We start from the raw sequence: 70,018 nt of genomic DNA, 5'->3' as shown, positions 1-70,018 counted from the left end.
AGGGACCACTTACCGGCCCGTAATCCCTTTTGTTTTACGGACTCATAGAATTAAAAGCCATTCTGGAGGCGAGTGAAATTGCGGCGCGAGACGTTGGCCAAGGTTTCAGGTTAATCTGTGCACTCTTGTCCGAAATATTTATGATTGGCCGGACCGAATGTACTTCTGAACTGAAAATCAGACCCATTCAATTGTTGAAGAAAAGCAAAAAAAAATTTTTTTAAATGGATCTTAATTGAAATACACCCTAATCTAGTTGAAAATGTTGCGTGGTGCCACATCATTTATTTTACATAATCCATACACAATCCAATTGGCACAATTCAGTTGAACTTGCTTGCCGCCTCGATGGGCAGCCTTCTGCGGGTTGAAAATGACAAACTAGTCGGACCAAACTGAATTGCGCACCCTGCTGGTTGAAAAAGGCACACCAGACAAGGTCTGATGTTGACCACAGCCCATCTAGGCAGAAAATAGTTTGAATTGCTCATGGAGTGTGCCGCAGCCCATCTAATCAGGTATGGACCGTGCTCTGTGTCGTTCCAAAATGTCACCCACCAAACATATGCTGATGCACACTACAACCCAGCGAGGCAGAAAATAGTTTGGGTTAACTGGAATCTACCGCAACCCATCTAGGCAGCAAAGTAGCTGGACTGAACGAACTGGCGTTCTTCTCTGGTTGAAGTTGTTTCACACCAGACACTTGACTGCAGCCTCTTAGGGCAGCAAACTAGTTTGGATTGAACTGCTGCCCATCTAAGCAGCAAATTAACTGTATCTTCTGCTGATTGGAAAAAGGCCCATACGAGATTGGCGAGTTGGCCAGCCGGGCTTAACAGGTTTTGATGTTCACCACAGTACATACCAGGAGAGAACGAGACGGCTTTAACTAATTTTGAATTTTTTTTTTTGCAGCCCATCTATGCATCAAATTAGATGCTCAACTCAATTGTGCCCTTCTGTGGGTTGAAAAAAAAAAAACACATGACTGAAGCCCATTTAGACGGAAATGCGTCGGGACTGAACTGAATCGTCCACTTTGCCCGTCAGTGTAATTACGGCGCTGACATCGGCTCAGCGAAAGGAACAATAGAGCAGCCAAAGTTCATATGATCAATAACAACCTCAAATCTGAGAAATCCGCCGCCGCCAGCTGTCCTTAACTGATGTCACATCAGTGAGTCACCGTAAAGCCGTGTGCTCAGTGTGACTAAATAGCGCAGAAAGAGAGCAAGGGGAAGAAAAAAAATTGCCGTAAAAATAATAACACCCACTTCCAGGAAAAGTCCATCATCAGCGTCCCAGGAAAATGTGCCCGTGGCGTTGGAGCCGTAAGCCGGCGTGAAAGCTGCCCTGCGGCACTGCAGACACTTATGTGCCACCTCCCTCCAGCCAAATATTTTCGACAAACTCCTCTGCATCAGATGAAGCTTTTATCCACAACTGAAAGCAGACGCTCAAGTGGGCAAGAGCGGCCACCGAGGACCACCGGACCTCACCACGCTACGCTACGCTATTTCCTCGACGGACGGCTAATATGCTAGCTCAGCAATTTTTTCAAATTCCATTTCTACAACTGTGTCTCGTGAATGCACGATCTCCACGTTGACGTTCAAGCTTCTGCTACTTCAGCTGCTGCAGCCAACGCGAGTGCACGCTGGGATCCCTGGAGCCTATCCCAGCCATCTTCGGGCAGGAGGCGGGGTTACACCCGGAACTGGTTGCCAGCCAATCACGGGGCACGCAGAGACAAACGCACTCACACCTAGGAACAATTTCGAGTGTCCAATCAACCTGCCATGCATGTTTTTGGAATGTGGGAGGAAATCGAAGTACCCGGAGAAAACCCACGCAGTCACGGGGTGAACGTGCAAACTCCACACAGGAAGGCCGGATCCGGGATTGAACCCACGACCTCTGCACTGTGAGGCCATCGTGCGAACCAGGAACCCACCGTGCCGCCCTATCACTTCCTTGGCACCAATTATAGTACCACTTTCAGTGTTTTGGTGGCATTTTGTGTGTGTGTGGGGGGGGGGGGGGGGGCTCATCTGAGTGCTTCAGAAAGTGCACATTAACCACTAATTGATGAGTTTTTTTTTAATAAAGGATAAAAGCTCTTTGTGAAGAGGGAATGGTGAAAATGTGGGGGGATTCCTGTAATGTGGTAGCTCAGCCTTAAATCTCCGCAGACAGAATTACTGCTGCAAAGCAATGACATCACTTTCTGTGTCCCCGAATGCATTCAACCGCCCTCATTCATCCTCTCCTTGGCTTATCTCTCTGTCCTCCTCCTCCTCCTCCTCCTCTCTTGCGAAACTTTCCCTCGCCTCCTCGCAGTGGGGCAACTATTGGCTAATGGAGTGCGGCAGAATTAATTGTCTCTCTGGCTTCCAGCGTTGCCTAGTTAGTCTGACTGCAGGTGAAGGAGGGAGGACTGCGCCCCGCTGTCGGCCCGGATGTCCAAACTGTCAGTGTCCCTGACATTTTCCCCCCAGTGGTTCGGCACTTTGACGGGCCCCCCGCTGCACCATCCCCGATCTTGCACCAAGGGCGACGCATGTCATGCCACGAAGACACATAATTGAATGTGTGTGCGTGTGTGTGTTGGGGGGGTCATGCATGTTGGTCATGATCTGACCAACCAATCAGCAAACAGAAAAATGCTCACAAATTTGATTACTGGTACCTGAATCTTTAAATTTTGGGGTTAAGGCCAAAAAAATTGTAATCTGGTTTCCTCCCACAATCTACTACAACTGTTATGTCAGGTTAATTAATGACTCCAAATCGTCTATAAGTGTGTGTCTGTACGTACCCAGCAACAAGTCCAGAGTACCTCCTGCCACCGAAAGTCAGCTGGGATGGGCTCCAGTTTCTCCAATACCCTAATGAGGACAAATGCATTAAAAATGGTTGGACAGACATTTTTAATGGCACATTTTGTGCAATGCTACACAGCCGTCTCTAAATAATAAAGTTGTATTGTATAATATTGAATAATTGCAAAATGGAAATTAAACGGGGTGGTTTGTTCCAAAGTCAACAGTTAATTGAAGAAAAAAAGGGTAGAAAAACACTTGACGCTGAGCAAAATGAAGTTTAAGATTGTAAACGCAGAGATATAAAAGGAATTGTTAAATGGCTTTAGGTGGAATTAGCCCGCACAACACGTAGCGAGAGAGTCGTAAAAAGAAAGATGTAGGTCAGGAAAGAGAAAATAACACAGACTTTTTAAGGGGAGGGTTTGTGGTGGGGTCATGGTGCCCTCGTGTGGTCGTAAAGAGTAGTGCGATTGCAGGTTAGGATTTTACACACTTGTAAGGGATAGGATATAAATTTGGGGTGTCCAAATTAAAGCTTTAACTCGGGAGATTCATCTAAAAACAGGTAATTCATAATTTGATTTATTAAAAAATTAATTTGCATACTATACAAATATTGTTCCATATTAGCTGTACATCTTAAAAGTGGTGAAGTGTTAAGAAATGTTTCGAAGAAAAAAAATCCTGTAAAAATGTCTCAGTTTAGATCGTAAATAAGTCACAAAGTACATCCAAAAATAAAAATTCAAAGACCCACATTGTGCGTATGATAAATGCACAAAAACAGGCATACATATCGTGCAGATGCACGCTCTCAAACATGCATACGCGTTACACGCGCACGTGAACGCGCGCACACAAACAGAAACGTGAACGTGAACACGCCACACACGTGCACGATCACACGTCACGCGTACAAACTTGGTTAGGATAATAACAATATAATAACCCCCCAATTAGAAGACACTTAAAAGAAACGATTGTGCTGCCACGATGCAACCCGCTGTGACTCACACCAAGTCTCCACAACCTCTCCTCTCCCCTTTTCGATTTGTGCTCCTGGGAAATTACACATCGTGCCATCCGAAGGCTACAAAGGAAACTATATTCTGATGACGATTTTTTTTTAACTCCTCTTTCCTCCCACTCGCTCGCTTCTGTGCTCCATATCAATTTGTTTCTTTGAGGATGGCTCGTAAGGAGAACACAGAAGAGCTCCAGCCCCGAGTTGTGTTCCATCAGTGGTGGTCGATGTAAAGCGCCCGACAATCGGCGATACTTATCACGTGATTGTCTCAACATCAAAGACAAAGGCACACAAACGTTATTTTGACACGTGGACTGCAACTCCCAAGCCAAAATTGACACGTCGGACAGGTGCTGAAAGAAAGCCCAAACTTTGAAACCGAACCTTGACCTGACCCACTGGTCGACTGAAGTCGAATGAATCCCTCCTCATGACACCCTCATTTATGGCACCACGGCTGAAGAGATCATATACAGACAGACATGCTGTAGACTAGGCGTGGGCAAACTACGGCCCGGGGGCCACATGCGGCCCATTTAGCGCGTTAATCCGGCCCGCCGCACTTGAAAAAAATTAAATGAATAAACCTTGTTAATGTTTTATTTTCTAAGTTGTCTTGGTGTGATATTTTGTTGTCATGCTTTTGTTCATTTTTATTTAAATTAAATGTTTTGTTTTTTTTCTCCGTTGAGGCGAGGTGACCAAAACACTCCATCCATCTGCGCCTGGTCCGGCGCCTCTGTCAAATTTTAGAACCCATTGTGGCCCGCCAATCAAAAAGTTTTCCCACCCCTGCTATAGACTGAACAAAGGGGTACTCACAAGTCTGTTTAAATATTTTGGAATCCTTTTTAATGGAAATGCACAAAAAAAAAAGCGTAGGTCAGAGGAAGGTCTTTTTATTCCCACTTTTATGAGTATGGTTCTATTTTTTTTAAATCTCTGTGAAGATGATTACAAAGTAAAGACAGGAGGACCCACATGCAGGCGAACCGAGACAAGACGAGGTGGGAGGAAGTTTGAGTTTGATGTCAGACAAAGAGAGACACCGGCAGCTGCGAGGAACAGAACGGATGTGAAGATGAAGACGGATTTCACTCAACAAGAAAAACGCCAAATGATCTGATACTCACGGAACAAAGAAAACTTAAGAAGCAACAAGAAAAGGGAAACCATTGGTTGGATACACCAGTTCAGTTTGGTACTGTCGGCTTTTATTTTTTTTTTCCCAAGTGGTACTCTTCATGGTTTTACATTAAAACCTTTAAGTAATGGAGGAAGAATTGTTCCTTTTTCCTCCTTACTGATAAAGACAAAAGTAATTGACGTCTGCATGCGAGTCACAAAAAACAAAGAAAACTGCTCTCCAATGTTACACTTGGCTGTGTGCGCTTTTTAAGCGTGCGTGGAATAAACTGGAATTTTGCGCTGGTCACAATTAAAATGCAGCTTGCCACATTCCTTAATTGCCCTTTTTCAAAAGGCAGAGGTGACTTCCTTTGAAAAGAGACAAAGGGGAAGAGCCATCAGGGTAATTTGCCGCTCAAATTGCCGAGGGTCCAGTGGGATCGGGATAATAGCAGAGGACCACGCAGAGGGTTTGTGGTATGAGGATGTGACTTTAATAATTTTCTCTTTGTTATTAGAGCCTGCAGAGAGCAAACACACTGTGACGTGTTGATTAGCAGCCTAATTTGCTGAAGGAAAGCTTTTTCATTTTAATTAGGCGAGTGTGAGCTGCAATGTGTTAAACGGCTGCAACTTTCAAGGCGTTCAGAAAATAATTGAAACAGACTGGAGTATTTATCTGAGTATGAGTGGATTCATATATATATATAAATAAATAAATAAATAAATGTAAATATATATATATATATATATATATATATATGTTTATATATGCATATATGTTTATAGAAATAAAAAGTTGCAATGTCTAATTTATTCATTTTTAAAAAACACATTAAGCAAATACTTGAAAAAGGTCACATATCAAAACTGCATTCCCAATTAATTTCACAGAGGAGGTAATGTCCCATGTCATGTCCACGTTTTTTTTTGTTTGTTTGTTTGTTTCCAGAGGCTGTAGCAAACCCCCATCCACAATCCTCTAACGCAGACAAGCGGAGTACGCCATCATCTTGTAGGCTACCTGCAGCGCCGACAAAAACGTTACAAAATAGTCCCCGTCCATCCACCACCGCCTGCAGAATGATGGAGTGCCAGCCTCCGTGGTTGAAGTAGTCTGTTTGATGCTCCTCTGGGCGATAGATGGCAACGTGGAAGCCATCTATTAACCCCACACACTGTCGCAAAAAAAAAAAAAAAGTGGGGGGCGGGGGGCTGTGATTCCTCATAGACAAGAATAACTTAATAGACAAATTTAACAAGTGTGAATAATGAACGACAGGTGTTTTAAGTTGTAATAACAACAATCACTAGATATATATATATATATATATATACATATATATATACATATATACATATATATATACATATATATATATATACATATATACATATATATATACATATATATATATATACATATATATATATATATATATACATATATACATATATATATATACATACATATATATATATATACATATATATATATATATAAATATTTTTTTTTGTGGTCTAATGTGCCCCCCACCCAATAGCACAGATGAAAGAGTGGCCCATTTAAGCATTTAAGTTGCCTATCCCTTTTCGAGGCGTTTTATTTCCGAGACTAAACCAGATGTATATTGTTAATTTTTTTTAAAACTGATTAAACACAAAACATAAGGCCAATTTTTTTGTATTATTAAAAAAAAGAAAATAATGTAGAGACAACAGGGTTTTGCATATTTTTGCTCAAGCAATATGAGGTTTAAATTGGCCCTCAAACATGCATGGGGAGGAAACAAGGACTTTCGAAGTTGCGCTTAAATTAAGAATACGTGTAAATTGTGCTATAATATCTCCGTTGAAGTCTTACCAGTTGTCTTCTTTGCGATTGATGGCGTAAGAGTTCCGTCCGCCTCACGGTCAACTTAGCGCCTCAATGGCTAGTGACTTCCAACTCATCATCTTCGAGCAGTACTAATCAGCAACGCCTGTCGTCTTTGCCCCGAAGCTCTTCATTTTGAGAACAACGTGCATGAAAACACAAACTCGCTCGCCTCCATCCTTGTTTGCGTGTCGCATCAAATGACGACACGGGTCGCTTTCTATGACGTCATTGCCCAAAGTCTTCATCCATTTCTTTAGCGCCTCTTGCTGGACGGGAGGAGTAACGGCTTGTTTTTCCGCTACTATATGCGTATCTCGTTTAGAAAGAAAATGATGATTTTATTTAATTATTTTATGTGTTGTTATTCTATGTAATGTCATATTGTGTCGTGTTATGTCCGAATTCTCCCCCCTGCTTGCGATTTTTTACTGTTCAGCATGTAATAACACAATACTCCACAAGGGGACGTTACTGCACTGCTTTCAATATAAAATTAACTTGTTTACAACCTCTTCGTGTTCTTTGTTCCTTCTTCATCTGTTGGGGGAGAAACTACTAGAAATTGAATTAAAAATGTACAGTATTTCCTTTTGAGGCACATTTTCAGTATTTTATAGTTCATAATTTTGACAAGGAAGGCAGATGGTTTGAAAGAGGCCATAGAGGACGTGCCAAGGTGGAAAAGACCAAGTTGTCCAATCCAAAGAGACTCAATAATTTGGCCTCCAACAAAAGACAAAAGGTTGTTGAGGCAGCGTCACTGCTCTTTTACAACCGAATGAAAAATTGAGAGCATTATCACCCGAGCGATTTGTCATTGGACGGATGGAAGGTATCTGAAGCGCTGTCGTTTTGCATTCCAAAAGAATGATACCACTCTACTTGGGAAGAGCCTACAACTTCACAGAAAACCAGTCCGGTTGCGACTTGTTTACACGCAAAACACATTTTGACTAGCTTTTTTTGTTAACTTAGCTACCTTGATGCCTCTCAACTAAATAGTTACTGCACCTGCCAGACAAGAAATGAAGTGAACAAACATCCTCAGACATCCATTTGCTTTGTATATTCATTATACATGAAGTGGCTAGCCCGAGACAGAGCAACTTAACAGCTCCCCGAGGCCCGTTTGAATTGTAAAACACGGCGAGCGCCATGCTCTATTTCCTCCTTTCCATTCTGTTTTCCACCCCGACGTGACACCCGTGATACAATAAGGCCACGCGTGCATCGAGTCGAGGGGTTTAGAGAAATCCCAGGTCGTGATGGTTGCCGTGCTGTTGTCAAGGCGACCACATGGCTGCCACCAGCGTTGGAATCATCCAGAAGCCGATCCACGTTTTTTGGTTTCCAGTTGTTACAGTACAAGCGGCATGGTACGCTAGTGGTTGCTTGGCATGTCTGCTTCACATCCCACGGTTCTGGGTTCAAATTGTTTCTGTGAGTCTATCAAAACGGAGAAGTGCTGCGTCATCTCAATTAGACATCGCTCCGGCGGTGTCTCAGCATCTTCTCGTTCACGTGTATCAACGTGTCGTCGTGTCAACTCACCCCGGAGGGGCGACTGCGACACAGTCAGCTTGTGATTTATTGCTGGAGGAAGCACAACGAGACCTGCTTGCTCTCAATCAGTTTTGCTGACAGGTGCACTTCATCTTAAAGGGAAGCAGCCTGAGCGTGTATTTAAGAAACTTGTGCTCAAAGTGAGGCTCCGGCCTTGTCAAGCATCATTGTCAAGTGTCTTGTGATGTTGCAATAATTTAGACGTGTGGAAAATGAGGACGCCTTGAGATACAAGTTTAATTTGTTCAAACGAAACCCAGAACTCAAATCTCAATCACAGTAAAAAATAAATAATAATAATCTAGTGCTAGGAAAAATAGCAATTTATGCGTCATGATTTAACGTAATTTATTGAATTGGGCTGCTTCTTCTTGTGTGCCCACTTTGGCCACCAGGAGGCAGTATAATTCAGTCATGCACACCCAAATCAAAGGTACTTCTTTTTCTTCTACTTTCTTGAGTGATTTCGTAAGATGCTGTCATTTTTATAGAAGCTAAAGAATTGATGCCTGTGAGTGTTATTGTCTCAACAGTCTACATGTGTCATGTTAATGGTAATTTCCATTCGTCAGGCAACATTTGACACATCTTGTAGTTCACACTAATCTTAAACTGAGAGTGACATTTAGTAACTTGAAGCCTCTTTTTTTTTCATGACATTTTCACTATTTGTCAACCTGCTGCTTATTGTCAAACGAGCTACAATGGGAAACGGAACATGGGCTAACAATTGTTACCTTTTATGCACTGGATATATATATGAACACAAATGGGGCAGCAACACAGGTAGAAAGATAACATCAACTTGTATTATTTATGCTTTGCAAAGAAAAATTAATGTTATTCAAGTGTATGGGGTGATGAGCATGGTCATGGAACAAATGAAACTGAGTAAGTCCTGCCACATTTAAAAAATCTTAAAAAAAAAAAGAATTACCCTCCTCCTCTGTTCCTCCTGTCTGTGTGCACACTCTGACAACACACTCCTCGATGAGGCAAATTCCTTGCACATTCTTCTTAGCTGTACCGCGCCCAAGAATGACAATTATTGTGTGTATTGATCAGACGTCATCGGTGTTTGTAAAATGATTGATGCCAGAGGTGTGGGGGGGTTTTGCGGGAGACACATGTGGTCAATAGTGCCATGATGAAGTGAACGGACGGGACTACCAGCATAAAACGATGCTCATCATTATTCATAAGTCATCTTACAGTGTCTCATCCCCGAATGAAGCGAGCGCTCATTTTAGCGGCGCGCAATCAAATATTTAGCTCTTCTGTCAAGATGCCGCTTTTCTTTTTTGTGATTTGCCTTCAACTTGGGGAGGCTGTTTGTGACTTCATTAAGCAGCCTCACCGTGCGCCGCACAAAATAGCATGACACAATATTGTCGTTTAACACTGGTATCATATAGAATTATTTTTGTCACACTGCAGCAACTAAATGACTATTGAGAAGCGTTTTCTGTGTTGGCCAACTCAGTCAGATTGGGTCGGACAGACAATCGCATCTACCTACCTCATCAGTACGGCACTTATACTTGTCATTCTCCACAGAGTAAGACAAATTTATGACAGTAATGTTTTATTGTCTTCCCAAAAGTGTTGCTGCGTCGTTCATGTTCAGACTGTTTCTAAAAGTGTTAGCACCGCCACGTACATGCTAATTAGCAGAACTGGACATGAGACGCTTTTTGCCGGTCAGTCCCATGCCCTCCGGCCGCTATTTCGGTGCGGTTCCGGCCTCGAACCCTCTGGACTTATTCATAAAAATTGTCGGCCCCGACCGCATTAAAAAACAAAAAAAACAAAAAAAAAAAACAACCATGCATCACGCCTATGCGGGATAGATGCTAAAAGCAGATTCTTTTTTTTTTTTTTTTTTAGAAGTCATTAGGTGGCCTTATTATGGTCTTATTCGTCTCCTTCTTCCTCACACACACGAGGGCTGATTCAATTCGTGGGCCAGACTGAAATCAACCTCTGGTCTTTGTTAATTGAACCCTTTTTTAAAAAATTTGTCACCCCTCCGCTCCCCGACCCAAAAACGGTCATCCGGCCGGGCCCCCGAGACGGACTGCCCGGCTCTGATAATTAACATTGAGACATTGGACTGAACGGCTAAGCTTTGCGATTTGTTTTAAATCCACACAACTGAGAGAGGCATTCAACTGTTTGAACCTTTCTCCTTTTTTTTGTAGAATTGTTCACTATTTGCCAAAGTGTTATTTTGTCACGTGAGTTCACTGCCTCCAGCGCTTATCTCAGTATGCAAAAAAGCGCCTCAATAAAATCAGTCTCAAATTATTTGGATCATAAGGCACCACTTTATAGACATGTGACTGTCTATTCGCCTTCAACAGAAAAAAAACAAATCCGCAAAACAAATGTTATTTTACCCAACAAAAAACAAAACAAAGATTTTTCGCTTTCATGTGAAAAATGTGCTCCAATCAGGAGCAACTTTGGCTTGACATCCATCTCGAAACGAGCAAAACACGCCCATTAGCTTGTTGACTTGATGGCTAGGCTTATTTTCCAACGATACTGTCATTTCCCTCATCGGTTCAGCCCCCATTATTGAGGTTTTGAGTGTCCAAAAATGTCACAGCTTCATGTCAACCATCATTTTGAATGCCGTGTTTCGCAATTGATGTGCTTGTTGTAATGACGCTGCAAGATGTATGCAGACATCTCAAGCACATTTTCCCGGTGTGCTCAGATAATACCTGAAGCCCCCCCAATCCGACATCCTGCGACTGCGTCATTTCATAGGATGCCATTGGAGACTTGAATATCATCATCCACGTTTCCTCCCTCCCTCCCTGAGACCCTCACATCCATAATGTAAGCAAACGTGCAGGTGCAGCAGCTACTTTTAGGTTTTTTTTCATGCGCGACGTTCACCCAGCTGCCTCACGCGTACCGAGAATACGAAATACTGCAATGTGACATCAAATAATTGGATCCTGGTGCGAGATATGTAAAGTTGCACATGGGGCATTGATTTGCATGAAGCTGTCAGAATGGCGGTATTAGCATACTTGCGGAGAGATACGCAAATCCCACATTGTAGAATTCATTTCTGAAGTGGGGGGGGGCATTGATGAGGCCTTCCAATTGTTTTGGCTCAGTGGTCATCGCCCAACCCAGAGGTTGTGGGTTCAATCCTCAGCCCTATGACCATGTCAATGTGTCCTTGAGCAAAATACGCCCTCTAGTGGTATGTGAAAGAATCACTGAATTAAATATTCAACCTGTGCAAGTCTTAAACTTTGAATTGAGAAGAGTACATTTGTTCATCTTAGAGAACAGTTCATTTCTGCACATTTTTAATATTTTATGTGCAATACATTTTAATATTATCATTTAAGTAGTATTTTTTTTACTTTTAAATCCAATGTGTAATTGTTACAGTGTCTGTCAATAATATTAAATATAGTTTTTAGGAATTAATTTAAACATCTGCCGCGTTTTATGAAGCTTGAAAAACTTTTTTTTATTAATATAGAATAACTTCGGTAAAAAAAAAAAAAAAAGCTTAACATTGGAACCAAAAATGAAATAATTTAGCCAAATTAAAAATATCGTTGACTTTTGCATTTTAAGTTATAAACATGTCAGGTGAAAAACACAAAAGCGGACACGTGCAAGAAATGTGCACGTAATCACAATATAAACAAAGAATATTTGTTTGTGGTTGTTTTTTCAAGGTGTTCAACTTCTCTACCGCGTAAACGGCTCACGTTCCGACTGTCTTGGGTTACGTTGCCTCCGCCGCAAACCGAGGACTTTCTATAATTATAGCTTTCCCTCAAATATAGGCTACACCCCCTCCCCTCCCCCCCACGCCCCCCGCCCCCTCGCAGTAGAAGAGCGCATCCTCGAAGCTAATCACTTTTCCATTCCAACCTCAGCATCCTCCTCCTCGTCTTCATCTTGCTCTGAGAAGAGGAGAGCCGAGATCGCGTCTTCTTCATTTGTTTTTTCAGCCGACTCAGCTTGCACCACAGGACGGATATGTTGTGCCTCGCGGTCCCGCCGCTGGTGCTGGTGCTGGTGCTGGTGCTGCTCGGTTCAAGCCTCCAGGCCGCCGCCACCGCCGCCGCCGCCGCCGCCGCCGCCGCAACCGTGAAAGAGGCGGAAAAAACGGGCAATTTCATGGAGGACGAGCAGTGGCTGTCCACCATTTCCCAGTACAGCCGCAAGATCAAGCACTGGAACCGCTTCAGAGACGTAAGTCCGTGCGCTATCATGCGACAAAAAACGAGATGCATCCACCACTAAATACTTGATTAGCACGGCAACTTGGAAAAACTTGTTCGTTAAAAAACAGCAACTGAGGTGCAATGTTTACTTAGGAGGGATTCAAACCTCAAATGTAGGCTGCCAAAACTGAAATGGATAGCAATAATAATTTTGTTATCTTATTGCATGAAATGTTAGTTGCCCCAGCTATATACGAACGAAAACTAGCCTTAAAATGCTGTTAAGAGCACACTTCAAATGTTTTTTCTCCCTCAATGTGATGTTTCATAAGAGGCAAAAAAATGAATCCGCATCACTTCCTCTTGTATCTTCACTTGGGGCTTTCTCGCACTAACAAGCAATTAACGGGGGTCCACATCCGTCTAATGTGGGCGAAATACTGCTTCCTTCCTCCAACGTGTCCCGGGAGCTTTCCTAAACAAGAGAATGAAGCAAGTGCAGCGGTGGGGTGGAGATAGATTGATGTGAAAATTCCCCCCACGGAGCGGGCGCAAGCGAGGCTGCAGGGATTGATCAACCAAACGCCTGCAGGCTGGTCATGATGCATTAGTCGTGTCTGTGAATGTATGGATGTTTTTTTTTTAGCCCCCAGGCTATGGAAAACTGATTACAAATGACCCTCAATAGGATTTGGACATTGGCGCAGTCGGATTAGGTTCCATATGAATGCGGTTAATTGTGTTTTAATTGATCCAGGGTGGGTCTTGCAGCTCGGGTGAGGTATCATTATAAGATTTGAAATGTGAGCGTCAGTCTATTGCTTGATGATCTCCACGAGGACAATACAAGATCTCGGGATGCGGAGAAACTGCGTTGTCATTGGTGATCCCATCCACGGATCGTGCATGTCCCAAAGGATGAGATGTGAAAAGAGGAAAGAGATTTGTTGGTACTTGGACTGGTAATGAAATTGTGTTATTGCAGGATTATCACGCTAACTTTTGCTCCGAAATATCCAAGAGGAAGCCTCATAGGGAATTCTGCACATCATTATTGACCGTTAGAGCAACCCTAAAAACACATTCAGAGTGTTCTGGTAACCTCACCTCATCAGAGAAAAAAAAAATACATTTAAATGTAAATGTAAATGAACAACAAAATATATGTCTTTGACACACCACAGTATTTAGAAAATAAAACATTAATTTTTAAAACATTTTTCAAGTTCGGTGTGCCAAATTAAAACGTTTAATGGGCCACATGTGGCCCCCGGGCCGTAGTTTGCCCACGCCTGTCTTAGACATTATAAATTTGCCTAAACGGTTAGCAGTCACTCATCCTCTTTGCTTTACCAGCAGCTTGGGAACTACACACGCAAGGTGCTAAGCTAACCGGGCGAGCTACAGTTGGCTAGCTATCGCGGCTAACTACGGTACTGTCCAATCACGGGACCGCCAAGTCACTAATCCTTAAGTTATCACTAAAATAAGATGAGGAGTAGCCGCATGTGTAACACCAAACATAAAGAGATTACATGGAGATGACAGTTAGCAAGCTAAACGTTTAAGCTAACCGCTATGCTAATGTGAAATGTAGAGCAGCAAAAAGCCATGATACAGTAACATTTTAACTGACGTCTGGCGGGAAATGCATTACACCGGATAGAAAATGCCTCAGAATGGCAAATTAGCAGATAAATTGTTAAGTGACTACCCGGCTCAAAATAGAGCCTTTTTTTTTTTTTCCTTTCCCCAAATGGCAGAAATGTATGCAAAATAAGTTTCTTGCGCCCAAAGACAGCTGCGATAGGCTCCAGCTGTCTTGAAAGGATTTAGGAAGCAGAGAAATAAAATAGATGGGTGAAGTCGTTTCTTTATTTCTTTTACGCTGCGATTTCGGCAAACTGGTGCATCAGAGCCGACGTCTTTCATGTCAGATCCGGTGAAGCAGCATATTTGCAGCCAAGAGTAGTCGTTTTCATTTTCTTCCCGCAACAAGCGACGACAGATGCATGGACCACATTTGGGAATGCAGTACATTGGGAGTGACACGGCAGCTTCAGTCACACTTGGGGAGCACATGCATAATAAATGTGCAAGTCAGAAGCCGTCTCAAGTCTTAACCTTTAAGTTTCAAGTAAGTCCCGAGTCGAGTGGAGTCGTTACTAAATTTCAAGCAAGTCAAGTCATAACTCGGGATAAGGATGTCCATCACGCAACAAATATTTTCACGTTAGCTTCTTCGCGTTCAGTAACTGTACTTGCGTTAATGAGCTGCGCAAACGTGTTCACGATTCACATCAACAAAAGTCTTCGGATTGTTTATTAATTTCATGTCTTCATTTGTCAAAAGCATAATGCTTGAATGATACTTTTGTCACGAGGTGGCTCCTGTCCGCCGCATCATATCATAATGCAGCAGTAAGATGATGGCAGGTTCACGTGCACTACACAGAAAGTACATTTTCTTTCACACACAAAACAAATAAGCACATGATCATGAAAATGCAGATTCTCAAATGTAAACAGGTAAAACGTTCAAGTCAATTTGAGACGCTCACAAATTTGAGCTCCGCAAGGCTCAAATCCTTAAAATTGGCGACTTGAATCTGACTCGAATCAAGTTGTGTGACTCGATCCCCCCAAATTTTGCAAATGAGCCACATATTGCTTCACCAATGTAAATATTATCTGATCACAAAACATACATCGTCGTTTATTGAACACTCTAAGCGGGTTTAAACATAAAGTGCCATTTTTATTTTTCTTGCCCAAAATAATCGGGGCTAGGCTCCAGTCCACGTGAAACTCGAACGAGGACAAGTTCTGTAGAAAATAAAACACTGATGAGCTGCATCCAATCACACGTCATGTCTGTACCGTTCACGGGGAAAAGCAGCAAAAAAAAAAGCAAACATTCACGATGAATTTCTTGCTATTATAGCAAAAGCAGGATTTTTCTCTCATTTTAGATCTCATTATCTTGCGCAAGTAACGCAATAATGCCACTCTGTGTACGGGAAGCAACAAAAGAAGGCACACAAAGATGACGCGCGTCGTATTTTTGTCTTAATTTATCATCAAAGCTGCCGTGAAACACACACTCGCTCATTGTTGCATCTCTTGTGATCATCGCTCCCAGCGGTGTGTGTGTGTGTGTGTGGGCTCACATTTGCGTGTGTGTGCGTGTGCGTGTGTTCAAGACGAGCAGTGATGGTGGTGTCTCTGCAGCTGATTAAGATGACACGAGAAGCGACATAGAAGAGAATCACTGAGCCTCCTGGAGGGTTGAGGGTGCTGGCGATAGAAACCGCTTTGATTTCGGCTTGCTGCCGTAGCAACGCCAATCTGCGCGCGCGCGTGTGTGTGCGCGCGCGTGCTACGGTGTCAAAATGCAGCGAGCATCCCTGGGAGTTTGATGACTCTATCCCGCTCCCTGGGCCAGCTGCGGGCCACATGGAACGCGTCGTTTGTCGGGAGTTCTCCGCCACGCGCTCCTCTCGATTCACACGCACGCTTTTTTTTTTTTTTCTAATCATACGTATTATATGCAATAAGCTCGCCTTGCTCCTTGCCAACTTGACAATGAGCGAGCGCCGCTCGTTGGGAATTACATGCGCTCAGCGCAGTCGTCGTAGGTATTCCGATTTCTCAAATTGATGTTGACTCGCACGGTCCTCCGAGAGGAGCGTGCTGAATATTAATCCAACACTGGAAAGCAATAATCAAAGCCACACCACATGAAAGAGGAGCTCTCCTCCTCCTCCTCTTCCTCGTCTTCATCGTCGTCGTCGTCCTGCTTCTTCCATAAACACGCAGAGATGCAAAGATCCCCGTCGCAAAAAGCAACGCACAATACACAAGCAGCAGAGTGAATATTGTAAATATTTAATATGTATTCCCGGTAAAAGCAGAGCGGGGGGGGGGGGGGGGGGGTTAACATGCCCCTTTTCAATTCCAATACATCCAACGCTCCAATTCAATCTATTTCACAGGAAGACAAGCGGATTAGATTGAACAGTTACAGTCAACAAATAATAGAATTCAATCCTTTAATCTGACAGGTGCACTCAACGTTTCATTCCTCTAATGCACCAAATCCACCCGGGCGAAGAAACGCGGGGAACCACGAAGAAGCAGATGGGGAAGGCTCAGAGAGTTTGGAACTCTTTGACTGAATCTTATGAAATGTTTTGCAGCCTAGCAGTGAAAAGATTTTTTAATTTTTTTTTTAATGGAAAATTCTGGTTTATTGACAAGGTGTGATCTGTTTTATGGCATGTGAGTGTGGCCACAATTTGGAACTGTTTTTTTTTAATTTATTTTTTGTCAAATAAACATCTTTTGAGATTGAAATGAGAATGACAAGAACAGGAGTAACCGCAAAACGTAACCAAGGCTCGATGTCTTAAGTTGTTCGCTGAAAGTGGGCTGCTTTGCTACTGAGTGCGTGCAGGGTTCAATGACATCTCAGATATTATGAAGTCATTCAGGACCAGACGACTTCCAGATATTGTCAACCATTTTAGAGCATTTGGACGGATTTTTCCGAAATATTCTATGGAGTGGAGCTGATGTAGCAAAGCAGCCCCAGAATATAAACTCAACCTGCGCACAATTAAAATAGAGAAAGATGGCACTGAAAATAATTTGAAAATGATTTATGATCAATATGATATTGTGAAAAATATGAAGTTGAACAAATGGTGACATAAGAAGCAAAAAAAAAAATGAAAACATGTACTGTACATATTTATGCATGGCTCTCATTTTACGCACTGACTTTAATTCACGCCTCTCATGCGAAAAAAAAAAATTGGATTATCCCTGTTGGACTTGAACGTACCCCAGTTCATTTTCCCCGTAGCGCATATGTCACTAAATCAAAAGTGAATTCAATACATACAATTGCTCCATTTCCCTTGTGAAAACGATAGCGTCCGTGATATCACCCAAGCATGAAATTGGCCCAAAGTTGTGCTGATTTGGAACGCAGACGCGGCACCAACTAAATGATGAATCGGGCTCAGCAATGCAAGCTTTTTTTTTCCTAGTATGAAACTCTTTATTACTCGCATTCATCATGCACGTCAGCATGCATTGATGATGCCATTTTTGCATATTTGCCCCCTCCCCCTTCATTTTCATTCTCCTCACTTGCTGTGCCCGCCTAAAGCTTATCTGAAACGAACACACCTCTCTCCCATTTCTGCAGCTGGTCCGGTTTGCGCCTCCTAGGTAATAAGTCGATTTTACGCCAATCTCGCGACACACGTCCGACGCCATCGTCCGCACACACACTCATTAAATATTCAGAAAGGTACTTGGGGAAAGTTACTGGCAATTCTTATGATTGCAGAAACTTATTTCCATCGCATCCAAAATCACCTGAGAGGACAGTTGTGAGGATGTGCTTCTTAAATCAATAAATATACGGTATGGGAGGTACGAATACATCCCTGAATGGAAATAATTATATAGTCCCCCAACAAATTATTTATTTTTAATGAAAAAATATGATAATCGTATTACTAGTATTATTATTTTTATGATTTATATTCATTATTATTTATTGTGTGTCTACATTGTGTTCAAATATTGGTATTGTTGTCGCAGCGCCACATAGATGCTATTTGTTAGCTTCTTCTCTTAGCATTACGCTAGGGAAGTGATGCTCAACCAGCGTGCCGTGAGAGATCTACAGGTGTGCCGCAAAAAAAAATGACCCAATGTCAATTATTTTGACCCCAAAAATAGATATACTTAGAGCCCGGGCATTTGACCCTTTTTGGACGGTCAGTCCCCCGCCCACCAGCCGCCACCTAGTTGCCGTTCCGGTCTCGACCTTCCCACCTTATTCATAAAAATGGTCAGCCCGCGAACATTTTTATATATATTTTTCCGCGAACATTTTTATATATATATATATATATATTTTTTTGTGAATCATTTGGCGGAGTGAAAGTGCTGTGGCTCAATAAATGTTAGGAAACACTGAGCGAAGGGGCTTTAAAGCAACGTTCTGTGCTTGTTTGAAATGCACAGTATTTAATTCTTTGGTTTACGTTTAGTTTGACAGTAAACTCCAAGTGGCGGTGACATTAAACAGCTTGAAGGTTCTTTTCGGAATATTTGCTGACTGCGCTGGTTGTTTATGAACTGAGCTCCGATGACTCTTATCTCAAATTCTTGCTCTCAAGTCAAAGCAACGACAACTCGCATCCCCAAAAATTCCACAAGTCGGGTCACAAAGTGTCCCGCAAGGCGCAGAGACTCCAAATGAGCAGTGAGTCATTCTATAAGCGCCCTACGGTCGCTTTGCAGCGCGACAGTTCACGCGTGAAGCTCTCCGCTGCGCTGATGCAGATGCGAATGACGATAAGAGCTCATCAAAAAGCCATTAGTCGAGCTCGTCATGCCGCTTGGTCCTTATCGAAGCCCAGATTAGGCGTGAGACTGCAGAAAGTCCAGCGGTGTGTTGATGAAGCGGGGCACCTTCATCCATCTCGAGAGACGAGGATATTTTTGGGGTTTTTGGGGGGGGGGGGTAGGGGGCGACTGCTGGTGTGTTGTGAGATGTTTCTGGCTTCCCACCAAAAGCCTACGTGGGCTGTAAATGAGGCGGAAGGGAAAATAAATGCCTGTCTCCACATGCTGCAGTGTTCGTCCGCTTCTGAAGGACGCAGGTGCTGCAGAAGAACAGGGCGTGAATTTGCAAATCAATAACCAACAGGAACAAATATCAAATTCATTTAGCTGCTGCAGCCTCCAAACAGAAGAGGCTTCTAGCCCTGGAGGACAAGAAAAAAAAAAACTCTTTTCAAGCATTCCTTTTGTTCTCGGTTCTACCTCACAGGTGCCAGCAAGCTCTGTCTGCGAGCACTTTTCACGCATGACGTCTCCCAGTGACCTGCTTCTGCTTCGACTACACCTGAACACTGCAATATGCTGCAAACAGACATACGTTTCAAAACCGGCCCGTTAAGCAACCAGTCCAGTGGAAATCCAAATAAGCCACTTTTTATGAATACGGCTTTAAAATAATCAACTGAGATACTTTGCTTTACACCAGTGCGTCTCAAATAGTGGGGTGGGCCCCCTTTTGGGGTGGGGGGGCAGTGCGATGCTGAGGGGGGCGCGTGTGACTCTGGGCAACATGATTTTTTTTTTCCGCCGTACTACAATAAAATCAGATTCTGATTCTGATTCTAAAGTGTAATTGCACATCCACTCCAGTAGTTGGCAGTGGCGCTCTCATTGTGCACAGCGAGTATTGACTCAATGCTGTAGGTTTGTTTTGCAACAAAAATGCTATTATTTATAATCGCGGCAGAGAGTGAGTGGTGGGGTGAGGGCGCGAATTGTTTTTTTTCTAGCTGAGGGGGACGTAACAGAAAATAATTGAGAAGCACTGGCTTGCATAAATGTGCACACCCTCTTATGACTGGACACGTAAAGACACAATTCGAGCTGTTCTAGTACGCTTTTGAAGGTGTTGTGTTAATAATAGCGATTTTGTAGGAACATCCAGTTCTTGGTATTGTCACTTTTATGACAGATGTTTTTTTTGCACTTGTTAATGACTGTATTCACGGTGTTCCACTGTATATTCAAAGCCTTGGAAATTATTTTATACCTTCCTCCTGACTGATACTTTTTCACAAAAAGATCTCTCTGTGGAAGTTCTCTGAGGATGATGGAAGATGCGACATCAGCTGAACTTTATTTGAGGCACTTTAAATGGTGATTATTTAAATCTGGACACAGCCACATTCGCACAAATAAGAGGGTGTGCACACTTCTGCAACGACAGTTATTCAAGTGTTTTTATTCTATTTTTTAAATGTGTTGTTTTTAAATTGAGTTGTGGCAGTTTATTGGTTATATTAGTGCGGGGAAAATTTCGGAAATTATATATCTTGGGCTCTTTTTTTTTTTTTTTTTAGAAATCAGTGCTGAAAATATAAGCGCCAGTTTGTACGTTTCAACCACATTTTGATGGTAATGGTCTTTAAGATGATTGGTCTGTCCTTCTTGCAACCTCCATCGAGCGAAGTGAAGCTTCTAAGGTTCTTGCCGCCTTTGCATCACGTTGTGTCGTCCTCAAGGACAAATTTAATGACAGTATAGGTAGTAAGTGTCGTCGTTATCACACAGCTGTGAAAGTATGTCACACAATTGTGTGAGGATTATGTCGCTCTCTGTCTACGATTCTTCTTCATTTGACCATGACGGTTTACACAACACTTTGCTTTCTGGTTCAATTGTTCCAAGTTCAAATAAGAACAAAGCTTGTTCTTGCCAGAGATGAAATACACTCTTGCAGATACAATGTATGACAAAAAAAAAAAAAGAAAGAAAGAAAATCAATACAAACCCCTGCAGGCTTTTAAAAAGTCAAACTTTTCACTGACCCCAAGTGGTAAAATGATCACATACATCACTTTTGAGCCATTTTTTTTTTTTTTGCTTGTAATTTGATATCACGGCTTTGTTCATCAATCTCATCGAGCTCCGATTTTTTTCTTTCCATTTTGAAGCTTCCCTCTGGGCGAAGGGAAGCAAATCTGTCCCCGTTGCAGTCCTTCACAGTCCAAGCGCTAAACGGACCCGCTTCTCATGCATTGTCTCCCGGTGAGGAGAATAACAAGAGCATGTATAGCATGACAAAGTTGTTGCGGGGCTTTGTTTCATCTCTGGTGCCTTTGTGCAATCTATAAACTGACGCCGGCGGCAAAAGTGTGATCCTCAAGGAGGGCGGAAGTGATAAATGGCTCGGCGCATGAAGGCGACGTACGATGTTTCACGGCGTTTCATCAGATCACATTGGTGTACCGCAGCGCTATCTGGCCTAGTTTCATTCACGATATTGCTTGCCGGAGATCGCTACTAAATATCTCAATCGTCGGCGTATGGAAAAAGGACAAAATAATTATGAAAAGGATTTTTTTTTTTTGGCAGTGCAGGCGACAAATGTGTCTAAATCAGAATCAGAATGCCTTTTATCGTCATAATTAAAGATTAAATAATGAAATAAAAAAAATAAATAAATAAAATAAATAAGGCACTTTACGTTGCAGTTCGACAAGGCAAGGGCAGTTGTGTGCGAGAAATCAGCACGGAGATGGCTTTCGGGAAGAAATTCTGGCGTATAAATTTCTGGAGGAGTATTAGGTTAGATCTACAATAAAGTCTTAGGTACTTAAAATTTTGTGATTTTTCTCTAGATAAGTCCACACTTAACAAGATTGTTCTTTGACTGCATTGAAATGTGAATTGATGATGGCCGAATTTTTTTCTCAAGGCATCTTTGTAGCTAATTATTGCGGAATAAATACACATTCAGTTACCTAGCAATATTTTATTTATTATCATTTACCAAACGCCATAGAAACAAATGGTGTATGTGCTTAATTGTAAAACACGTCAAATCCAATTTATTTTTTTTTTTTTTTTATGATCACTATCGGCTTCATTGGTGTTCTGCTGCCACACGCTTCTGAGAAAAGTCGGGAAAATCTGGCAGGAACAATGTGAAACACACCTATTACTGAAAAAAAAATGTATCAAATCTGAATCCATAAAAGTGTTTTTTAGACTGTCATCCCTGCGTTTCTTGTCCCTCAATTCAATCGCCGCATCCAAAATTGCCCAATTATAACATTCATTCCTCTCCATTCTCTGGAGAGCATCGTGATCACCGAAAATTGTGTCACAACCGATGCCTGAAAAAAAGCCATCAAAAGCCGTCATTGTTGCTCTGCGTTTGTGTGATGAACGCAGATATGCTCGACGATTACGAGCAAAAAAGGTCACGAGCCCGCACCTTTATCCGAGTCGCCGCGTCCTTTTGTGACGAGGCAGCCGTGCGGCGCGGCGCTGTCACGGCGAGCGACGCCCCCGAGGCGAGTCGACGCTGAGTGCGTCCGACAGCCGACGTTTGCCGAGAAGCACCTGTCAGTCACCGCCGCATCCTGACAGACGCACGTACGGGCGCATTCTTTCAAACGCCGTTTCTTTTCTCGCCATCCACCCAGTGCCGGAAGCTGGCTCTTTGACGCAGTTGCTCACGACTTGAGCTGAATTCGACAAGGGGACAGCGGGCTTTTTTAGAGAGGGGGGGAGAGACGGGGAGCTGTCAATCTGACGGCCATGTTGGGATGCAGAGAGAGAAGTTCCATGCTCTGTTGAACAGGCGGAAGGTAGATCACCACGTTTCTGTCCTGAATATGTCTGATTCACCCCCCCCCCGTTTTTTAGTGTCTTTAATCACAATGGGGGTTTGTAGGATGTATTTTAGGGTGTGTTCACACTTGTCAGAATTAATTCTGAATAAAAATAAAAAAAAATGTTGTTTACAGGCAAGTAATTGGGTCTCGGGATTGTCATTTCCGCACTGAACAACACATTATTTTCTCAGAACGAGCCTGGTCATCTTTCGAGTTTCCATTCTCATCCGCACGTTATCGTCAGGTTACGCGCAGATTGAAGAAGAGGAAGACCCAAAAATGCAGGGAAGCTAGCAGGGGAAAACTTAAATGGTATTTAAATAATCCGACTTGCCAGCATGTTGACCAGCGGCTTCCAACTGGCACGGCCGCTTTCGTGCACGTCATTGCTCGCCGTGAGAGTGTGAACATCATCATCGAATAGGATGGCCAAGGTGCTGACAGGGGCTTCGCACAGGCCAGGCTGTTTTAGAGCGCCTCGTTGTCAAGGCGGGGTTATTAACACGTTTCTCTGAGGTGTGTTTGATTAAGAACCTTTTTATCTTCACTTTCCAGGAACTTGAAACAACCAAGTCAATATTTTTGCCCTTTTCTCGCCCCCCTGTTACATTGAAATAAATCTCATTTCCATATAAACCACGCCCACACTGAGTTCCTCCGCCCATGACCTGATCAGCTAGGATGGGTGAAGGTTCCGAGCCATTTCCAAGTATCCGGCCTCCACTAGCTGAAAACACTCACATGCATCAACATTTCGCTCGCAGCCGGCCGCAAATCACCTCCTCCACCCCCAATCGCCTTTTTAGCTTCATATAAGGCAGTGGATACAATCGCTTACTCACACTTGCAGTGAACTGTGATCGTAATCTTTGGGGTATTATGTCACTCGGGAATTGTTTAAAATTGTGAAAGGTTCACGCTGGGAATAAATGATGAAACGTACATGGAAGCGCAAGAGAGAATCTAAATGGCAGTAGGTGTCCACCTCAGCTCGTCGTCATGGCAACAGTGAGTCAAAGTCGAAAGATTGCCATCCTGGTGTTCGGGGAAGGTTGGTCAAGTTCACCTTCGGAACGTCGGCGTTGCAAAGGGAGCTGGGGGTGACAGTTGAACGTTGGCTTGAGCCAGATTACGTGACCGCGGCGGATGCTTTTCAGGCAGAGGCTTTGACGGCGTTTGGCGCGGTTTTCTTATTGATCCAAACCTGACGCGGACTCACCGTGTGAGATGATTTCTCGAGAGGTCTGACGTTGCTCGATAGCCGTCGCAGCTCAACTTTGGTCTTTGTTTCAGTCCCACTGCGTGACCTACAAGCAGCGTTTTTGAGCTTTTTTCCTTCCTCCCCCCTGAGACGAGCGCCATCGTAGCGTGTTGCGACGGAAATTTACCAGAAGAGGTGATCACGTACTTCCGTCTTTAGCCAAGCTTGTTTTGAAAGCTTTGTTCCAAGCACAGTGGGGTGCCTCATCATTCAGTTTTTTTTTTAATGCTTTGACTTGAATAGAGAAATTCAAGATTCAAGCTCTGCGTAGCGGCAGTGAAAGTCGGTCGAAAGTTACAACGACTACTCCCAAAAAAATGGCGCAGGTAGTCTAACGTGATTTTGGGGACTACGATTCGGCACAGGCAGACAAGTACGTGGCATTTCATTCACAAATATGACAAGATCAAACCCTCTGAATCATTGCAGAAACCAATTGATAGAACACGTTATGAGTAGCGTCATGTTTTGATCACCCCGTACGGACTGAGCTGTGACCATAATCTAGTCCAAGGTCAGTGCTTTTCCACACAGAGATGAATAATTGTGTCACATTTAAAGAGAATGAGAAAAGCCGCATTGATTGGCATCAAATCAAGTCAGCTGCGTTCACACCCACAATTCCGCAAACCACCTTTTTTTTTTTTTTTTTTTTTTAAATTACATCGGCATGTGAATGTTGGCAAATTCACCGGCACCAGATTTATGCTGCAGGATTTGCGCTAGTCATGAATATAGAGCCGCATTTATTTATTACCGTAGTATAGAAATTATTGTCCCAGCCAGCCAGCCACGTTGAGACTGCAGTGTGCCATAGCCCCGCATATCAACATGCTCACTTACGTCGTACGCTCAGAGGTGAACGTGCACTCGTGCACCTTCTCAAGTCATTGATTTCCAGTCGTGTCAGTGCAGGGAGACATTTTCCTCACCGGTCCCGGCAGGAACACAAATAGGGATTAGTGAATAATTCAGGTCATGAGTCATCAATGGAGGAGATGCGGTAAACACGGCATTAATGGTCAGGTTGTAAACTACAAAGTACAAAAACCCAGACAATTACTCACCACCCAAGTGGAGTATCGAGTTCATTCCACAGGCACGTGTCGGCTTCCTGGCAAGGGATTGTGTTGTCAACGACGATGGAGACGAGCAAGGCGCGCAGGCGGCGAAATGTTTTGATGCTCGAGTGGAAGGTTTTGACAGTGATGAAAATATTTACTTGCATCTGATCACGCTGCGGAGGTCAAAGAAGAACGTCTCAAAGATGTTTGGCACCTTCTCGAGGTGCGGCGAATGTTTAAAGCTGTGATGAAGTCCCCACTGAGGCATCTCTTGAATCGGCGGAGAAACAAAAACAAGATTTGTATCGTGGCTGCTTGTCAAGGGCTACTGAGATATTTAATCTCATTCGCAATAATGAGATTAGCCATGAGTTGAGTGTTTATTCTGTTTATTCCGCCACAATTACATTTGAATTATTTGAGACAATTTATGAGTGAGCCGACTAAACAACACTTTGGAGCTATGAGCCGTCTCTAAGCCAGTTTATTTTTTTTCATTGAGCAAAGATTTGCTGTGCAAGCAAAAAATGGTGGCAGCAAATGTCACAAAATTAACCAGTTTGACAGATCGTAAATATTTCTTACCACAAGAAGCCATTTTGGGTTGAACTTAATATGTTGTGCATTTTTAAAGTGGCTGGGTCAAAAGTAACCCAAACTGGGTGAAAATGCTATCCGAATGTTGGGTCCAAAAGGGACTCACTGAGCCACTGTACGAGCCTGTTGGTGGTTGCCACACAAAGTCACTCATCATTTGGCAACGATTTGACACCAGATGCCCTTCCTTCCTTCGTGGATGGGCCATGTGCCATGACCGGGATTTGAACCCAAATCCCGCAAAGCAAGTCAGCGGTGTTACCCACTGAGGTATCCAGCTGCTAACAAGGTTCTCGAAGAATCTCACACTAAATTGACTACACAGAAATGTCGGAAATAGGAGCCATCTTGCGCGCTTCAAACCAATCTGATGGGTCAAAATGATTAACCCAACGTTGGGTAAAAGTAAGCCAATGAGATCAAAATCCAAACATTCCAATCCAACATTGAACAACATTGAATTGGATTGTTTGGATTGAATGATTTGGATCAAAATGATTAACCCAACGTTGGGTAAAAGTAACCCAATGTGATCAAAATCCACAGCAACCAGCTAGTAGCAAAGGAAAACTAACCATCATTTTTTTTAGTGTGTGTATTTAATCACATGACTTTGCCTTATGAAAGTCGCCATAGATGGGCTAACAAAACTAGCATTGGTATTGAAATAGTTAGAAACTATGAAATAAATTACAGTATATTTCAACAGGAACAGTAGCACCATATCGTGAGATATTTTTCAAAACTTTTAATGATGTGGAATGTGCAATATTTTGGACACTGGCTAACATTGGGCAATTTAAATAATACAATGGCACCTTGTTGACGGATTCCTGCATTCTCTTTTCGATCCGTATGCATAATGTGCAATGACTACTTTCCTCTAATTGTTTTTCCTCTCCTTTTTGCTGTCATTTCATCAGGAAGTGGAGGTCAGTTTTTCAAAGTGTTAACATATCGTATATGTCTTTATGTGTGCATGGCTTCGACATCATATTCAAATTGCAAGCATCGCAGGGCGCCGGAAAAGCCTCTGCGCCATATGTCGAGCGTACAGGTAAACAGCAAGACATTAGTCAGACTCATTTCCATCCAGATGCACGCTCATTTTACGTTCACGTCTCATCATCGTGCTTTTAAGACAAAACGCGCACATTATCATCAGCGCGCGATGCTAATGGCACTTCTTACTTAAAAACCTGCATTCATCGTCTGCGCTTCTTCAGCATCTGACGGATTCTTTCCGCTGTCTTTGTGCAGGACGATTACGTGCGCAACTGGGATGAGAATCAAGGCTCCAGTGACAGTGAGTCTTCTTTTTCTCCTTTGTACTAATTCTTTAACTGGACATTAAAATATTATATACAAATTGATATATACGTATATATATATAGATATACATATATACATATATATATAGATATTTTATTTTCAAAAATTGAATATCGTATAGCAGAATCCGTGACCCTCGGTTGAACCGCATACACACACACACACGTCACTTGTGTATTGTACTGCACAGCCTGGAGTCCCCTCTCAGGTTGATTGAGTGTTGTATTCTGTTTGATGTGTTCGAGCAGATCTGATGCACCTCCCCAAGGAGATGCTCAACATTGCCTCAGCTTCACCCCATTGCCGCTCTTTGTCTATTTCTTATTTCGCTCTGTCTTTTGTATTTTTTTTTTCTTTTTTTTGGAGTCCGTAACGGGTAAAGACTCAGTTTCTGGAACGTCCTCGCCTCGCAGCGCAGCGTTCACTGAGCCTGTGGCAAGCCAAGTTATGACACCAGAGACGTGTCCTCGCCACTTGATTTGCAGCTTAAATGAAGTCGTATGAATGACAGAGTCCATTAGTGCGCCGTTTGAAGGCCTAATGAAGGACTAATTATGCTTTGCGGTAGAGGGCCGGACAGACAAGTAAAAGCATCGAGGATAAGATATGCGACACACGGGTGACAGTTATTAAGACTTAATTTAATGGAAGCCACCGTCGACGACAGCGGTAGCATTCTTTGGTCAGATGAAAATTGCCCACTAAAACATTTAAGTCCAACAGAGAATTTGAAATCAAAGAGAAAGCTGGTGGTTAACTTTGGAGAGCCATTTGTGCCCTGTTGTTAACCAAAACAGCAGCACTTAAGCACGGAAACAGTCTTTCAGATGAATTTAAGTGTAATATTAAAGATGTGAGCACAAACTGCCTCAATATTTTAGGATTAACTACTGCTGCTATTGCTGATAGACCAGAACTTTAATTGCCAATCGCCATAATTTTTTATTTTATTTATTATTTTATTTTTGGACCCTGATTTGATTATTTACAAATACATTCATATGATAAATATGATAATGATCTATTACACATTTACAACTCATTTATTAATATAATAATTTAATTTGTCAGGGTTGACTGTGTTTTTGACCATGCCTCACCTTAATTAATTTCAGGATGGTGTCCTTGAAGGTGAATGCCTCCTTTTTCCTCCACCGGGTATTCTTGAGCTCACAGAAGACAATCGTGTACAACTTTGTCAACAAAGCACACACACGGAGAGTCCGGAAATTTGCATTCAGGCACTGCAGTAGCCGTTTCCACTTGAGGCGACCTGCGCGCCGAGCGAGCGAGTGAGTGAGAGGTCAGGCTAATTTGCACTGGCTTTCTCGAATCAATTCATCAACGGAGCCAGTGGCTCTCTGCTCTGATTGAATCGCGTCGCTCTGCTCAGCGCTGCGGGAGAGCAATCATTTGCACTTGTAAGAACAAGCAAGCACACGCACAGTCACAAGCGCAGGCAAGCACATGCAAACTTTTGACATTTTTTAATATTCTTAATGTCGAATTTTTAGGCCAGGGAGAGTATGTCCTCCACAGACTCGCCCCTAGCAAGAAGAAAACAATTCGCGCCCCCCCACCACCACCCACTCTCCGCCACAACTAAAAATAATAGCATTTTCGTCGCAAAAAAAAAAAAAACTACACCGAAGAGCAAATACTCGCTGTGCAAAATGGGCAAGGAGAACGCCACTGCCAACTACTGGAGGAAATGTGCAATTACACTCTATTGTAGTACGGCAGAACAAAAGCATGTCCCCCAGCGTCACATGCGCTCCCCCCCCCCCCCCCCCACCTCCCAGAGGGGCCGGCTCCACTATTTGAGAAGCACTGCTGTCGACCAACCTGTGTCTTTAATTTAATTAAATATTACATTTTTAATCTCATTATGGTTCAATACATCTTCAATGTTGTCTGTTTATTTCGGTGGTTAATTTCACAACAGGCAACCTGAAATGTTTCATGATTTATTTTTTTTTCAACAATATAATTGCCATGAATAATTGTAGCGCATAAAGTTATGCTAATGAAGAAGATAGCACTGTACTTCTTCCCACTCCTTTTGACATTTATAAACCACATTGTTCTACATTGAGACACGATCGAAAGTCGGAAGCATCAACAGCGGGAGAAGGATGCTGATGACATTTAGAATGTCAGCTAGAATAAGGGCAGTTACCTAGGCAACCGGCAACTTTTATCGTAATAAGTGACTGAGTGCGTGTGACAAATGCGATAGCAGGCCTCGTCATTAAGAGTGATTATCATCAAGCGTGCACGGACGATAAGAAGATCCGTGATGAGGACGCGGCCAAAGCTCGACCTTCCTATCCTCAATTCGCGCGGATAAACCTCTTTTGAATCTCCGAGGGCTTGTACCAAAGCACCCAATTATGAAGGGAGGTTTCCTGCCAATTTGCACATTAGTTTAATGGCAGAGCAGAGACGTGACGCTCAGGTGGGCCGGCACAGGACTCAGCATCCACGCGAGTGTCGTCACGAAATGAAGACAAAAGCTCGAAGACGGCCACGCTGACATGATTGCGCAGCGAGCGAGAGTGCTCACAAACAAACCAGATTGAGCCACAAATCACAGTCAACCCAGAAATGATTCCCAGGACCGCCGAGAGCCTGTTGCTATGGTAACGTCATCATCGCCCGCCACTGCTTTAATCCGCGGAAGCCTGTTAAGTTAACATGAGGCTCAGGCAGATACCTTATGCTGCTGGTGTGCGCCCAACGCAGCACTTGGCAATGGACGACACAGATTTATTTACTAATGTTTTCATTTTGCGACTTATCTTAGCATGAATGCAAAAAAAAAAAACTGTGAATTAGGGAATAAAAGATAAGAATTCGGCTTGTTATGCCCCAATTGTGACACTAGGCTAAAAAATAAAATATCCAGCATTTTATGCCTTTCCCCCCCCTTGTTGCTGTTCTACATCAAGATGTGGGGTTCAAAGTTTGACCATTTAGACAGATTTTTATTTTATTTCATTATTTTCAGCAACCTTCACAAACGTGTTTTCAAGTTGTTTACTTTCCAGTCAAAGTTTACAGGAAAACTACATATGTCACTAAGAGTTACATGTTGGGTATTTAAAGCAACCACATTAGTTTGCCTTAGGAAAGTGAGCTAGCTTAATGCTAATGCTAACACAAAATGAAAAACTCCATATATTGGCTGACTAATAGCATCACCGTTGTGGTGTTCTAACCTTTAAGCAATAATTTTTTTATCATAAATGGTGCAGCCAAAAACGTAGACAGACAATATCATAATCTTCAGACGCATATATTCTTTCTCCTCGGTGAAAAATGATGACTATTACGTCAGTTTACTGAGAAGTATGTCCGTCCTCTCGTGTATAATGTATGATCCAGCCACAAGGCATTAGAAGAAAAAAATTCATGCATGAAATCATGAAGCACACACTGCTTAATTCTTTACATTGTTTGATGATTCTATTACTGTATGTTTTTCTAAAGCATAATACTGGAGAGCGCTATTTTCCGTGTTACAAAAAAACACATGACTGCATTTTTTGATCATTTTACTGGGTACTGTCACAGATTAATGGCATTTCTGTTCAATCCAATGAGTAAAAATGATTCAAAAGACAAGCTTTTTAATTGATTAGAGTGATTACGTAACAAATTCAACTCATAAGTCAAGGCGCCACTATACACTGGCCGTAAATGGTGGATTTTTCTGAAGTAAAAAGTCTACCCAGCAATTTGCTATCTTCTACTTAATAAACACCTGTAAACGGCACAATTTGTTGAACTTTTCCCACGTTGCTTCTCTGAATAAACATCGAGCACGTAATCATGATTTCAAATCGACCCGTTCATTTTCTGTCTTGGGGAAAAACGTCTCCCAGAAGCCCATTTTACACCGTCTATTAAAAATTCAATTTGTCCGCAATTTTGCTGTGTTGCCGTTTGATGTATAAAAGACCACCACGAGTCGCGTATTCCTGCCCGCCCCTGCCTTGCTTTATGGACGTCGACACCGTCATGCTGGAGAAGAAACACTCTCCTCCCCAAACCCCCATCAACCCCTGATTAATACGTACGACGCTGTACATCCTTGCACCTTCGTCCTTTTGGTGTAAAATCGTCACACTTTGGGCGCTGAGAGCAAAGCAAAAACAGCACAAGAACATCTGATTGTTTTCTTAGACGTGGACACAACCAAGGACCCGTGTCAAAAGGTCAAGTGCAGCAGGCACAAGGTGTGCATCGCCCAGGGCTACCAGAGAGCTGTGTGCATCAACCGCAAGAAGCTTGAGCACAGGTGAATATATTTGTGCGTGCTCGTAACATTTGTAGGAAATCTCAAGTCCAAAAGAGGTCGTATAGTAACAACAAGGTTACTTTTTGTCTCGTAGACTCAAGCAACCTGCTCTCAGGTCCTCTGATGGCAACTGTCAGCCATGTCCCATCTCCTCCACCGGGCCTGTGTGCGGATCTGACGGACACAACTACGCCTCAAGGGTACCCTGACACGTGACATTCCACACACACACACAATCGTGACAGTGCTTCTCAATTGTTTTCTGTTACGCCTCCTCCCCAGCAAGAAGAAAACAATTCACGCCCCCCCACCACCCACTCAACGCCGCAACTCTAAATAATAGCATTTTCGTTGCAAGACAAATCAATGCCGTAGAGTTAATACTCGTTGTGCACAATAAGAGCGCCACTGCCACCTACTGGAGTGGATGTGCAATTACATTATTATTAAAGGATTTTTATCTCGTCCAGCGTGGGCGTAAGGACACACTCTGATGATTTGCCGACGTGCCCGACCATTTTAATCAATGGCGTCGTAATAAATCAGCAATTAAATTAGCAAATGAACAGGATTTTCGGGTTGGCATGGGTGCACAACAGTATACGGTCGCAACTTGAACAATTCAATGCGACAAAGTTAGCAAGCAAATGGGCATTTTTATTTCCTGATGTTGCAACGATTCAGAATCGCCCTCGGAAGGGAAACCGTCACGACAATATGGCTTGTCCCTGAAATGAGATTGACGCCCCTGCTGTAGTCCCCAAATGTGTCAAAGACACCACCCGGCACTGCACTGTGGGGACATTCTCAAGGTGGGGGGGGGCAAAGATAACAGAATTAGAAGGACCAATAAGAGGCCTGTGGGAGGGGGGGGGGGTTTATCGATTTATACTTTGTCTTAAACGTCACAATTGCTGACCTTGTGCAAGTCTCGCACAAGAACCAAGGCATACAGTCGCTCGCCTCATGAATATTTGATCCGCGTCGCCGCTATAAGTCATTTGACTTCACCTTCACGTGTCCTTGACGCAGCTGTGTGTGCGTGTGTGGTAATGTGTGTGTTTGTGTGGCAGTGCAAGCTGGAGCAGCAGGCGTGTCTCACGGGGAAGGAGCTGACCCTCAAGTGCTCGGGTCTCTGTCCATGTTCGACCGCCGCTCCCGCCCCCAAGCAGGAGGGTAAACGCGGTAAGATGCAGCTGTGTGTTGAATGTAAACACCAACGTGGAAACTTGTTACAAATATGGACCTCTCCGCAGAGAGTTGCACCGGACAGGATTTGGCTGATCTTGGCGAGCGTCTTCGGGACTGGTTCCAACTCCTTCAGAATAATGCCAAGCAGAACAATAACAGCAAGCCCGGGGCCAAAAATGCGGCAGCCAACACTGCGTCAGGTTGGAGAAACTACAACTACTACTATGACTACGACTGCTGCTGCTATTTTGAGTCTGGGCATGTATCGCCAAGACGCTCTTGAAATTGCTTCATTTTTTTTTTTTTTCGTTATCATTCATAGGCGAGATGATTTGCACTTTTGAAGGCTATCGCAAACAACTTATCCAGATGAGCCGCAGAGAACTTGAGTGAGCTAACGCCTCTATTTTTCCTTTTCAAGTATGTGAAGAAATGTACGGAGAGAAGACGAGACGTAAGGGGTGCTTTTGGAATTGAGCCTAAATCAAGGTTTAGTCACAATTTTGAAATATGTAGACTGCGATTGCACTCAGCACCTTTGGGAGGCTTTTGTGTGCCGGTATGTAATTGTATCAGTGAATTTTACTTTTCATCTTTCATTAAATATTGATATATCATAATTGGACTTACTATTACTCTAAAATTTAGTGGCAGACATAAAAGTTTAAATCACTAGGCCACAAATTGATTGATTTGCCAAGTGTTTCTCACTTATTTTCAGTTACGCTACTATATATATATATATATATATATATATATATATATATATATATGTATATATATATATATATATATATATATATATATATATATATTATTGTTTTTCAATCAGTAACATCAAAGATTTGAAGTGCATCAATTTTCCTGAAAATTTAAAAAATAAATGAATGCCACCGCCACCTACTGTAGTGGATGTGCAATTACACTTTATCCTAATATGAGGAAAAACAATAATGTATATATATATATATATTTTATTTTTTTATTTTTTTTATTTATTTATTTATTTTTTACTTGACTTCCCCTTTAAGAAGCCATGCCGAGACTGAGGATGTCGGCCATTTTGGTTTGAGGCGGCCATTATAGGGTCATGTTAAAGCAAAGTTGTCCTCGAGACTTTTGCCAGACAGCAACCAATGTTGAGCCACATTTACTAGACAAATGGGATGTAATAAATTGCAAAATATTTTGGTTTTCTGCAACGTGATGGACGAGCTGTGTTTGATGACTCACATCAAACACCAAAGTTGAGTTCCGGCGGCAAATAGTGATGAATGCTTTCTGACACACCTGACACAGTTGGAAGATACACCAGACCTCGGACTAATTTAAAAGAAATCTGAGCGTCCGGAGATTTATTGAGTCTCTTCGAGGGAGGGACCTTCATCACTCGCAAGATGTTTGTGACCTTGTGTGGTTGAATTATTACAGTTTTGTGTTTTGTGGAGAACCATCAAACATGCTCTAGCCACACACAATGACAATTTTTATTGATTTTTGCAATTTAGTATCACTCATGTCTCATGTATGAGATTTAAATTTGGTACTTTTTTTACTTTTATTAGTCTGGCTGCCTCTCACTAAAATCATATTTTTCATTGTGTACGTTCAGTGCTGGACAGGAGCCTGGTGGCCAGCTGTAAGGACTCCGTAGGTTGGATGTTCTCCAAGCTAGACACCAACGGCGACCTGTACCTGGATCAGGCCGAGCTGGCCGCCATCAACCTGGACAAGTACGAGATCTGCATCCGTCCCTTCTTCAACTCATGCGACTCCTACAAGGACGGCAAGGTGTCCACGGCCGAGTGGTGCCTGTGCTTCTGGAGAGAGAGTGAGTGGAACGTGTTCACCCGCCACTGCACCTGCCACGCTTTCTAACATCAAGACCGCCCTCGGGACAGAACGAAAGAACGGGAAGGGGGGGTCGCCTCTTGAGTATGTGGTTTCCTCGTGTCTGTCGCCATTTATCTCCTCTCGATATCTCTCCCGACTGTTCCCCAAAGGGATGAAATGGCTACCGTCGGGCAAGGAGAACTTTGCTTCTGCTTGTTGACAGCCTCGTATTCCCTCAGCTCGCCGATATACCCCATCAGTCGAGCTCAATCTCGGTCCCAAACTTCCCGGCGTTTGGGAGTAAAATGCAATAGAACACGCAGTGGAAGATTACCGGTAATACTGCGGCAAAGTTGATTAAAAGATTCCACCATTCAGATATGACGTATTGCTCAAACACTTGAGAAGTCGAGTTGCGAAGAGTCTTTTATCCAGTCACATTGCTTGGCCTCTTGTTACTAGGCAGGATTCGTGGAGGACAATCTTAACCGCTGATGTTGGAATGTCATGGTAATAAAAAGTCTGAATCGCTCATGCAAATTGTTTTTGTTTTACTACAAAATTTCAAGAGGTTTTATGAGAATTAAATTGTAATATTACAAATGAATATTGTTATGGGAATTACATTTTAATATCACCCCAAAAAATAAATAAAATAAAATAAAAAATAAATGAATCAAAGTCACATTTTCCTTTCATTTTCACCCCCCCAGAGCCCCCCTGTCTGGCCGAGCTGGAGAGGATCCAAGTCTTAGATGGCGGCAAAAGAAAGTTTGGTAGGTATACTCGTAAGAATTCTTTGAATCCCTTTTGGATCCGTCTTTAGTGGATCAGGATTTGACTCCAAGAGATCTCTAACAGGAGGCGAGGATTTGGTCATGATCGGCCTTATGGATTAGAATTTGATACAGACAGACTGCGAGGAAAAACAGGCCAAAGTGTGTGTGTAAATATGTGTGGAAGTGGGTAAATGAGTGTGTGGAGAGTTGGACTTGTGCGCACTGCACATTTTGGCTGGCTGAGTGGGCTCTGAGTCAGGACTCTGCAAGGACACCGAGGGCACAGAGCCAGCCTGACTTTCAAGTGCTCCTTTCAAACACCGCATGGACGCTTTGATTTTTGCGTTCACGTTAAACATATTGTATGTTCCAAAATGTAACTGATTTCATCATTCATTGCTCACGCAGATCCAACATGTTGACCGTTAGAAAAGGACGTGAGAATTGGACTGGTGTGAGAAATGTCAACTCATGAGTGAGGGGCTGGTCAAACTTGGTTACTTTTAAGCTTAAGTGGTCCACCATTTTGTGAAAAATTAGCCATGGAAAACTCATAATTTGACGTCAAAGAGGAAATGAAACGTGCCTTCTACCCATTTCTACGTGGGGAGTGCACATGCGTGAAAGCTATGGACGTGAATCAAAAGGCTAGTTATGGGAATATTAGGTCGGCTAACGCCTCGCTTTTGGCTGGCGTACCGCTAATGGAATCTTAATCACGGGAATATAGCAACAAATGAACTGGAGTTTGCAATAGAGGAACTAGCTTCGCGCTCGCTATTTTTGTGGCGGATACTAAGCTGGACTAGTGTGCAAAATTTTAAAAAATAATTATGCTTTGAAAATCGACGATACAACATTTTTTTTTTTTTTTTTTTGTGGGGGATATTGAACCACGCTAGTGTGAGAAATTTTTAAGTCACGGGTGAGGGTCTCGGGTTGTGGAACTTGTTGACTTTAAAACTTAATAACCGCTTCACCGCTTACAACATTTTCCCCGACTACTTTGAGTCGAGAATTTTCATCTGGACTTTTGTGAGAGCTTTTAAATCATGCGTATGGAGTTCGGGCGGTCTAACTTTGGAACTTTCAAGCTTTAATAAGGTCCAATTTCTCCATCTGGTGAAAATACAGTGAAGTGAGTCGAGGATATTGACCTGGACTTGAGTGTGTGAAATTTCTAAGCGCATCCCCAAACACACACAAACACACAAGCATCTTCCCAATATGCTCCACCATGCTGATTTTACATATTCATCACCATCATGTTCTGTAAACAAAATTGATATTCATGGCTTAGGGAAGTGTTTGCAACATATGCAGCATGCATTATACTGGAAGTCAAGTGCAGCGAAGCATGATGCAAGCCTGTTCTCTTCTCACCCCTTGCATGTGTGTGTAAGTGAATATGTGTGCATATTTGCCAGGTCGCTTCATCCCAAATTGCGACGAGGACGGCTTCTACAGGAAGCTGCAGTGTGAAAGGGGAGAGTGTTGGTGCGTGGACCAGTACGGCGGCGAAGTCGCCGGCTCGAGGATTCACGGAAAACCAGATTGCGGTGAGATCTTTTTTTTTTTTTTTTTTTGCCCCTTGTAAATCCACTTATGCGCCAAACCCCACATCGCCTCCGCAACCGTTCGGCTTAACCCCCTCCCCGCAGTCCACCCTATACAAGGTATCTTTTATGTCAAGTGACTTTCCCCTTCGCTGCAAAGAGCACATTCACGCGTCAGGCGGTCATTTGCATTCCAAAGCGTGTCTTGTCACGACAAGAAAAGACTTTTCAAGATAAATGAGGGCTGCTCAGACAGAACCTTCTCCTGATAAGAACTGTTCCTGCGACGGGGGCTTAGGAAATAACTCTTAAATCAGCACAATGTCAAACTCTTGCCCTTTTTTCGTCATTGTTTCTGCTTCCATTCCGCTACTTCTCATTAGGGAAGCGCGGACTTGTTCAAAGTTAACTGAAGGACAATGCTGCAGATGTAATGTTAGAATAAGAACACACACGCACTCACTGGTACAATCTAAGAAAATCTCTTACAAGAGGTATATAGAAAAAAAAAACATTTTCTTAAGGTCATGTTCACACAAAGGGATAATTATAATTTTAAGAAATATATAATCTATTTTCTTTAGTGTTTATCCATATTAGTAGAGGCAGGGCACCTTTTTAATAACCTTTAATCCTTTTTTAATGTACCACAAATCCCAGCAATTATGTGATTATCTTTTTCAGGCTAAACACAAACATGATCCCCCAAAACATTGTTTGTCGTATCCAAACTAAGATCTAATAAAATGCCAAACCACAGGATTTTTATTGCACGTACTGCAAATGATGTCTTTGAATCACTTCTCCATGAACACAGGAAAATATACAATTAAGACAAAATAGAAATACATTAGTGAAATATAATGTAGAACCACAATAATTAGACTTCTCATGGAATTATTTTCTTGACAAAGGCAGAATCTTTCAAATCTTTCTATCAATGGTCATCACTCGTTTTGTTTCAGCAATTATTTTTTTCGGGCTCATCATTAGAAACAGAGCTGGGCACTTGACCCTTTTTTGCCAGTCAGTCCCCCGCCTCCGACTGCTATCTCGGTACTGTTCCGGCCTCGACCCTCTGGCCTTATTCCTAAAAAAAAAAAAAAAAAAGTGTCCGAACATGACGGGATGACGCCGCCGCGGGAAAGATGCTAACGAGATGCCCCGGAAATGGGCGTCCAGCAAGGCTGGACCGTTACGCCCCCCCCCCCTGCTTAGAACAAAGCTATTGGATAAAATACCTCCACAAAAAAAAAAAAAAAAAAAAAAACGTGCGCACAAACCGCAACTGCCGCCATCTAGTGGCCACCGTACAACAACCCTGATTGCTTCTTCCCCCCCCCACATACATAGACGACGAAGCCGTATATTCGGGCGACTTCGGCAGCGGCGTGGGCTGGGAGGACGAGGAAGAGAAAGGCGGCGAGGAGACCGCCGAGGAGGCCGAGGAGGCCGAGGAAGAAGAGGGCGAGGCGGGAGAGGCGGATGACGAGGGCTACATCTGGTAAAGGGTCGAGCGTTTGTAATTGCAGCCTCTCTTTTTCCCAACGACATCTCCATGTTCCAAACACACACAAACAACAAACAACGGAGGAAACTCCCAAGGTGGATGTTGAAAGGGGAACATATCACTAGCAAGTAATCGTGGGGTGTGCAGTCAAAAAAGCTTGTCCCTCATATTTGTGAATCTTTGTTCTATTCTCTTGTACGTACGTTTTTTGTTTTTTTTTGTATTATTTCTAGCAGATTTTGAGCAGCTTTCCGGTAGTTTAAAATGGCCGTCCATCTCTCGTTGCTTTCATTAGACTAGAAACATTCTGTCTTGTTTTTTTTAGGTGGAAACTATAGAGAGGACACTGACTTTGACTTTACCGTCCTCATCTCATCGCGCTTCAGCTCCCATGTGACAGTCGTGCTGTCTCATTCTTAACGCGTCACTCCGCAGCTTGTAAATAACGTTAAGTCACGTTGTGTACCAGAAGAGAGGTCGCCGCCACGCACTCAGCCGAGCGCTCCTCTTTGCTTAGGCGACAAGTGTACATCGTATTGTCGTGTGGGTCGGTTGTTGTGTTTATTAAAAAAGGAAATGATAAACATTCAATAAACGTGAGTGTGTGTGGCCCCAGTTGGCCACCGTACATTGGAGTCTTTGTTTGAATATTTTGTGTGGTGGATGGGTTCACTTCACCGACAAATTGAAAAAAATAAAAACAAAAATAAAAAAACTAAGGTAGGAGAAAAAGGTTGAATACTATGAGAATTACAATTGGGAGGGAAAAAAAAGTCATAAGAATAAAAATGTCAAACTTTTACGAAATATTTTTTTCCTCTGCCAGTGTAAAACAACTTTCCCATCATTTGGGGATTTTATTTTTGCAAAATTAAAAAAAAAACATTATAAAATGGCGGCACTATATACAGTATGACTTTTTTTCCTCCAAAAATAACTACAAAAATTTTTTGTATCACATCTGCTCGCAATTTTTTTTCCTACAACTCTTGTTCTCAGAGTTCTGACTTTTATCTCATAACATTACAACTTTATTATTCTAGCGAGATTTTTTATAACTTTTAAAAAAATATTTTCCTCATAAAATAAATGTTTTTTGTCATAAAATTGTTCAAATTATTATTATTAAATTGTTCAATTATTCAAATATTATTCTCATAAAATAAAAACATTTTATTGCAAAGGTATGACTTTATCCTCATATAATAAAAGCTTTTCTCACAATATGATATTTTAATCATGGTATGTGATTAGACTCATTCTCTGAACTACATCAATTTTCTCCCTTGGATTTTTTTTTCTATTACTTGAGATTTTCTTCTTTCGTTTTTCTAAAATAATAAACCATAAACCAATAAATCAGTTTTAAAATATCACAACAAAACAAGCATTTTTCAATATGAATGAGTACACACATTAACTGTCAGCTTTTGTGTTTTCATCCTTCCTAAAAAGAACAAATATTTTCTGAGCTCATAGAGATTTAAAAAAAAAAAAAAAAAAAAAAAAAGGGTCAACTGGTGTTGAACGCGTTTCCTTGTAAAGTACTGACATGTAACTTGACACGTATGTAACATCCCTATTCAGTGTGTATGCCGGTGTAAAACCTTCAAAGAGAAATGACACAATCATGCCTTATATGGAACTGTTGAATCCGACAGTAGCCAAAATCCGTGACGCACGACTCGTTCGTGGGCGAGAACTTCAAAATGTGTTGCGTTGGGAGCGGGCGATCCCCTCTAGCAGATGTCTGAGTGTCTGTTACCCAGTGGGACCAATCATTCTGTGCAACCTGTCAGCCAATTATTACTTGAGCGCTTTAATATGCTGTTTCCAACTCGGCGAAAAAGGAACGACAGGGAAAATCCAAACATATGGTCGAGCAAACAAGTTCCCCAACACTCATTTGTAAGCGACGGTGACATGGACTGTCAACTAAATAAGAAAAAAAAATGTTGTCACCATATTGTATGTGATAATAGAGCCAAATGTAACATGATGATACATGAGGAGCTTTTATTTTTCACCACCCGATCTGTCCAGGCTATGTTTGAAAGCTAACATACGGAATTTTTTTTAAAAGGTGCAAGGATTACAGCACACATGCACTTGTGACACTCAAGTTGAAATCATTTTTGCGTAGGCGCGTCTGTCTTGTCCAAATGAGGCATCGCTCACCCTGCCCATGTGTACGACAGGGCCAATGGGTTTTTGTAACCATGACAACCAAGGGCGGCGCTAAGGTTTTGCAACTATGGAACAACTTCTTGTTCTATAAGATCACAGTATGAGAATTAATTGAAAAGCAAGTCATTTGGAAGTGTTCATTGTGACATCTGCTGGTGAGACTAATTCACATTTCATTAAATGTACCAAACAGGCCAGTGTCAGTGCTCCTATGTCACAGTAAGTGTTTCTGACTCTGTGGTTTTCATCACACTTACAGTTTGCTTTGAGTACCTTGTAACCTCCACACTCTTTTCACTTGTTCTTCTGCGGCGTCCAACACGTCGAACGCGCTCACGTCCCCGAGACGACTTAAGTGAAGAAGAGGTCCCTGTAGCACGCTCACGGGAATGGAGAAGTTAAGGTGGGGGTAGGTGACTTTGGAGGACAAGTCCCTCGTGTTGCTGGATACGATGCCTGCAATGATAAGCCATGCTCAAACGTTTTTCTCATTCAGTGTTTATTCACTACACTAAAAAAGTGCAGACTTCAATATTGTACTGAAGTAAATTGTTCAGGTACAGTGAAACTCTGTATAATCTCAGTTTGGAATTTGTGGATTCTGCTTTTTTTTTTTTAACCAGTCCTCCATGAGTCACTGGTTTTACTGTTAGGCAAATGCAATATAATTATTAGGCTACTCTGCTGCCATCTAGTGGAATCTCGGTCTTGTTTTTAGGTATAATCATTAAGTTCTTTTTTTTTTCTCTCCACCATTGTCCGTTTTGCCAATGCCAAGTTGTCAGATGGGTAAAACATATTTTTACTTTTGTCCTTACATGCATTTTTTTTACTATTACTGAAGTAAACGAGTTGAAACAATACTTCTACTTGTATTTGTCCTTTTTACATAGGTATCTGTACATCTACTTAAGTAAGGTGTCAATGTATTCACTTTTCTAATAACAGGCTTATTACCAAGCAGCTCTCCTGTGCATGATCGTACAACAGCGCCCCCACTGGACCCTGCTTGAACTGCGCAGGTGGTCTGAAGCATGATTGTACGTCCGTGGTGATTGATGACTTTGGAGAGGATGCCGCAAGTCAGTGATGGGCTGCACCAGCGACCAAGCCCTCCATAGCCCACCACAAACACAGATTCACCTGCGGGTAAGAAAAGAAAAAAACGCAATATTAATTTTTCATTAAACAGGGTGTCCCGAAAACTTTAAATAATAAACATAAAAAGAACGTTGACAAGAAATCACATTTTCAACATTTTGCTCAATTGGAATAAAGTGTTCGGTCACTATATCAAGGTTCATTGTTTGTGTCCCCGCTATATTGTATTTTTTTTTTAATGGAACAGACTGGCATCACCCCATACCTCCCCACGAGGCCCCACCTCTTAAAGGCACTTGCATATACACAAAGTACAATATGAACTGTACTTTGTAGCATTTTATGCTTGGGAGAGGTTAAGATAAATTTAGAATGTGTTTAAAAAGTGTGCCCTGAACATAAAGATAGTGATACACTAACAAACCTGTGTTGAACTCGTGAGCCATTTGAGGGACGGCAACGTCCAAGATGGATTCTCTGGACCGCACCACAGCAACGTCGTAGGGCGATGACGGCTTAGTGGAGAAAATGACGTCGCCAACACTGTTGAGGACTCTGTGACGCATGAAAGCATTAGAAGTTCAGTTTTTATTTTTCTTAATCCCCCCGCATATTCGCGGCACTATTTATCTATTCAAATGAAAAGTGAAAGTCGTCTGTTAATGCACATTTTGGTCATTTCGTTTCAATCCATAGTGGTGGTGTTTAGCGTCAACAAGGTGAGAATTGAGTTGATTTGTTTATGGATGTGGTTGAAGCCTCTCAAGACCTGAGCTTTTGTCTAATATACATTTTTAATAAAATTTGAGAGAAATCGGCATCCCCATAAAAGGGTTTATAATTGCCTGTTGATGCGCAAGATGTTAGCAAAGCACTACTTTTCTATTAGTGCTTTGGCCTGCCTTAAAGAACTTCCTCCCCTCACTCCATTATAGTTTTTGACAACAAGAAGCTTCTGCAAATAGATGTTTTTCCAAAAAAAAGGACTGGTTCTTAAAAAAAATGCAAATAAGTGTATTTGAAAATAAGAAATATTTGTGGATTATTGTACTAATAAAAGCAATTACACTATAAATATTTTGGGGAGTATTTAATAAGCTAGGTCATCATTATTGCCTGCTAAATTTTGCACCTGTCTCTGTGGTGGAACTTGAGTGCGACCGTGGACTTCCCGTTGACAACGTGTCGGCAGGTTAGAATAAGTTCAGAGGTGACAAGAACTCCCGACCCCCACTGTTGTCCGCTGTCCACCAAACAGACATTGGGGTATTGATCCACATTTGACTTTCGGTTCGTAAAGACTTCAGCAGGGTGAAGCCTGACATCATGGAGCAGATCCGGAATGTCGCCGCATTGGACAACATTCCAGAGGATTGAGTGGACTGAACAGACGAGTGTGAGTCCGATCCACTCGTTGGCCTTCCAGCCAAACGGTGACACTATCACCCCGACCAGGTGCAGAGAGTCACCTTCCATTGCAAATAAGCCACCGCCCTCTGTGCCTGGCAAGCAGCGGGCATCTGTGAGGATGATGGCGTTGTCCTCACCCGCCAGGTTGCTAATGATGCCCCTGCTCACGGTGCCATTGAAGAGGTCTGAGCAGAGGGACCCGAATGGTGAGCCGCAGGCGACGACAGGGGAGCCTTTCTGAAGAGACGAGCTCCTCCGCCAGGAGACGGTGCCGCAAGCATGTGGCGCGTCAACCTTGAGCACAGCGAACCAGCTGAGGAAGTCAGCATCTCGGACAAGGTCGTCATCCTCATCGCCATGGAAACGCCACTGGTCAGCCTTATGGAAAAGTGTCTGGAAAGTCTTTTTAAACTCCACGCAGTTGACCAGAATCAGCAATTCAGCTTCATGCTCATGTGTCCTGTGTCTTGTGCCGGGTGACCCAACTTCACTCACTCCACATTCATTGGCCTCCACGTGACTCCGAGAAGGAAAGCTGACGCCGATTTTAAGGTTGTCGCGGAAGTTTTGACGTAACAGGAAGCGACGTTTGCTAGCATAAGAGGACTTTTCGTCCGTAATGAAACGAAAAAACGGCAGTCCGATGCATATCACCAGTCCGTTGCTGGGATGGATGACAACGGCGCTAAAGCTGACGGGCGCGCCAGTAGAAAAAGCTTCCGTTAAGGTAACTACACAGCAGCACTTCTCCAAGTCTCGTACCTCCATGATGTCAGCCGAGCACATGAACTTTGCCCATTTTGCCAATTTTTAACAACTAGAAGACACATTGAAATGTAACGTTTAAAAATGTACACACCGGTGGCGACACAACCCTCATTCTGAAATATTAAAACAGACTCGTCATGACCAATTTGAACGCGAAGGTTTTAAAAAGCGAGTGGTTTTGTCGCTTCACCGCTCGAGAACTTCCTGATCTCGTCTCATTGACTCGCGAGAAGTGACGACACGAACCTGCTACTGTGTTTGGCTAGAAACCGTTGGTGGGCATGAAGAAGGCGGGTTTTCCAGTGCATTTACCGGTTGTTGAATTTTTTTTTTTTTAAGTTTAAAATATGAAGAAAAAAGAAGCAAGACTTTGTAGAAAGTGTTTATTCTTACGCTTCCTCCAATAAAGATTTGACCCATCTTTTGCAACAGCTTCAGAGCTAACTTGGCCTCCATTATGTAAATATATAAATAATTGTTATGTACAAATATTTAAAAACATATCAACTACTCCTTTCACAAATATTTCATACCCTGCTATCAAGCACCACCATGAGAGTACTCTCATATCACTGCATGAGTTGAGCAGCTACTAATCACAAAGTACTCCAGTCTTGTCATAGCAATTATCCAAGCCACCTTTATGATAAACTTCAACTACCGTATATAACACTGCACTCTCATAGTGAATCTCACAGCAAAAAAAAAAAAAAAGTCAAGTAAAGCACTTTGCACTTTTAGTGGTAAACCCTGTTTTAAAAAATAGCCCCCAAAACCTCACTCCCATTTCAAGTGAGTGATTGGATTCACAATTCAACATGTGCTTCAATGGCACCAGTGTGTGTCTAAACACGGTCCGCAAAACTTTAAACAAACCGACCTTTGCTGTAAGTCAACACCGGCCTCTAAAAATAAACAGCGGGTCAGAATCTGACTCGCTGTTAATCACACTTTCTCTATGGCACCCAAAAGGTAAAAAATACACAGCACGAAGATCCGAGGCTACACTCAATAAGTTATCTTTGACTTGCTGTGGTATGATGTTTTTCAAGCGAAGAATAATGCCCGCATTCTCAGCTGGCACGGTCAAAATGCCGAAGGTATGCAGATAAAATATTTCTCCAAATGTAGGTAGTGTTTTTTTTTAAATCAGCAATGAAAATTAGATCAATTTGCACTATAAAATCAGTCAATGTATTGGGACAGCCAGCGGAATCCTTCTCCATATCCTTGTCTCTTCAACACGCTGCACATAAAAATCTCCATTGGCCTCAAATTAACATCCTTCAGTGACACTTTGCCCTAGAAGAGAAACACAAGCTTCTTTTACAAAGGCAGAAAAGTCTCGATAGTATCTTCTTTGTCAATGCCATTTATAAGTGTGACATATCAAAAAGGCTGAACTAAATTAACTCATTCACTGCCATTGACGGATATAGACGCCAAAAAGCACATTCATTTTCCTTGGCTGGCAGTGAATGAGTCAAGTATTAGTGTAGATGGAGCTACAGGACAAAAGAAAAATAATTGTCTTATTAATGCTCAGTGCTACATGTTGATGCTAGTTTGCTGCGCCAATCTGTTCTCAATTGCTATATCTGGAGAAATAAAAGTCACGTGAAATAAAAAAGTTAATAAATAAAAAGCATAAATAAATAAATGATCTTTCCTCAATGTCCAAGTCACGTGTCGGTTACCTTTCCAGTCGTTTGTCCATGGAGACCAAACATCCCTCGGAGCACATCCTCGCTGATTGCCTCAGGACGATCGATTTTGTTTCCCAGGATGAGAACCGGCACGTTTGAGATGGTCTCATCAGTCAAAAGCGCCTGAACACAGAAGAAGAGTCCCGTTTATGTATGACTATGAATGTGGGACAAAAGGTAGGGTTCAAACGCACATCCAGCTCCACTTTAGCCTCGGCGAGTCGCTCCCGATCAGCACAGTCCACCATGTAGACGATACCGTTTATGGCTGGGAGGTAGTTTTTCCAGATACGTCGTGCTAAAACAGATTAAAAAATATATATATATTTTTTTAATATATGTGCTTTGTCCAAAGTTGCCAGTGGAACAAACAGCATCGCTCTTTTCCTTACCTTGTGTATGACCACCAAGGTCAAATGTGGTAAAAGTCATTCCAGCGATGGTCAGCTCTTCAGATGCTGAGGACATGAAATGATTGTTATACAGTAAGGATGGATGGATGACAAGATGACTAGATGGGTGGCTAGATTATTTAAAAAGATGGATGGATGGACGGATAGATACTTGGGTGTAGCGTGGGTACATGTTGGCCGAGCCTGTCATCTCTGAGCATGTGCAGTAGTGTCGTTTTGCCGGCATTGTCCAATCCGAGGAACACCAACTTGCCAGACTTCTTGTAGAGTCCTGCACAGTCATAATAACGTGTTTCGGTTAGAAATATTCTGTTTTTATTAACAGTGACTTGTTTGAAAATACAGTGGAACCTCCAAATTTAAACACCTGTAAATTTGTAAATGTGAAAAGATGACTTCTTGATTTTGGTTCATTATTCCAGTCATGGCAAAGTGATGTGATTGATGGCAATAGTTTGACGTTAAACAAATTAATCCAGATTCTATTAGCGCCTTGGTGGAAAATTGAGACTCAGATGTTAAACGTCTTTTTATCCATTTCAGGGCATGGGGAATGTTAGAATGTGGCTTAAAACAACCTTTTAGGAAATGTTTTCCGCAAAAGAACAGATGGATTACTTCTCTTTAAATCATATCTAAAATGGAAAATGGCCCTTAAATTGAACAAATCGGAAAATAAAATAAGTTCCACTGTGTAGAATGGCTATTTTTTCTTTTTAAACTATTGTACTCTTTTTTTTTTTGTTTAAATACCTAAAAATTGCAGGACACCACTGAAGCCTCTGTAGATCCAGTTAAAAATAAAAGACATCCTGGAGTACCTGTAATACAGATACGCATAAATCAATCACATAACGTTAAAACAAAAACAAACAAGCTTCAATTCCTAAACTACTGCTGACTGTATTGTAAAATCTCCAAGTAACCCGCTTTCTTCTTGAGCCTTAATAATGCCGCTGGTATGTGTAAGCTATAAGAAAGAGAAGAAAGAAAAAAAACCTTTTTCCTTGTACTGATCATTATTATCATTTGTCTATTTTTTTGTCATTTGTTATACATTCCATCTCATGTCCAGCACTTCATTTGCGCTGCGGTTGTTGTAAAAATGCTCTATGAATAGAGTTGTGTAAAGTTCAATTAATAATCACAGCTTCCTGAAAGGAAAAAGACACGCATTCATTTGTGAGTTGTTGTTAGTTTGCCTTCTCAGACAGACGCACACTGACCATCTCCGGACTATTTTTATTATGACAAGTTTTAGCAAGGAAGGATACTTGATCTCCAGAAGTGTCTCAGTCACACATGCATACACTTGTCACTCTGTATGCAACTCCAAGGACTTATTTGAGGCCTCCTTTGAGGAAAATGTCACTAAACAAACCAGTTGTTTCAAATTGCCCTGTTTAGCCTTACATGACGCCCATATTGAGATTACCGTAATCATTTACCTATTTTTTAAATACTGAAAAGCTTTATTGTTGGATTCTTTTTGTGATCGTTTTATGTGCACCGACAAGTTAACTACGCCCAGATCAACAGAAGCAGTTTTCTTTTGATATTCAGTGAAGTCAGCCGGTTTTCGGCATTCGCAAGAAGAGAGAAAACGTTTAGCCGCCCCGAAGTTAGAACAAATTAACAACCTTTTTAGTAAACAAGCGAGCAGAAAAGTCTACAAAGAAAAAAACTAAATTCGCGTTTTGATGGTAAAAAAAGACACAGTTATGGTCACTCGAGCGAGCGAGTTAAAGTTAATCAATAACTACCTTGTTCCGACCTGTTTATGATGCCAACGTCCGCCTGTCCCGTCAGCTGTAAAGCACAACGCGAGTTTGACATTTAACCGGAAGTACGTCATCGAGCTAGCCTGTTTGCTGCTAACTCACGGTGTTTACCGCCTTGGTTAGAAATAGTAAGAATACGGAATTTATTTTATAAATGTAAAAGATTTATTACATTTATAGTAATTCGTTATTGTATTGATGTGTGTATCTTATTTGGAACGTCTCAAATAATGTTAACGTTTGACGTCATATGTAAATTACTTTGTGAAATAAAGTTTTGAATAACAATTTCGCAATACAGGAAGTCACAATGTAGTAAAAAACAGCATATCAAAAAACATACGGAGGCAGCACGGCTAGCGGTGATTTGTGCATGTGCAGTATTAAACATTTACGGTGTAACTATTTTTTCCATTTATTTTATTCCAGTGAAGTAATTAAAGCAAATATTACTACTTGGAATTGTAAAAATAAACTGTTGCAGGCTTATGACAGCGCAAATTGATACATGTACAAATATATTGCCAGGAATATAGTGTATATTTGAAATGTGTTACTATTTCTTGTAATTTTCAGTCTTCAGCTTCACACTAGGTGTAGTTCATGAATTTCTCTTACCTTATTCAACCTCACAAGAATGGCAGAAAATTACAAAAGTCCATTAAACGAAATAAAACAAAATGCTCACATATGCAGTCACACTCAAGTGAATGTTTTTTTAATAAAGAACACTGGGTGGCACCAGTATGCTGCCACATTTTCGCGTATTAGCTTGCATGTTAAAAAAAACAAAACATCATAAAACATTTACATAGGGGTATCTTTATTGAAGCAGTTCAGTGTATCCTACATGGCACACATTAATAGATGTCGTACCTGTGTCAGTTGTCAACCTACACCTCGTGTAGAGAAAGCGTTTGATAAATAAGGGAAGAATTAAATGCTATTTTTATTCCTATCACTATAATCTGTAGACACTATCTCACATGTCTAGAAGGAAGAGATACCTTACAAAACCTGCAATGTCTCATTCCACCGTTACAATAGTTCACATCATCTTCAAATAAGCCTATGACAGATGAAACGTCCACTTTGTTCTCCCACGCAATCAGTCTGAAGATTACTTCCTGTCGTAGTAAAACCATTTATCGACTGTCAAGAGAAGAAACAGAGGATTAAAACCACAGTCGGTCAAAATCAATGAACTCTACCCAGACATTATCAATATCCTACCTGATGAAGGGACTGGCTCCTCTTTTTCACAAGGGCAGGCCTGAAAAAACAGAATAAAATAACCTCTTGATGGTATAAATACAATTTTTTTTTTTTCATGTATGTTTTACTTACGTCACCGATAGCAGCTTTAGCCTCGTTGGCCGAGCAGCACAAAGGGCTGTCACTGGATGAGATGCATGTGTTTTTGCTGTAGTTTGTAAGAAAAAAAAAATATAAAACAACATGAGCAGGCGTTATATTTCTAAATATACAACAATTTATCTACCAGTTCAGTTCGCCACCATCAGTCTGTTGGCAAATAAGAGCTTTCCAGAAATTGTGAGTGCTCTTGATGACTTCAATGGCAAAGTCCTGAAAACACAACACCGTACATCGTTGATAAGATTTGTTTTAAGGTGTCATTTATAACTTTTTACCCATCTTTTCTAGAAAGCAGAAGCCTGCTTAAGCTGCACGACTAAATGATTCAGCGTTTAAAAAACAAAATGAGACCTTGTCCTTGAACTCTTCATTGAAAGCGAATTTATTCTCTGGCTTCCCGTCGGGCACTTTGTACCTCTTGAACCAGTCCACCGTGGACTGCAGGTAGCCGGGCTTCAACCGCTCAACATCACTGATGTCTGAAGTTGGGGACAAACTAGGTCAAAATGAAAGAAAAAAAACAAACAAAAAAAGAGCAGTCAATAAAGAGTCATGCTTACTGTTGAGCTCATTGGCTTCAGGGTCCTCAACGTTGATTGCGATCACTTTCCAGTCAGTCTCGCCCTCGTCAATCATAGCCAGAACCCCGAGCACCTTCACTTTGATCACCTCGCCACGGGAGCACACCTGACCAGCACATGTGCACACTTGTCAAAGTGACCAACCCGTCCGACAGTAGCTAGAAATAGACCTTGAACTGTACATACCTTGGAGCCGATTTCACAGACGTCAATGGGGTCGTTGTCCCCGTGGCAGCCAGTGTCTTTGTCTTTGTGCTTTGGATCTTCCCACGTCTAAAACCACAGGTGAAAATCAGCAACGTTTTGAAAAAGACTGTGGACGGAGAAAACATACTGACCTGCGGAATGGCTCCATAGTTCCATATGTAGCCTTTATGTGGGAAAACATTAGCGACGAAGCGCAGCTTGCCCTTTTTCACGTCCTGTTTTATTGGGTTCAAGAGGTCCTTTGTGGCGATCTGTGACGAGAATAGCCAAGTGCTTTTTGTTCACTATTAAACTATACGAGCTGCAATGATACCTTACAACAAACAAAGAGCGACTGGCACAGTGCTCATTGAAAACTCTAAATTGTCCTTAGGTGGGAATGTGAGTGCGAGTGGTTGTTCTGCAATAAATGTAACCCGCTCTAATTTATATATGAAGTGTAAATGATGCTGCTCTGACACTTTAATTGTAAAATTGATCTAATGAACTATTTTACAACCTTAACAAATTACAACACGTAACCAGAATGGTGACATTTCTTACCTCCATCTTTGCATTTGTCCATCTTGGTACTTCCACCACCATGTGAAAGATGTTCTGAAGAAATAGAAATACAAAGTGTGGCGTTATTTTCCTCCCTAGTTACTTTTTCTTTTATACACAATTTTACTAGTGTAATGACATTTATACAGACTCCAACAGCCACAAAAGATGATATCAAGACTCGCTCGACTATGACCTCACTTGTTCGGGAACACATTACCTAATGCACAGCGTTGCCAACTTTGCATTGAGAGCGTTTTAACAATAAAATGTGACGTTAAAGTGACATAAGATGGAAAAATTACTCTATGATTGCTTGTATACAAATATGAAGTTTGAAATTTAACAACCAAGTAAATATTTCAATATTTGCCTATTTCTGAAAAAGAGCCCATCTCCATTTTGGAAAATATGATGACACTATTTGCATACTAATCACCAACACAGCAAGTTTCTCCACAAATGATCGTGAAAATCCGCCATTTTCAAGTCATGGCTCCCCTACACTATCTGAAACACGATCATTTTAATTACAACTGGTAGGAAGAAATGCACTGATTTTTTTTCCACGGGATACACCGATTAGCTTCTGATAAGCAGCACGTACTTGATTGTTTGGTAAAGTGGACAACACAATGGGGTGAGTCGTAATTGGGTGTTGACAAAACTGAATAGACGCAGCTTGGAGGTTAAGTAATTCCTCCATGAGCAAACTACACGCCATCCTCTTTTTTCAGGAGTTGTCATGGTAACAAAAGCCGTACTCAACAGTGACCCAGAAATGTTCGGGGAGGGGTGTCAGTCCAGAAAAGAAAATGCCTCATTTTAGCAAGACATGAAATAGTGTGTTGAAAGTGTCTGGACATTCTTGATCCATCGGGTAGTTTGACAAAAGCACATTCCAGTCAAGTTATTAAGACACTTGAATGTCTTCTTCACATGTCATAAATGCTTGTCTCCTATAAAATGTGACTTCACAAGACTGTGTTACTGTACCTGTCCCTCATTGGCATAGATTGGTATGTCATGGAATGGTGAGATGTACTTCCCCTCGGAATTCTCTGCAAAACAATGGGAGCAAGAAAACATGTTGCATTTAGGACGGGAAACTGTGTTTAATAATAGTTTATTCAATTACAGCATTGCGTCGTTGAGACCAACACCCCAAAATGAACAACATGCCCTGGTGTTAAATTTGACTATCCAATGCATTCTGCAAGCGTCCTGTAATCTGAGGGTGTTGTCCCACCAATAAATTGTTATACTTCCCAACTTGATGACGTGGAACCACCCTGGAATATTTTCTCCCCGTGCGATTGCTGCACAAGAAGTAACAATTTACACCAGCCAAATTTGAAGCCTTCCAAGTTGACTGTTGTCGCTAACCTGGGAAACCGGTTTAACGCAACGCAGTGTTAAAATTCTATATAGTCCAAACACAATGAGAATATTACGAAAAACACAAGGGAAACTTTATCCCAGATGAGATTTTATGGCGACATTCGATGAATAAGTGACACGTGGGAGGTTACCGCGAGCTCTTAAAGAGAACGACCAACATTTATATCTCCCCACACTTTTTTTTTAAGAAATCAATGTACGCTGTACTCACTGAAGAACAAGCGGTAGCTCAGTGAGTTGGGGATGCCCCTCTCTTCCACAGTGAAGCTCATGATTAAGTGCAGGTTAGTCTCACTCGGATGAGGGATGGCGGCGGAAAGAGGAGTCAGTCGGGGCGGTAGACTGGAAGCGAGGGCAGGCGGAAGAGCACTGCGCATGCGTACAACATGGATGACACATTCAGGGAGTGTCGGAGCATACCGTGTTAGTCGAAACGAATAGGCAGAGTCAATCACGTAAGAGGGATATCCTTGTTCTCTGCATCTGTTGCATCATCGTTGGTGATGCCTGATAGGTCACTGTACATTTATACGTTTTAGTATCGTGTTTATTAAATGTCAGCGTTGCTTCTTCTGTGTTAAAAGGTCAGGTCTTCTATTCTTCTATTAATAAGTTTTTTTGTCTCTTGTGTTTTAGGAGACAGTAAATCCTCCAATGTGGATCTTTAACGTTAAATCGTTTGTATCCACGCAAGTTATTTTTATTATTGTTCTTGTTATTATGCGTTTGTATAGTACTATCACTAAATGGGAATAATTACAAATAAAATATCTTGTTTTTTTAATTTAAAAAAAACCTCTTGACGTCACTTCCGCCCGCTGCTCGTCCTGCTTCCTGCCTTGCTGAGGGAGGGGACGGCGCTGACGGCTGGGAGGACGCGAGGAGAGACCAGAAAGCCCTTGGAAAGATACAAGAGAGCGGGGAACGGCCCTGGTTTGCACCGTCCGTCGGGAGATAAGCACCTCGAGTTTCCGTAGCGGCCGAATTTGTCACCGAAGCGGCGCCGAAAAATGTCGAACAGTCGTCAGCTTAGCGAGAGCAGGGCCATCCCGACCAGGACGGTGTTGATCAACGACACAACGCAGCTACCTCATGACTATTGTACCACCCCTGGAGGCACTTTATTCTCTACCACTCCCGGAGGTAAGAAGGATCGCCTATTATTATTTTATAAGCAAGAAAATAGAAAGTAATTCTGATCCTCACACCCCCGCTTCTTCTGTCATTGTGGCCTATTGCTGCCTTGTCATACTCGCCAAAACAAAAACAACGTTAGTCCCGCCTCCTCCATCGTTGCTGCTCTCTGATTGGCTACTCTGCAGCGCAGGGGTCTGATACGTTCAACATTTGACGTTATCAAATCCCCTAGAACAGTTTTCATCTATCAAACCCAACAACGGGATTTTTCAGATAATCCCTTTGTTGGATTGTGATCACAAACTGTAAATTAGTTACACACTAGCACAATCCAACTGTGCAATGAGCATACACTACTACAACCGCAACAGTACTGTGTACTATATACATGTCCATTTTAATATTAATTATTTTTTTTTCCACTGTGCTGTGTTGTTCTGATATGCACATGCACTAAATAAGACAAGCACACTTTACGGAAGGTGTCACCAACATGATGACTACTTAAGGATGGCTTGATTTTCACTACCACATTTTCCTATCTGATAGTAGTACTGCAGTAGTAGTTGTAGTTTCGATATGACAAAAACTTAGACGCCGGTTCTCCTAGCATGTTGTGCAAAGTTGAGGATACATGATATCATTTGATGATATGGATTGGATCCGACTGGTTTTAATTAACACAAAACAAACAAAAAAAAAAACAATAAAATACCCATCCAGTCATTTTGGCCTTGATCTGACTTTATACCGAACTAATGGTTCGGATCGGCCCATTCCTAAATATAACAGTCTTCGTCCGTCTGTACAGCTAAATTCTGCTCCATCTTGACAAAGAGCACAAACAAATTAACTCAAAAGCACCACACCAGCCACGGAATCCCAAAATCCAAGTCCTTTGTTTACAAAAAGTGGTTGCCCACTGTGGTCAATAAAGTAAGAACTGCAGTGCTAGGATTGTTGAGCGCAAAAGTACAGTGAGTCATAATTCTTTAAATCAGTATCATAGCTGCAATAAAAATAATTTTGCAGAACACTTTGTTAGTCCTTGCTGCACAACATTGAAGTATTTACTGGAACAGAATCCTGATAAAAGTACGTCAGGTTCCTGCTGTTCAAGGTCGTCTTTGAAACTTGAATTGAAAGTGATAAACACATAGTCATAGTTCCGGGTCATGAAATTTTAATTTGTTTAAATAGAAACTGTATGAGTAAAAATAAATGCTTTTGCTGACAGTACATTAGAAGGGCTTCTTTGTTTGGACGCTAACTTAAAATAGTCTCATTGACCTAAATACAAAATTTTCATAACAGGAGGATTAGGAATGTGTTTAAAAACACGCCTGCTCTTTTAACACTGTCAACTAACAATAGTGAGTTTGAGTGGCTTCCAAAGCAACATAATCATGTGTAACCTGGTTTTAAGGTCACGGTTCGTATCGCATTAATTAAAGAATGCAAAATGTAAAACTGCTTAAAAAAATCAATTCTCACCTTTAAACCTAATTCCAATTGATGTCTTTCATTAATCTAACTTGCATGTTTTTGAAATGTTGGAGGAAGCTTGAGCAAAAAACAGAAGCAGTCTGTACAAGAAGGTCGGAAATGAAATTTGAACCCTGAAATTTAGAGTAAATGTAAAATCCATCTTGTGTATCCCGTTGCAGGAACGCGAATCATCTACGACCGCAAGTTCTTGCTGGACATGCGTAATTCGCCCATCGCCCAGACCCCGCCCGTTCACCTGCCAGTCATCCCTGGCGTGACCAGCCAAAACACACTCCATGAGAACCGGAAGAATGAAGCCAACAACCACGTCAACAACCATGACGGAAAGCCTACGAACGGTAGGGGAAAAAGATTTTAAGATAGCACAGTTGCTAACCAAAACATCAGCACATACTGAACTTGTCCTCATGTTCTGCCCAATATGTCAGTTCTTGTCATTTTAACTTATTTCACCAGAAGTCCTTTTTATTTTATTTTAAAGTCCAGTTTCACTTGACATCCTAATACACTTTGAAGTTTACTCATAAATCAAAGTACAATAAAATGGTCAGCCAAACCAGATAATTTAGTCTATCGAAGGTATGCTAGCTTAATGCTTGAATATAATGTGAAACGCCACAGACGGAAATTAGCACAGATGTTACGGTAGAAATAAACCTTAAAACTGCTACTTTAACACCCACTATTCGTCAAAGGCAACCTGTGTGTGTGTTTTTAAATGAATTCTCCAATTACGTGCCCTAATACTTTGCTTTTGTTTGTGTTCAAGGTGACGACGCTCAGTTTGAAATGGACATCTGACTGACTGGCGCCAGCTCACACGCCAAAAAAAAAAAGAGAAGAAAATAAACAAAGTAATTGACCTGGCATGCCCTGTCATGCCAGTGGCTTGGCTTATAGAAACAAAACGTGTTGTTAAGCCCTCATGGCATCCATCTTCTTTCGCTCTCCACTTTGCTGCTGCTGCTGCTGGATGTCGGGTGTGTGTGTGTGCGTGCGTGGGGGTGTGTGTGTGTGTGCGTCTGTCTGTGTATACGTGAAAATCATGGGGATACAGCGCATGTCTGGTACGGGGGTCGATAAACTGGGTTTATTTGAATAGATTTCCATAGCCAATATATAATTCAGCTACACAACAAAGGGAGCAGGCGTGATGATTATGCATCCACACGCACACACACACACACACACACACACACACACCCACACACCCCTACACACACACATGACAGTGATCTTATTAACAGAACACATAAATTCTGACCAATATTCTGACTTATCTCAATCTTACCTGTGTGGATGATCACCCTTTTCGGACATTTTGGAAACTGTCATCAGTTCTGGGTTAAATAGTACAGGACAGGTCATTTTGGATGAGAGGAGGTATATATTGAAGAATACGTTTTAAAAAAAAAAAAAAGTGGTTGGAGATTCTGAGATCGCAAGTTTATCTGCAAAATCTGGGAAATATTCGAAATGGGACACTTTTTAAGAGATTTTAAAGACAAATAATGGGAATTAACAGGAAGTTGTTTGTGGAAATTGTGCAACGAATATTTAGTTTTATTGAAAGCAGACGGGCATGAAAATTCAATTTTAATATATATATTTTCAATCTAGTTCTGTCATGCAACAACAAAAAATCTGAATGTTATTGAAACTGAATGAATAACTTCCCATATGTGGCCATGACATCACATGGAAAGTGTCCTCATTTGAAAATCCCCCTTATTTGACAAAGATGATGCAAGAAGGGAGAAGATACTTGACTTGAATATTCTGACTTAACGTTGAATTTGTTTCACACCAACGTTCTATTTTGGGTGAAGATCCTTTTCCAAGACTTGATATAATCAAGAAATGATGTCTGAATATTATTTTAATTTGTATTAAATACAGTTTTCTGTATTAAGGGGTCTTGTTTGGATGTGGAGCCAACCTTTAGATTTGTCAAAAGTGTCTCTGAGCTTGATGGTGCCATTCCATAATTTGCAAAACTGTGTCCTTAATCCATTCTACTGTAATGACCTCTTAGGGTTTTTTTTTTTTTTTTGTCATGTAAGCGTTCCCGCGCCTTACTTAAATGCAATGCAGTACATCAGTCTACATGAAGTTCGAGTCATCACTTTGTACTACTGCGAAAGAGATGTTTATTTTTTCACTGTAAACATTGGACGTTGTACTCAGAAACTGAAAACAAATTATTTTCGCTTTCGTTTGTAGATGTGGAGATGCAAAGAGTGACGGCAAACATCGCACCAATGTCATTTGTTTCAAGATCCATTTACGAAAAACACCTCAAATACCAGTTTTCCATCCCAAATCGATATTTCATTTTCTGTAACAAAAATTCTTGCGTTCAAATCAGTTTGGTTGCACAATGAGGGCTAAAAATTGTGTGATTTTAAACGACGACAAAGGATTTGGAACAAGCTTTGATTTGCGATATCTTTAATTTTCATGAAAATAAAAATTGCCAGTAAACGCTGTTGCTGTAAGATCAATAAAAGTTCCATAACAAAGACAATGTGATTGTGCTCTTATTTTACTTCCATTTTTTTTGGTGTTATTGCTTAGTAAGGAATAATAAACACAATAAACCAGTGGTTGTCTGGAGTGTGGCACTAAATGAAAGAATCACATTTATCATTTTTAAACCTATATTTTAATTGTGTGCAACAGTGCCATACTTTTTAATTGAAACATAATTCCTCTTTTCAATGCAACTTCCATTAATGTAATACAGTATGTACACGTTTGGAATTTGGAAGGAAGCCAGAGTACCCAGCAGAAACACTCAAGTTTGCTTTAAGCCTGCACAGTCACATTCCACCAAGTTTGATATTTCATAAAATAGTTCTGTACTGACCATACTATACATACATTACTTATACTATACTATAACATACTATATTATACATCACCATACTTTATAAGTTAGTACTTTGTACTTGTTTTTTTTTTCATTTAAATTTTCCGACAGCGTCAAATCACAAAGTTGTCCAAAAGTGGTTAGGTGAACACATTTTCACATAGCTAGTGCATATTGAGCTCAGTGGAGGCCACATATGATCTAATTAAAATACTTGTGTTTCGTTTTAAGAGCCATATTCTGACCAAGAGATTATTGTTTAGCTCAATTTCAAGCAAATGAATCCTTGTCAGAATTAATGTATTTAATGTGATTCCATCATCAGAATTTGAATTCTAGAATTTTCATCCTCCATATTTTAATATCAAATCGAGACTCATGGCTATTTCCTGTATCGTTAAGTTTATTTTCTATCAGGCAAATACAGTAGATACTCACCCATTTACGGGCAGGCATTAATCCGGTCGCCTGCTGGTCCTTCCTCCTTTTCTACGTCCCCGAGCCAGGCCGCCGCCAAGATGGTGAGTGTTGAGCGATAAAGTCGAAGAAAAATCCACTCATCATCAAGGCGATCATCCGATTGTGACTTGATTGGTCACGTTTGAGTAATAGTTTATGTCCCTGTCTGTCAAAATTCACCGATATCGACGTTTAGTGTTCGTTCGAGTGGACATTAAACGGCACTTTTCAAACGCTAAGTTTCTTGTCATCACCCAATAAGGGACACCGTGTTATTTACGGGGGCTTAGAAAATGCATTTTCATTTTGTTTTATTTGCCCTAATTGCAATTGTCTTGACCACTTGTGTTAATATAGTTATCAGGCGACCATCGTTTCCACATTTATAGACAAACGTACATTTCAAGGCTCGACTCGAAGGCTAACGTTAGCATACTCTCGATCAACTTTGTAATGAGGCCCCTAGCTTCATTTAAGGCGTATAGCTGGATCGTTATAGTATTTGGTGCATGTGACCGACAATGTCCAATAAAATTAAGATTTCCAAATTGATATACAAAGACGCCATGAGACTTCCTATACGTGCTTGAATGTAGCAGTGCTCAGTGTTGTCTTCCTCTGTTCAGAACGACACAGTTACAGTAAGGACCCGCAAGTTCATGACGAACCGGCTGCTTCAGAGGAAGCAAATGGTAAGTTTGGATAACATGCAAACTGACTGAATCACTCAAATCTGTCAAAACGATGTCACGTGTTGCCAATTGCCAATCTCTGTCTTTCCAGGTCGTTGATGTTCTGCACCCCGGCAAGGCCACAGTCCCAAAGACTGAAATCCGGGAGAAGCTCGCCAAAATGTACAAGACGACCCCCGACGTCGTGTTCGTCTTTGGCTTCCAGACACAGTTTGGCGGTGGCAAGACAACGGGCTTTGCCATGGTTTACGACTCCCTAGATTACGCCAAGAAAAATGAGCCCAAACACAGACTGGCCAGGGTGAGTGTGAAAATCTTGTCTGAATTTGTTAGTAATTTCACACATTTCTAGCTTGTTTGGACACAAGGTTGTTGGTGCTATAATAAGACCCTATATTCTTGATGTTGGATGCAGCACACTCATGGCCATATTTAGGATAAGTTGTAGATGTAGGGCTTTCTTATACAGTGGCAAATCCAAAATTTTAAAACCGTTTTCTCATAGTAAATGCTTGGGCTTAAATTGTCCCCATCCAGAGAAAACGGCAGTTTTTTTTAACCTTCCAAAATTTAAATCAGCTCCCTTTAAAGATGTCTGAACAGTAAGGTTTTGGCTACTCTCACCTTGTGTTGTGCTTTTCTGCGCCATGTGACAAGTGTATTTTTTACACTGATGTGCATCCCTAACTGAACAAATTATTAATGTTCACCATTTGATGTGCTGTGCAGCACATTTATTGGGCAGGTGTGCCTTAGCGTACACGTAATAGAAGCCCACTCTAAAATGTTCCGTTTGACTGTTTTCGGGGAGTCGAACACTTGATTTTTAAAGTGGCCTTTTGTGAGCATCCTAAGGCACACCTGTGCAATCATCACGCTCTCCCGTCAGCATCTCATTCTGACACACCTGTGAGATGGATGGATTGTCTCAGAAAAGGAGACCTCCTCATTAACAGATTTAGACGGATTTGTGAAAAATATTTGGAAGAGGTTGTCCTTTGGGGAATATAAAATTTTAAAATCTTTGAGTTCAGCTCATGAAAAATGGTGTAAAAACCAAATGTTCCATTTCCTGTTTTTTGGTGAGCATCACGCGTTTACGCTGTCCGTTTTGTTCATTTTGTGATGACGTCCCGAAAAAGCCATTGACTATCCCTCAGTAGGTTTTGCTTCCATGTGAATGATTTTCAAATGTCTGTTCCTCAGCACGGTCTCTATGAGAAAAAGAAGACTTCCAGGAAGCAACGCAAGGAAAGAAAGAACAGGATGAAAAAAGTACGAGGCACCAAGAAATCCAGCGTGGGCGCTGCGAGCAAAAAGGTACGTCCGTGTTGGCAGTACTGATGATTCTGGAAAGTTGAGTTCAGATGCTGCAAAGGTGAATGAATTGCACGTAGCCGTTGCTTCTTCTGTTAACTTCATCTTGTCATTTCTCCAATCTTGTCAAATGTTCTTCGGAAACCGTAGAAGGTAAATAAATGTTCTAGAGCCAGGCTAACTAGTGTGTGCCCTTTATCCTCGAGTTTTGCATAATAGCTAACCTCCCCTTCACCCATCCAACTAAAACATGTCCGCATCTGCTGTATTATTTTTTTTGTCATTTGCCATACTCGAAACATAACACCACAAACTATTTTACTCACCATAATACTCAAAAAGCAACTGCAAATGCATATGATACGTTTGGTTGGACACAAATGCGTATACGTAAATATAAAAATCCTCGCCAAGGATTATGAATTAAACAAATTAGAATCAACACTGTTCTCGCTCTACTCGCTAAAATCAATTTGAGCTAAACCACCAGTTTCTTCTCCCGTGCTCCTGCAAGCTAAGCTTGATGCATGCGCCTTTTGCACAGAACCCAACAAGGCAGGATATTGCGCTTTCATTTGACAACACGGCCAGTGTCGGCTGTGATCTGTAAAATAATTATCAGGCAGAACATTTCCTTAAACAGGACATTGACTCCCAATTCTGTCTGTGCCGTTTATTTGTAACGGCGATGCAGGGTAAAAGGCAAACAAAGGCAGTAAAAGGGGTTCAAATTTGCATGCGGATAAAATGGTCGAACATATTTTTGAAACTCGTTTGTCAACGTAGCTCAGGTTCAACTACCAGCTTAGAAAAAAGTCAAGTTAACTCCTCTGCCAGCTCAGGGAAAAGGAAGGTACTTTTTGATTTCTATTCCCGTCCATGGCAGTAAATTGGGCTGCATTTTTCAAGTCTAATGATTTAAAGTGTGACTAAGACATGTATCAAACTGGTTTGTGTGAAAATTCATCTTGCAAATTTAGCTGTGGCGCAATCTCTTTAATTTAATCGTAGTTGCATCTCTTACAGATTCAACTCTCGTGGTTTGTCAACACCAGGAGCTAAACTTTAAAGTCAACAAACACGTTCTGACTCGACTTTCAATGTCTTAACATGATTCTGTTCCATCTTTTGTTCCCGACTTTGCCTCCCGTGGAATACTCGGGCAGAGATGAGGTGTCAGTGTACAGGTATAAAGTGTGAGCATGGGGTGCCAGAAGGTTGCACATCCAAAAGTCCTACATTGAACTTGTGCCACGCATGCCACGCCCACTTGCCCCAGTAGATTTACCCACTTGGTGTTTCCCTCACTGGTGTTTCAAATCCCTTGTAGAAGGTTCTTCCTCTACCTCAGACCTTTATTGTTGATCTATTGGAGCGTACTCACTATAAGCTCACATGTGAATAGACACTCGCCCACTGTGCTTTAGAGTCCTAGTTAACGACGTGGGGCGCAAGCGTTTTTAGTTTTTGAGAGTGGAGCATTTTGAATATTTTTCTTACCACAATGAAACACTTGTTACAGGCGTAACAATGTTTTTATTTTTAAGTATACTGCGTTAGAATAAGTTTGGAATTCAACTTACATACAAAACCGAAATAAATGATATTCATTTTGAATGTGAAGTAATCTTTTTTTTTTTTTTTCCCTCCTCTCTCTCCCTTCTCTTTTCCCAGTGAGCTCCGGCAGCCAGGGATGGTCCTCGTGCTCAAGATGTTCCTGTATATTGTTCTCAAATAAAAGTTTGGAGAAAAGACAGTTTCCCATGGAGTGGATTCTTGTAAACTGCCCGAGTGACTGAACCTAAAAGTTGCCCATTCTGTCATGTAGCAACGGTATTTCGGGGTGGTGGGGGGGGTCCTGTTTACGATTGTACTGACATCATGAGCGTTCAAGGTTGTGAACAGCATATAATGAAGTAGTTTGTACAGAATGTTTAAAAAGGCACACTCAGTTATTTTTTTATTTATACCCAGGAAGTGTTCCTCATCCGAATATTTGCTGTACACGGGACGTAACAACTGATCGAATTAGACTGAGGCACTTTCCGACACGTTCAAACTCGCCTGGCTACACTAGTATCTGCAATACCTCAAGTGACCACACGGTGACTCCCTTGACCATGCACAAGTATACTACAATCCTCATCACGGATCCATGCAGTCAAAATCCCTTATGAATGCTTTGCATAAATACACCACCAGGCTCAACCTTTTTATGCGCACACTTTACCTTTCCTCATTTCTAAACACCATTTGCAACAGAGAAGACTGCCGCCGCTGCACCGTGACCTTCTTAGCAAATTAGCATAGAAATGCACCCCTAGAGGATGTTAAAATTAAGCCATGAAAATGCCAGGGAATGGCTCTCTCCCGTGGGTCCGCGCTGCTGCCCACCCACTGCTTTATGATATCTTATTCTGGGGCTCTTGTCAAAGCCGTTGTGGAGCATGCTACAAAGAAATCTTGGTATTGTAGCTTAATTTGAAAAAAAAAAATGCTAACAGATAAAACAAAAACGAAAATGCTTTTAAAACAAAGGAAACTACATTTTACGTTTATAGAAATAACGAAAACTATTATTGTAGCGAATATATACTCCGTTTTCGTCTTAATTTATTACACAAGCCTTTTTGGGGTGGTTTTCAAATGTTTTTATTTCGATATCACTCCACGGCTGTTAGCAGGAAGAATAGGTCAAACAGTCGTCTAGGAGTTGTAGTCCTCTTAATGTGTGTCGCACAGTAGCGACGTCATCAAGCAACAGCCAGTAAAAAAGCCACCAGATGACTACACGACGAGTTTGTGTGACTGGCTGGAATGGCACACCTGCTGTTGACAATTAACTCAGCCCGGAACGCAACACCAGGTAAAAATGGTTTCCTTTTTTGGTTCAATATTTGTATTAAAAATAGTGCACTAAACAACCAGGTTTAACATTTATAAACAAAATTCAAGCTACTTTAAAAATAGGCAACTTGGACACAACATTCTTGTTGAATAACTTTGGCCAGTCTATCTCCCCCCAAAAAACAAAAAACTTGACTCTACAAGTAGCACAACAATCATCAACATTAAAATACATTTGTGAAGTATGCGCAAGTGTTTGAAAATGAGGCAATGCACTTCTTTGGAGACGTGTCCATCTTCACCCAGTAGAAAACGAGACCCCGAGTATGTACAGTGTAAATATTCTGTCCACCCGGTACTCCTTGTGGGCTCGTCTTCAATCGATGCTAGAAATCTTAAATTAAACAGAGACGATAATTTTACCGGCCACCACACTATCAACACTCGCCCCCATTGATTATGAAGAAAATAGTGGATATATTAGAGGCATGAAAAAAAAAACACAATTTACCTGCCATTTGAACCTAAACAGAATACACGATGACCTAGAAAATAGGCAGGTGGATTCATTCATCTCATCTGAAGTGGGGGTGTGTGTGGCTCCACTGGGGTGCGTTTGTGGGAGGTTTGACACAAGTGGAGCTTTCAAAAGCCAGCCACTGCTAACAGATGGTGCTGGGAAATTAAGCTCCTCTCGCCGCAGCCCTTGCACTTCGTCCCAGGAGTCCCTTGCCTTTCGCTGTCTTTGTCTCTTTTCACTTTACCATGTCTCTCACTCACAACATTCTTATCTCCTCTTTCCTCCTTTGTCGGGGTGGGCGAGTGGAATGAGTCTGCTCTCCTGTGATTTCATTAAAAGAGCGAGTGGGTGACTGATGTAATGCGTTATGTGTAAAGGGATAAACATGATTAGGAGTGTTGAGTGATACACTTTTACAGACCTATTATACATATTTTTTTTTTCCTCTCCATAATTTAGAACACTTGCAGAGCGTCTTGGTAACATGTTTGACATGCTTTATTCTACATAACTCAAGGATCAAGAATTTTAGGAGTGTACACTTTCCAATTTCCATGCTCTTGCTTAAATAAGCAAGTGAGCCAGCCTTATGTACTGCTGAGCCAGTGGCGAGTCCGGCTTTTGTTACCATGACGACCTGCTGTAGCAATAGTGGATTTACTAGTTGCACTAAGTGTAAACAGGCATTTTATTTTTGCTTTGACTTGGGAGCAGAAATTTGAGATACAGGGAACTCAACTAATTTCACAACCAGCAGCTAGTAGACAATACATAAAAAAAAATAAAAAGATGGAAAACTAATGATTAGCATTTGATATCTGAATACAAACTGTGGAGCAACACATGTAGACAGGTAGAGTTCTCCCGATCTAAGTATGTGATTGGAAATCAGGGCTGATCACCTGATTTTTCAACTTATCTGTATCGTCTGAAAAAGATAAATTTTTTAAATGTTCATAATTACTGAAGTCAATAATCTTTGCGCTTTTCCCTTTCAGGGGTCGCCAAAGCTAATCGGTTGCCTCCATCTCACCCTGTTCTCTGCATTCTCTGTTCGCGCCAACTACTTTCATGTCCTCTTTAACTACATCCATAAACCTCGTCTTTGGTCTTCCTCTAGACCTCTTGCCTCGTATTTGGAAACGCAGCATCCTTCTGACAATATACTCACGATCTCTTCTCTGGACATGTCCAAACCATCTCAGTCTGCTTTTTTTAAATAAAGTAGAAAATTATTACAAAACCAACACAAACACATTTTGACAAATAGCCAGATAAACGCTTTTGTTTAATTTCACACTTGACAGCTGGACTTGCACTCCAGGGACCCAACTCTTTGTATACAAGCAATTAAAAAGTCAATTTTGCATAATATGTAATATAATATAAGCGACAGAGAAAAGGAAGTTTTGTGCATGCTGCCTTTGCTGCATTTGTTTACAGGCAATTTTACACCGTACTATAGTTGCAGTGTCAGCATCAGGAGAGTCCCAAGTGAGCCTCCAATAAAGAAAGCCCTGATAAAGCTTCATGACTTGCTTCAGGGTCTGTGTTGAATACGCTCCTTCCTGCTTTGACAAGAAAAGTGCTCTTTGCTCTGATCAAGCGTTAACTCCCTCACAACAAATGCACTCATAACGGCTTGTTTCTGTCCGTCTCCACGAGTTGTGTTATTGTGGAAAAGTGACCTGGCAACCGATGACTCACGCTTTTGCCGGTGCGTCCTTGCACATATATTTGAAATAAGGCCTCCAGATAAAGGGTGACTGTTTTTTTGTTTTTACAGTGGTGCATCTGAATGTTAATGTCCTTTAAGTTGTTGTTTTTTTTTATGTTTTTTTTTTTTCAAATGGAATTTTGCCATAATTTTCAAGAAAAATACAAAAGTCAGATGTAAAACTGGCTTCATTCACACGACGTCTTGTGAGAGACTCAGTGAGCATTTCTACTTCGATTTAAAAATGGTGCACCAACATTTTTTATTTTTTTTTTTACAACAAACTGGAGCTTAAGGATCCTATGCATCTTAATGAGATGCCCGTCTCTCTCCCCCGTTGGCCTCAGTGGGGGAATCATCACTGCTTTTTTAATTCTTTTGCAGTCCTGTCGTGTCCCATCAGCTTTGGCAGAACCTGCATGACGTTCATTCCCATCTGCTGGTTGCTAGGTGCCCATATTCAGCATCCAATGATTCAAACAGGGAAAACTGTGTTTCATGAATCCTAATTATCCCTTTTATTTTTTTCATTTAACCTTTGTTTATGTGATTTTAGATGTTTTTAGCACTCTATGGAGCGCACACAGCCCTGATGGATATGGATGCTTGCAGGCTACCTTTCCATCTCTCAGACATTGTTGTAAGACGATGCAAAAAATGCAGCTTTCCCCAGCAATGTATTTGTGTTTGCTTGTTGGGAAACATTTAGGAGGAGTGGTTGGGGGGGGGCTGTGATTCTGCAATGAAAAAGGGCAGCAGATGTGAGTGACACTATGATGGAATGGCGTGCGCCAAGCCATAGTTAGGTTGTGTATTAAATTGATATACAGTGTCAGAGATACAAAAATGTAATAATTTGACATTAACATTTAATAAGTAAAAAGGATAAAATGTTTAACGTGTAAATATATTTAAGAAAAAACTAAACGATGTACAGCCTTGCAGTCGCTTCAAACTCTGAAATTTCGTAGTTTACCCAGTAGAATGTTTAAGATCATCAAACAAATGTAAAACCGGACAAAGATAACTCTAGTAAACAAATAGTTAAATGACGATTTCTTTTGTTAGGTTAAAATAGAATACGTGAACCTACTTGGCCGTTTGTGAAAAGTCGAACAAATATTTTTTATTTATAATTATTATTAATGAACGAAGATGTTCAATTGACTTAAGTTGGCCATTTTTGAAGTTGTTTTTATTTTTAGCCCGAAAACAAAGCTGCGCCGAGTAAAAATAGCGCCAGGGAACGTAGACCATCGTACAGTGGACAAAAAGAGTATTACGTCTGCGCTGGTTGAGAACGAATGAATGGGATTCGGTTATCAAAACCTGAGTAAAGACCCTTATCGTATTAGTAATAAGATACACAAATTTATATCCATTATTCACCCAAAAGTTGCGCTTGGATTACTATAAGATGGTAAAGTATGGCCTCACCAGTATCCCTCCTCGTTAGTATAGTGGACAGTATCTCCGCCTGTCACGCGGAAGACCGGGGTTCGATTCCCCGACGGGGAGTTTCAGTCTTTTCATTTTTCCACGAAGAAAAAAATGATTTAGTATTTTTTTTATTTCTTTAATTTTTCTGGGAAACAAATGCACGGCGTACATCCCAATGTCCTATATTGGGTCTCTATAGCCCAAAATGTGTCAATGGACAAATAATTTGGTACACAAGCATAAATTTAATGTGATTTGTTCGAGCTTTATCACTAATTATGCACGTTCAAATGCAATAATGTTCAATTTTGATCGAGTTTCTCATATTTTGGTTATTGTATTTAGCTGTTTTATACCATTGTAAAATGCAGCAACAATAAAAAAAAATATGAATTTATAGCCGAGAGTTAAACCCAGAATTGGCAGACATGCTCCTCACGTGCCTACAGTGCTACCTGGTTAAAAATATAATTTTCCATGGACAGATAGACAAGGTTGTTAATGCTTTCCGGAAACTTCATGTTTCCCCATCATAACTTCTGTATGCCTAGTATTGGAATGAGACTGAATTCCAAACTATTAGCAACTGAAATAAATTAGATTTTCATGAGCACAGTTTCATTCAAAAAAGACTTTTTGCCAAGACACGAAGCCTCTAAGTGGAACGATTCAATTTCATGAACAAAATGCCCCCTTCAGTGAAGAGTTCTGCCCATGTTTCTTCAATCAGCGGAGCAAATTTTTATTTTGGATTTGACTTTGCATGATGCCATTTCCAAAAGTACCATCGTGACTCATTTGCATACTTTTTCAATTGCAGCCTGTCACCAAATTGCCTCTTGTGGGGATATGGTGGTTTGATGGAGTCTTTGCATATCACAGGCCAAGCCGACCAAATTGTGATTGACTTTATTCGTCATAGGAAAAAAAAAAAAAAAAGACGGGACGAGATCAGGTTTGGATTGCATGCTGCAAATCCGACACTTGAGTTATTCTGCCATTTTTGAGTGAGCGTGCACGTTCTGCACCCCAGCCCCCCCTCGCGCGCTCATTGGTATTCCTGTTCATATTAGCCTCTTCAATCAGCAGCGGAGAAACTGTGATTAATGGCAGCAGAGAGAGCAATCTCCCAGTGATTCATTAAACACGACTGGCGTGAATAAAAAGGAAGATTTGCTCATGTTTCCGCTCAGACTCCGAAAAATATCATCCTGCGCTGGTGAAATGTATAATTTATGGTGTTGTTAGTTGCTCTCATGTTAAGTCCATAGAGCAGAATGAAAGCCAAATTAGTGTGAATAACAGATGCTTCCTGTTTTAGTGTGGAACTTCTCATTTACTGGCCAATCTCACACTTAAATAATGAAAATGTAATACGCGGGTGTAGATGGTTTGAGTGATTATCTCATTACCCGCTAATGCTGGAATCTCGAAATCAAGAAATGTTTTATGGTTCAAACTTGTCTTAAATCAAGCAATATTATATTTCTGCATAAATACTTAAGTTTACATGTCTGATTAACTCACATAAATGTTAACACACCAGGCAAGAATGTCGGTTTTCTTTGAATTGTTTTTAAATGTAGTTTGCTCATGGCGATGTTTGAAGATGGTTTTGAAAACATGAATATTTTAATGGTTTGTCCATAATTTTCAAAAATAATTTGAAATGTGGACTCGTCAGGCCACAGCATACTTTTTGACTCTGCGGAGTTTTCACACCCAGATTAATTTCGTTTCCCTAAATCATACATGGGACATCAAACCAAAATATTATTGATGGACATCAGTTGACAAGCGCACTTTCATGTTCCAACTGAGTCATTTGTAATCCCAAAGAGACGTCATTCCATTTAAAACATGAGCTGGACAAAACCAGTATCTCCTGATCCAAATCCACTCTGTAACCCCCAACCAGCATATTAACACAGATTGATTTCAATCAAACATTAGCCCCGCAAATGTGCAACGGGCCGTCGGGCTAGCGTCATTACTGCCGCTCGTTTGCCAGCTAAGAGACGATCAGATATGACAGGGGCGGAATTAGCTTTGTGCTGGCTCTCTGTCACTCTCAAACTGCCACTGGGTGGGTGGGCATCTGTGTGTGTGTTGGGGGGCTTTTTGATTAAAAGGATATATTGTGTAGTACATGCACATTAAAGACTCCCTGCTCTACTTTGCCTCCCACTCACAGATCGAACAAAGGCCGAAGCACCTCATTTGTGCATCACTGCGATGCCGCTGCTCCTTTCTTGAAGGTGAGTGCGACAATACTCGACGGAAAGCCAGTCATATAGAAATCCTGCTTTGTCACGCGATGAATACATAGCAGAACAAAGCCAAAGCCTGCCTCTGGAATGGTTTCTTTTGCACCGCGCCGCCTGCTGTCTCATTGAACGCTGTTCCAAAATCAATATGCTCTGACCTTACCAAAGCCAGAGGCCATGCTGAGGACCCCGTCAGGCAGACTACCGCCCCTCCACCCCTTTCAAGTATAAGCACCACCGGCGAAACGATTTTGGCGCGTTTAGCAAATTTACATCAGCGGATTGTAAAATGCATACGTAATATCGACTTTCATGCGGGGTGCTTGTGTTCAGCGTCGCTTAGGGATGGCATGAACGTGGCTGTGAATAATTGCCTGTCGTCATATGTTGACCGCTTATCCTGGCGACCAGTCCAGGATAAGCGATCAAGGAGATGGATGGATGGATGATGCACGTGGGTACGAATTACATGGCGCGTTGGCCCACCATGGAAGTCAGTTTCGATTGTGTGGATGGATCCATTTCAGGTAACTCAAATAACAGAACATACTGTACAATTATTTTCAAAATCGAAATTTATAATGTATGACCACTGAGGTACATGCAGTGACAACTTGAGATACAAATGTAACTCAAAACACGCATCTTAAATCATCTCTCCCCAGTGAAATGAATGAAAATGCTAAGAATTAATTACACCCCCCCAAAAAACATTAAAAAAAAAAAATTATAGAAATAGCTTAAATTTTTTTACTTTATAAAAAAAATTACAAAACATACTCTGATGAAATTATTAAATTATTGATTATAAAGAATTAATTATTTTCTTCTTTTCAGTGCGCTTGGGCCACCTGAGCGAGCGGTGTCAGACATAATATTAAATGTGGAGACAATCGCTCTTCATTAACTCGCACTATTTGTCACTCTTCGCAGAGGATAAAGAATACACGGTATGCCTGTTAGCATTGTTATGTCCGTCTACATGTGTTGCTCCACTGTTTGTTTTCAAATATCTGTTTCTCAAAGGATTATCCCCTTTTAGTTACTAATTATGCACTTGTGCTTAGATGCCATCTGTATTTTGTTGCCTTGTACTTGTGGCGCGTAATAACCCAATAAAGGCGAATCTAATTTAATCCAACCTCATTATTATGCAATCAGTATTATTGTAAAAATTAAATTGTACATATAAAGTACAATTTTTTTATTTTTTTATTTATTTTTTTACATTTACCATCCGCTAAAAGTCGATAGCTACAAACAAATCATTCCTCCCAAAAACGGCAGACTTTTCACTCACTGTCTCAAGTTGTGTGGATGGATTAGGCCACTACGTGTTGAGGATGGCTTTAATAATTAAGAAGAGCCCAGAATATAAGCTGCTCCCTGTTGTGCAGTCAACTGTACTGGCACGAAAAAGAGCTTGGATAGAAGGAGGAAGAGGTGGAGGAGGAGGAGGGCGGTGATGGTGAGAAGTG

At 41.4% G+C, this 70,018-nt stretch overlaps 6 protein-coding genes, 1 long non-coding RNA gene and 1 other non-coding gene across 10 annotated transcripts; 4 read left to right on the top strand and 4 right to left on the bottom strand.

Moving 5' to 3' along the window:
* Positions 1–4,684: 4,684 nt before the first annotated feature.
* Positions 4,685–7,077, bottom strand: LOC148329962 (uncharacterized). The gene is made up of 2 exons (XR_015845019.1): positions 6,848–7,077; positions 4,685–6,161 (listed from the first exon to the last, which is right to left on the bottom strand). It is a non-coding gene; the product is annotated as an uncharacterized LOC148329962 (long non-coding RNA).
* Positions 7,078–12,339: 5,262 nt separating this feature from the next.
* On the top strand, positions 12,340–38,916 carry spock2 (SPARC (osteonectin), cwcv and kazal like domains proteoglycan 2). Its single transcript, XM_088305178.1, has 10 exons — positions 12,340–12,661; positions 27,045–27,090; positions 31,305–31,419; positions 31,514–31,619; positions 32,493–32,604; positions 32,676–32,810; positions 34,223–34,441; positions 35,157–35,219; positions 36,650–36,781; positions 38,132–38,916. The coding sequence occupies exons 1-10, from the start codon at positions 12,446–12,448 to the stop codon at positions 38,284–38,286; spliced, it is 1,299 nt and encodes a 432-aa protein (XP_088161304.1). The 5' UTR covers positions 12,340–12,445; the 3' UTR covers positions 38,287–38,916.
* A 1,366-nt stretch (positions 38,917–40,282) lies between these two features.
* On the bottom strand, positions 40,283–44,020 carry tysnd1 (trypsin like peroxisomal matrix peptidase 1). The gene is made up of 4 exons (XM_088303957.1): positions 42,709–44,020; positions 42,001–42,131; positions 41,433–41,618; positions 40,283–40,931 (listed from the first exon to the last, which is right to left on the bottom strand). Exons 1-4 carry the CDS (start codon positions 43,770–43,772, stop codon positions 40,729–40,731), a joined length of 1,584 nt encoding a protein of 527 aa, XP_088160083.1. The 5' UTR covers positions 43,773–44,020; the 3' UTR covers positions 40,283–40,728.
* A 103-nt stretch (positions 44,021–44,123) lies between these two features.
* On the bottom strand, positions 44,124–47,735 carry sar1ab (secretion associated, Ras related GTPase 1Ab). 2 transcript variants are annotated; one of them, XM_088303960.1, is made up of 7 exons: positions 47,648–47,735; positions 46,627–46,694; positions 46,025–46,144; positions 45,853–45,918; positions 45,655–45,758; positions 45,452–45,583; positions 44,124–45,056 (listed from the first exon to the last, which is right to left on the bottom strand). In XM_088303960.1, exons 1-7 carry the CDS (start codon positions 47,707–47,709, stop codon positions 44,940–44,942), a joined length of 669 nt encoding a protein of 222 aa, XP_088160086.1. In that variant the 5' UTR covers positions 47,710–47,735; the 3' UTR covers positions 44,124–44,939. The 2 variants fall into 2 exon arrangements, with proteins under 2 accessions (XP_088160086.1, XP_088160085.1); XM_088303959.1 differs by having other exon boundaries at positions 47,637–47,733.
* A 720-nt stretch (positions 47,736–48,455) lies between these two features.
* On the bottom strand, positions 48,456–52,198 carry ppa1b (inorganic pyrophosphatase 1b). Its single transcript, XM_088303958.1, has 11 exons — positions 51,975–52,198; positions 51,359–51,423; positions 50,363–50,416; positions 49,951–50,070; positions 49,799–49,885; positions 49,592–49,718; positions 49,383–49,510; positions 49,156–49,241; positions 49,002–49,077; positions 48,888–48,927; positions 48,456–48,806 (listed from the first exon to the last, which is right to left on the bottom strand). The coding sequence occupies exons 1-11, from the start codon at positions 52,138–52,140 to the stop codon at positions 48,775–48,777; spliced, it is 981 nt and encodes a 326-aa protein (XP_088160084.1). The 5' UTR covers positions 52,141–52,198; the 3' UTR covers positions 48,456–48,774.
* A 387-nt stretch (positions 52,199–52,585) lies between these two features.
* Positions 52,586–56,936, top strand: eif4ebp2 (eukaryotic translation initiation factor 4E binding protein 2). 2 transcript variants are annotated; one of them, XR_015844993.1, is made up of 4 exons: positions 52,586–52,906; positions 54,568–54,747; positions 55,179–55,263; positions 56,633–56,936. XR_015844993.1 is itself a non-coding variant. In XM_088303961.1 (3 exons), exons 1-3 carry the CDS (start codon positions 52,774–52,776, stop codon positions 55,208–55,210), a joined length of 345 nt encoding a protein of 114 aa, XP_088160087.1. In that variant the 5' UTR covers positions 52,586–52,773; the 3' UTR covers positions 55,211–56,936. The 2 variants fall into 2 exon arrangements, 1 of the variants encoding a protein (XP_088160087.1); XM_088303961.1 differs by having other exon boundaries at positions 55,179–56,936.
* A 770-nt stretch (positions 56,937–57,706) lies between these two features.
* On the top strand, positions 57,707–61,508 carry rps24 (ribosomal protein S24). Its single transcript, XM_088305456.1, has 5 exons — positions 57,707–57,802; positions 58,367–58,432; positions 58,524–58,733; positions 59,639–59,752; positions 61,424–61,508. The coding sequence occupies exons 1-5, from the start codon at positions 57,800–57,802 to the stop codon at positions 61,424–61,426; spliced, it is 396 nt and encodes a 131-aa protein (XP_088161582.1). The 5' UTR covers positions 57,707–57,799; the 3' UTR covers positions 61,427–61,508.
* Positions 61,509–66,279: 4,771 nt separating this feature from the next.
* trnad-guc (transfer RNA aspartic acid (anticodon GUC)) lies at positions 66,280–66,351 on the top strand. The gene has a single exon. It is a non-coding gene; the product is annotated as a tRNA-Asp (tRNA).
* Positions 66,352–70,018: the final 3,667 nt, after the last annotated feature.

Source organism: Idiotropiscis lumnitzeri, chromosome 9, assembly GCF_059441095.1.
Source record: "Idiotropiscis lumnitzeri isolate Australia: NSW breed Sydney's pygmy pipehorse chromosome 9, RoL_Ilum_1.0, whole genome shotgun sequence".
Classification (NCBI taxonomy): Eukaryota; Metazoa; Chordata; class Actinopteri; order Syngnathiformes; family Syngnathidae; genus Idiotropiscis; species Idiotropiscis lumnitzeri.
Note: the sequence above shows the minus strand (reverse complement) of the source record. Positions and strands in the feature narration are given on the sequence as shown.

Coding starts and splice junctions, on each gene's coding strand:
- spock2 (XM_088305178.1), top strand. CDS start 12,446: ATGTTGTGCCTCGCGGTCCCGCCGCTGGTGCTGGTGCTGGTGCTGGTG. Junction 31,420..31,513: donor CGCAAGAAGCTTGAGCACAG/GTGAATATATTT, acceptor TTTGTCTCGTAG/ACTCAAGCAACCTGCTCTCA. Junction 32,811..34,222: donor GGCAGCCAACACTGCGTCAG/GTTGGAGAAACT, acceptor GTGTACGTTCAG/TGCTGGACAGGAGCCTGGTG.
- tysnd1 (XM_088303957.1), bottom strand. CDS start 43,772: ATGTGCTCGGCTGACATCATGGAGGTACGAGACTTGGAGAAGTGCTGC. Junction 41,619..42,000: donor GGCTCACGAGTTCAACACAG/GTTTGTTAGTGT, acceptor TCTTACCCGCAG/GTGAATCTGTGTTTGTGGTG. Junction 40,932..41,432: donor ATGCACAGGAGAGCTGCTTG/GTAATAAGCCTG, acceptor TTATCATTGCAG/GCATCGTATCCAGCAACACG.
- sar1ab (XM_088303959.1), bottom strand. CDS start 47,728: ATGACGTACTTCCGGTTAAATGTCAAACTCGCGTTGTGCTTTACAGCT. Junction 45,919..46,024: donor TGTACCCACGCTACACCCAA/GTATCTATCCGT, acceptor TCATGTCCTCAG/CATCTGAAGAGCTGACCATC. Junction 45,759..45,852: donor CCTTGGTGGTCATACACAAG/GTAAGGAAAAGA, acceptor AATCTGTTTTAG/CACGACGTATCTGGAAAAAC.
- ppa1b (XM_088303958.1), bottom strand. CDS start 52,140: ATGCGCAGTGCTCTTCCGCCTGCCCTCGCTTCCAGTCTACCGCCCCGA. Junction 50,071..50,362: donor GGACAAATGCAAAGATGGAG/GTAAGAAATGTC, acceptor TTCTCGTCACAG/ATCGCCACAAAGGACCTCTT. Junction 48,807..48,887: donor GGAGCCAGTCCCTTCATCAG/GTAGGATATTGA, acceptor TTCTCTTGACAG/TCGATAAATGGTTTTACTAC.
- eif4ebp2 (XM_088303961.1), top strand. CDS start 52,774: ATGTCGAACAGTCGTCAGCTTAGCGAGAGCAGGGCCATCCCGACCAGG. Junction 52,907..54,567: donor ATTCTCTACCACTCCCGGAG/GTAAGAAGGATC, acceptor ATCCCGTTGCAG/GAACGCGAATCATCTACGAC. Junction 54,748..55,178: donor TGACGGAAAGCCTACGAACG/GTAGGGGAAAAA, acceptor TTTGTGTTCAAG/GTGACGACGCTCAGTTTGAA.
- rps24 (XM_088305456.1), top strand. Junction 58,433..58,523: donor TGCTTCAGAGGAAGCAAATG/GTAAGTTTGGAT, acceptor CTGTCTTTCCAG/GTCGTTGATGTTCTGCACCC. Junction 58,734..59,638: donor CCAAACACAGACTGGCCAGG/GTGAGTGTGAAA, acceptor TCTGTTCCTCAG/CACGGTCTCTATGAGAAAAA.